Genomic DNA, 72,089 nt, shown 5'->3' with positions numbered 1-72,089 from the left:
CCTTCACAAGAAGACTGCAACCACTTTACACGTGTAAAACTTCTTCTATCGGGGAGTGGGGACCCTGAAACTTCCACTAAAGCACATGAAAATGACATCAGTGGTCTCTTTCCCTGCCTCATAAATGAACCAGACCTAGGCAGAGACATTCAAGCAATGTCAGTTCTTGTCAAGCCAAGACAAGGTTTGACATCTGTTAAATCATTAAAGATACAGATAAAACATTGACCAAGATGGAGGAGGGAAGAAAAGTGTGGATGACATGTATTAAGTCTGAGAGTGACAGGCCAGGGCTGATTAAGTTCTGCATTTGGAAATATCACTAAAAACATATTGGCTGAACCTTCCCAAATTCTATTTCGCTGGTAATACAGTCAAAGTAAAAGGACTATGGGAGTCTGAAATAGAAAGCTTTGGGGCTTTGAACACTGATGAGGTTGTTTCCAGAAAAAGTGGGTATCGTTTGGTGCCTCACATCCTCATCTTCTTCCAGGCAGCTTGTTTCAATTCCATGGAGTGTAATTTGCCCTGACCTCTAAGAGAATGTTGTCCCTGAAATCGCCCCATAAGAGCAAACCCTAACACAGGTTACAATGACTCCAGTTTTTATTTCCAGTTAAACAGGAGATTCAACTTTCTCTGTCCTGTGGGCATAGTGGCTTTGGAGTTTCCCTTTTACACGTACAACAAGGGGAAAGCAAATAAGTCAGCAAATTCTTTTATTTTTATTTTCCTGGGGAGAAGGAAACATATACATTTCTCTTGGTTCCTCTGCAGGCACATGGATTTTGGAGTTGACTTCTCATCAACAGAAATTGAACAGAAATCCCAGGAATCTATTCTGGACTGAGGTGAGGGATAAGCCATGTTTTCCCCACATGTGCTTCCCTTTTCACAGAGGTAAAGTTCTAGATGGCATAGGTACAGAAAGTAAACCTCTAGATCCTCAAGTCAAGGAACCCCCAAAGCCACCTGACCCGATGGTATTGGGTTACTCTGCAGCCGTTTGGATGCACCTTACATTGGATACACCAAAAACTGTTGGATATACCTTTGCATTTAGCTTCATGACTGAATAATTAACTTTTGGGATGCTAACTTTTCTCAAATCAGCAAAACTAAAACTTACATGGTAAGTGCAGCATACAAACAGGTGAATATGCATCGAGGTGAGCTCAGGAAACCTCAGAGACCTGAGCAAGAACAAAGACCAGTCTCTATACATGAATTCATCTGGACTTCCTATAGCTACTGGAAATACAAAGAAAGCATCCAGCCAGTGAATGAGAGGACTTCAGTATGGATAGTTGCAGTGCCTTAACTCATGTGCTGGTTATTTTCTGTTGTGATACAATACTATTACCAAAAACAACTTAAAAGAATTTATTTTGGCTTACAGGTCCAGGAAAGTTCGTAACAGTGGAGAAGGCATGGCAGTAGGTTGCCCAGACTGGAAGCTGGCTAATCTCTTTTGTCATCTACACGGTAATACTAGTTGGGAGTGGCCAACAGGAAATGCGACAAAGCCATAAACTCTCAAAGCCCATCTCTAGAAACAAGCTTCTTCCAGTAAGGCTGCACTTCCTGAAGGTGCTGCAGCCTCCTCAACAGCGCCACCAACTGGGGACAAGTGTTCAAACACCTGTGCCTGGGGGAGGGTGCTACTCGGCCAAACCACCACACTCACTGAAAGGAACTTTCATTGCTGTGAGAAAATAGGCGATCCATAGCATGAGGAAAAGGCAAGAGAGCTGGACTTGGTGAGTAGGGCCTTCATCCAACATGTAAGGCCCAACCTTGTACTAGGTCCTAAGATGGGTACTTTTTCAAATACAGTCTCAGTAGCAAAAGTAACCTGGTAGCAGATACTTTAGAAGTGTCAGTCTTCCGTGGAAGAAGCACAGGAAGACTGATCCAGCTAGCCTAGGCTGAGGATCTGGGCTGGCCAGGGCAAGAAAAGTCCTTTCAGGTGAGTGCTAGGCACTGAGGCAGGGGCATAACTGCAGCACTAGCAGAAGGCTGGAAATGAATTGTTGTGAAATTCACAGTGTTCTTCTCTCTCTGGTATGTCTCTAGAGTGGTCTCTCGTTCCAGCTGTAGTCTTTTTCTGTAACCTGTTAGAGGCATCCAGAGACACACAGTGCTCTTCTTTTCACCTCCCTTCCTCTGGTAGAGCTGGGGCTTGGGGGAAAAATGTCACAAGAGTGAGCAGAAGTTTTTTTAATGCCCCTCTCCAGGACCTGGTAGACTCACCTGCCTGCACCGCACACCCCAGGCCAGAGAGGCACAGCTCAAGACCTGTTACCTACCCCCAGGACTAGAAACTCCTCCCCATGGTGCCTCTGCTCTCTGCCACCATCAAGTCTGCTCCTTCCTGCTGTATCTGTGTCTGAGCTAAGAAACAGACCTGCCATCTGTCCTGGATGGTTCAACTCACACTTGACAGGAAAGATTTAACCAAGAGGGACTGGCATCTCTGCTGTCTACCAAGACAGCAGCCTTGCCAGACAGTGGCACGCTGCTAGCCTTATTATATCCAAGTAGTTGGCATTGTTTTAAAAGACAACATTTTATTTCACTAAAAATGTTTATCAAGGATGATATGTACATAGAGGAGGAAAGGTCAGTTTTCTTTAAGGGGGTGGCCCTTGGTAGGACCATGCTTGAGGAAATGATCCCACGTCCAAGCGTGTACAGGCAGCACAAATTAGACTTGGTGGATGATTAAAATGAAAAGAAAAAGAGAACAAGAAATTGGGAGGAGTGGGGAATTGGAGGTTTGATCTTGGAGGAGTCAGCAGAGGATTGAGGGGTGAATATGATCAAAATACATTGCCTGCATGTATTAAATTCTCAAAAATTAATAGCAATATTATACTAAAAGTACTTATTGGTGATGGTGTAGTTTGGTGGTGGACCGCTTGCCTAGCATTCACAAGGCCTTGGGTTCCATATGCAGCACCATGTCCAATGAATGAATAAACAAATAAATAACAAAGCATTGAGTGTGTTGGTGAGTTTGAGGTGATCCTGAGCTATGTGAAACTCTGTATCAAATAGGGGGGTTGTAAGACATCATGAGAAGATAGCAGAGTTTAAGTGTCAAAGTGAAAACATGCCTGGGAGTTAATTCCGAAGAAAACCTGACTACTCTCAACTGAGATGTGAATTTCGTATCACAAAATGTTGGTGCTACATGGCACCACTGCAATCACTCATGGAAAGATGTTCAACTGTTTCTGGGGATCACAGAGCCAGTGACAAAGCCAGCAAGCCTTGACCTCCATTTGCTCATTTCAAGCCCCTGGCCACTTGCCCATCCTATCACACCCCTCTGCCTGGAGCTACCTGAAGTGGAAACAAAATATCTGCTGTCTATATTTGGTGGACGGATGTATACACATCAGGAAGCTTCTGACCTCAGGGAGCTTACAACCTAGCTCAAAGGAAGATGCACATTTATTTCTTTAAGCTTAAGGCTTAATTAACCTTGGGAAATAGACTGAAATGCACTGGGCAGATACGTATGTAACCCTGCAGGTTTCAGCAGGAAAAGGATGGACCTCCATTATGTACTGAACAGATGGCAGGGAGGAAGGGAGGGAGGGAGGGAGGAAGGGAGGAGGGAAGGAGGAGGGAGGGAGGGAGGGAGGGAGGGAGGGAGGGAGGGAGGGAGGGAAAGACACTTGAAGAGAGAACCTTTCCAGGGAGCCAACTCCCATAGTCTTAGTGGGTGGATCCAAGACAGAGAACTCTTCCTAAAACTCAACCTGCTTCCTTGACTCAGAATTTCAAGGTGAGAGAGAACAAGGGAAAGGAAACTTTACCTTCTCCTTCCCCCTTCCCTGGGTTCCAAGGCTCATTAGGAGAATACTGGTGTTTTTGTAATGACCCACAGAACCAAAGTGACACACTCCCCTTCCCAAATACTCAGCTGTATCCAGCTGCTGTAGGACTCATTCATGGAATGACCCATGCTACATGAAGGCAATCCAGACCACCTCTTGGGCTGCCACACAGAGACCAGGTAGGCCTGCACCCTCTGTACTGACAGGCCTCAGCGGCTGAATTTGTTGTTCTTATTTGCTCCAAGGCACAGACATAGAAATGTCCTCAGACTTCACAGCTTCCAGATAAAACTGGAAACAGTTCAGGGACACGGACGACAATGAAAAGGGCAGTGACAAGCTGGCTTTTGAAATTTCTTAGGCTAGGTGTGATGGTCCAAGTCTATAATCCCAGCACAGGGAAATTGCTGTGAATTTGAGGCCAGCCTGGGCTACAAGGAAGACCCTGTTGAAGAGACATTTCTTAGGTGACAGTCTCTGGAATGTCCTTTCTAGAAACCAAATGATTTCATATTGTACAGAGTGTTAGGATGGGGGGAGGGGAGGGAGGGAGAGAGGGAGGGGGAGGAGGGAGGGAGGGAAGGAGCTTAAACACTCTGCATTTGCAGTTCTGCCTGAACCCTGAGAAAAGAAGCCAGCACTGAATTCAAGATTGGTTCCTAAGTTTGTCTAGATAAACTGCATTCCTATAGAATGGCTGCTTTGATTTATGTGCAGCAAAGTAAAACCACAACCCAGGAAGTGCTGGGTGAGACAGGGCCAGGTGATTCCCTAATGGAGCAGCATCTAAGACATACCACTCCTCCTCCTCCTCCTCCTGCTGCTGCTGCTGCTGCTGCTGCTGCTGCTTTTGACCTCATCGTCCTTTTCAACTTAGGGAATATTTCCCTTACCATAAAGGAATGATTTGATTTCTCCTTGTATAATGAGGATCATGCTTTACATCTTACCCTTGCTGCTAGGAAGCTCAGAGACAAATTTAAAGCTCCCCTTTAATAAACTGTCTATTGCCCCACATGCACATCAGAGCTGTAGTTTTTCTTCTCATCTTGACTCTGGATTCTGATTTCAATTTTATGCAGCCTTAAGTTTTTACATAGCATTTACATGCTTGTTGTAAGTATTCTCACAAGGCATCCCCAAACCTTAGCAGACTAAAGTAAAGAATGCATGACATTAAAAAAAATAATAATTTACCTGGGATGTGCTTTCATCTGTTGCATGATACAGATTCTTGAGTGCTTTGAATTCTATTGCTTAAAAAAAAAAAGTCTGAAGAAAAATCAAGACACCATCTGGCTGTCCTTAGAAAGACAGAGGTAGTTCAGGTCTTTGATCTGCGCTGCACATGGGCTGAAAGAGGGAGAGAGGACCAATCTCCCTGACACAGACAATCGTTCGCTTTATTAAACAAGTGTCTTGTATTACACACAGAGAGCATGCATTATGTGGATGCACACGGGAAAGTTAGAATGAAAAGTAGATACGGAGCATAGGAGACTCTGGGTTTGAAATGTTCACATCACAGCTGTTTCTAATAAAGTCTTCTAAACGCGAGCTTATTTCCACAGCATAGACTAATGCAACCGTAACTGCCCCAAAATGTTTTATTTATTTTTTAAATATAAAGTATCAGAAATAACTGTGCAGCTGAGAGTCCATAACCATTGCAGGTCACCACCCTGCAGACAGGTTACTTTGCATTTTTATTTTAGTATGTTATCGTTCAAGACCCAGGCAGTTTGTCACCGTTGACCTAGTAATAAAGTTGTGAATGTGACTATGAAAAAAAAAAGAAGAAGAAAAGGGCTCGGGCAGAGAACCACACTAATGAGAGAAGTCACAAAGGTCATTGGGGATTGCAAATGGGAATAATAGCGGGCAAGGGGCTCTTTCCAGCTTGCTGTGTGGGGAAATGAGAACTGGATGGGTCCTGGGAACTTCACTGGGAAGTGTCCCTTAGCTGGCGGGCTCCAGCTTGGGGAGACTAGGGTCTTGGTCATCTGATTGGCTCAGTTAACCCTGCCTGAGGGTAACTTCACACCAGTGTAAGGAACGCGTGTTTACATTTCCCAGGTTCCCCTTGAGTTACCTTTTTAATTTCCCACCGTCTTCCTCCATCCCCTGTGGAGGCTTCCGTTTCTACACAGCTTTACATTTTTGTAACGAATGGGAGATTTCGGGTTTCTCTCAGTAGAAGTTGGACACAGCCGTCAGAGGCCACGGCCTTCTCTGTCTGGGCTGGTTCTCCAACTCACGGACCTCTGCACTCTGGCTTCACTTTCAGCGGGGCTTGGATTTCCGGGGTGTCCCAAAGGGTCTGAGAGCAGCCCTGTACTGGACGCAGGAAGAGCCTGGGTCTGCAGGGAATGCCTGGCAACTCTGGGAGTCAGGCTCGTGACTGCGCCAACAACTGTCCCCAGAGGGCGCCCTGGGCCGGGAGCCTGGTTCCAGGCCAGGCCCACCAGCTGGCTGCAATAGGAGTGTGTTGTGTGTGTGTGTGTGTGTGTGTGTGTGTGTGTGTGTAGTGGGCAAGGAGGGGGCTGTACGGACCCTCGTGCAGGATGAGTCTTCAATCCGTCGCCTCTGCCCTAGGCCAGGGAGGACTGGAAGCAGCCACCCAGCGGGATGGTTGGCAGACTCTCTGCCACCCTTTCCTTTCCCCGACTGGAGTATTTTGTCCCACCACTTCCCAGCTCGCCATCCAGGCTAGGATTATTATTCAGGCTGTATGCAGAGGTTAAGGCTGGGACTCTGTTGGGTCTTGCCACAAACACTTGCCCGAATTGCGAAGCACGTGGAGGTCAGGGCACTGTCCCCTCCTGTAATCTGGGAATGTTCCAGATTCCTTGCTTTGGACCAGGCCCCCAAACCAGGGTGTAATTATTTGTGCCAGGCGGGAACGGCGGCGCGCCTTCGGCTGGGGCTAAGACCCTCGATCCCTGGGCCGATCGGGAGCTAGCGATCCAGTCGCTGCGTGAGACCCGGGCACTCGAGTCGCAGCCACGAACCTCCACGGATGACCCTGCGGACACGCAGCCCTGGAGAATTGCCCACATTCCAATGGTGGCAGTGTCGCCTGTCCTCTGGAACACTTCCCTTAGGAGTTCAGTTTTGCACTCAGTATTCTGAACCTTTTTTTTTTTTTTTAAATTTTTAGGGAATTCTTAGTTCAAATGTGCAAAAGGCACAACTGTCCCCTTTCCCGCACTGCGTTTCTTCTCTCGCTTTCCGGCGGTCACTGAGGATGACCTCAGGAGAATCCACAACCGCATGCACGCCCGCTTGCGGCTCAGTCTGTTGAGTTACCATCACCTCTTAGGGTAGGGTGGTGGCGAGGCGAAGGGATGTGGCTTTGCGCGCTCCAAAAGTTTCTGAGGGTTTTGTCGTGCGCTGTTAGCCGCGCACCCCAGCCCGAGGACTGGGGGCGGGGGGGGGAGGAGGGGCGCCGACCCGCACCCTTGTGTAACCCGGGGCCACCTTTGTGGTCATCCAGCAGACGGGCACTAGTTGACAGACGCCGCGAGAGACGGAGCCTTTACCCATTGCGCCTACTGCGCGCCAGGCACCGAGAGGGCCTCCTCGGCGGAGCGACCCATACGCGCGCTTCCCTGCGGCCTCCACGCGCCACCTTGGCCGTCTGCTGCTCCGGCTCCCGGCTCCCGCTCTCCCAACAGGTGCGCGGTCCGAGGCCCCGGATCGGGACCGCCCTCGGGGCTCAGCTAGTCAAACACGCCAGGAGACCGAGGTTGACAGCCAGCTCTAGGAGAGGGGATGCCGGCTACGTCCCAGAAGCCTGGCTCCCGGGATGAGGCCCTTGCGCTACGGAGTAGAGGACCCAAAAAGCTGCCCAGGGAAAGCCCGCACCCAGCTCAACTGCCCAGATGGCTTCCCTGGGTTGTCCTAAGAGGGCTTCCTGACAAAGAGCAGAGACAAATCTCCCTTTCAAGAGACGGGGCCCGCAAAGGGATCCTCGGAGAGAGTCCCGGCTTGCCTTCCTCCAACACTTCCCTCTGCATCGCTCCCTTTTTAGCCCTTTTCGGGCACACACACACACACACACACACACACACACACACACACACACAGACAGACAGACAGACACCGGGAAAACTGTTGGTGGCGAATTAGTTAGGGCTCGCTTAGGGGTGGCCAGGAATTTCTCTCCCCCCCCCTCCACCATGCATCACGACCCTTCCACGAATGACTTTGAACTCTACGTCCAGTCCGACCTCCATTTGGGCCGCGGCTTCCGAGCTGCGGATGCACAGGGGCAAGTGGGCGCAGGGCAGCGGACTCTGATTTACGACCCAGCGGTTCGGGAGAACCCCAACGCTTTGGCTGGGTTAATTTTTGTCATTGTTCCTCATCAGGTTGAGATAGTTTGAAGTTTGGGGCGGGTTTTATTTATCACCCCGCACATTTGAAATACAGTCAGACATAAAAGTAACTGACTCTGGGACTCTGGCGCAATATTGGAACCGTCGGGGAATAATTTGGCTAACTGACTTGGACGTCTCACCTTCTAAACAGAAATGCAGCTCTCAGTCAAACTGTAAATCAGATTGTCTTCAGCAAGGGGTTTGTGGGGGGAGACACCAAGACCAGAAAGAACGGAAACCGAAATGAAAGAAAACGCAGATATTGACCCAAGCAACTCAAGCTTCAGAAAGCCTGGCTGGATTTTAATTTCAGGTGTGGAACCTCATCGGAAATGTGAATTCCTAAATGTTTTGCCAGCGAGATCGGTCTCCAGAGTTTTAGGATACCCCAGGAAATTGGACTTAAAAAAAAAATCTTTTTGTCCGTTTTGTATCAATACCAAGCAATTAATGATGGTTTTAAAACAAGCAAACAGAAAACACCCGATAAAGCTTACTCTGGGTGGAAATTGAGGTCCCCTTCTAGAGTTGTAATTATAAATGGAAATGGAAATAAAGACAGGGACTGGCCGGGGGTCGATCTCAGGGAAAGCGACTTAAATTTTGATTAAGAGAAATTTCTCTTGCACTTCCCTTGTCCCAACTTGCGCTGGGTCTTGGGAACGGAATCTGATAGCCCTTTCTGCTCCTCGGGGATTCCTTTCTCCTTCTATCTGCAAGTCCGAATACTAAACGCTCGATTTCTTACCGCCGCATATCTCGGGGTGATCAAACCTCCGCAAAGCAGGAACTGGAATAGAACAGAAAGTCAACCCAGGCAGCTACTCAACAACTGATCACAGAGGAGAATGCAGAATACAACCAACTACAATGTCTTCCCCAGAAGGAAGCATCTGTTATTATTTTGCATTATACCCCCCCCCCTGCCGCCGCCCCCAAGGAAATTTCTTTAGAGCTCCAGCCTGGACACGGAGACCAGGACTTCTCTCTCCTACTATGGAAAAAACAAGCATGGTTTTCTTGTTGCTAACCTATAGCACCTGTAGGCACCTGCTTCACTTTTAAGGCATTTAAACAAATACATATTTGCTTAAACTCATCTTTTTAAATCAAAGCCATTCGCTTAACTTGGTTAGGAAATATCTTCAAATAAACGGAATAAGAAACCCATGACTCTTTTTTTTTTAAAGCCACACAATTAAGTTTTAATTTGAAGATAACACAGAGACTTCCGGTAGACCCCCCCCCCAAAAAAAAATCGCTCTAAAGCAGCTTCGAAACTGTGCTGGAAGATCCCCTGGTAGTGGATAGTATTTAGTGTTCATTGATAATATTGAATGTACAATTTATTGTTCTTGCAATCAACACACATTTCAAAAAATTTTAAATAAAATAATAAAGATTAAAACATATTGATAGGAAAATGTTTGGCAAGATGCTGTTCCCCCCACCAACCAAAAAAAAAAAAAAAAAAAAAGAATTTGGTGTGGTTTGGACATTTGCAAGGCCGAGTTCTTAATCTGATGATGTTTTTGTTTTGTTTTGTTTTACATCAGTTGCAAGCTAGTTTTGGTCAGATTCATTTATATGTTTCAGAACAGGAACTAAAGAAATACAACTTAATCTGCCAGGCACCTTTTCCTGTGTTGTGAGTGATCTTTTGCCAAGATGACCTGAAGTCCTTTTCAGGATAACCAGTTGGGAAATCAAACAAAAACGTTTGACTTTTCATACATTTATTTTTATTTGTTAGACTTCTCCCTCCTTTCCTTCTAGTGAATCATGAAGAAGAGTTCTTTCTCTTTGAATTTCAAACCACAAATATTTTTAAAAACATGTATTCCAAGAACCAAATCTACAGATGTAATACATACTGTGAACCCTATAAAATGCGTTTACAATGCTGACTTAAAAAAGAAATTTATAACTTTCATATGTACCTTCCTCGTGCAATAGGCAACCACCATATGTTTCCGACTTCCATAATTCAGCTTTCCTGGACATCTGTAGCAGGTAGTGAGTGCTTCTTAAAGTACATTTTGGGTCATTTGAGAAGGAACCACACTGGAGACTAACATAAAAAAGGTTTCCTTTCTAGAAACACTAGTTACTATAACCAGTTAACCCGAGATACGTGTTTTTGCCTCCTTGATTAATGTGACTGAATTTAGAATGTAATGGTTTAGAAACACAGTTGTTTGTATGCTGAGGATTCTTCACAAGCACTTCCTATGAATCTCATAGCGGTCGGTCCTCCTTTTACCTCCGCACTCGGCACTCTTCAGCCTTTTGCTTGAAGATTTTTCACTGACTTTTCCTGAAAATCCAATTTGGGCGCTGGAGAAAAATGGCCCAGCAGTTGCCAGTACTGATGACAGGCAGTTCCCAGCTGCTCCTGACTTGATCTCCAGGAGGACCCTCCTCAGGCACCTGCACTCACCTGCACACACCCACACTCACACCTAAAAGTAACTTTTGAAATATTTTTTAAAGAGACAATCCAACTTGAACATATATTCCAGTATGTTTTATTTTAGATATTTTCAAATTTTTGTAATAAAAAGAGGGAGAATACAATCTTTTTCATTTTTGACTACTTGTTTGTGCACACTTCTTAAATAATAGAAGACTTTGTCCAATTCAAAAAGAAAACAAAACAAAAGATATATAGACAAGTCATTGCTTTGGTCCAGTTTCTGCCACGTGCTGAGAGACAGGAAACATCCCCAATGCTTCTTTTCAATAGCTTAATTTGATTTTTACACAATTGTAATACTAGCCTTAAATTAATCTGTCAAAAGTCCTGTCATTCATGTGAAGGTGAAATGTCTTTTTGCTAGTATGAAATATGAAAAAATTCCATCCACATTTTTTGTTGTTGTTGTTTCAATAGATTACATGGATGCGCACAGAAATTCTATTGTTTAAGAAGAGTCGGCATCTACCAATGTAAGGTAGAGGATATAATAATTTTTATAGAAAGCCAAATACTTAAAGCTTGGCATAGTGGATGGAGTGTGTGTTCCCTGTGAGGGCATATGGCAGGAGGATCGCTTGGGATCAGGTGTGGAGGCCAGCCTGGGCTCACCCTCTCATCTCCAAGCAAAACAAACCGGAAGCGCTACACAGTGATTCTTAAACCGGGCCTATGCTTAGTTTTTCACCCATTTGTTAAACTGACGCCCACAAGGTTGGTTGCCTTTGCTTACAGAGAGAAATGGGATCAGTTCAAAGAATATGAAGTTTCATCAAAAACATAATGCAACTGAGACTTTTTATAGCATCGACTACTTCCCAGTAACTAGAGAATAACTTATTACCTTGTCTTTGACCCAAACCGTTACTATACTGGTGTTAGCAATGCCCAGCCTCTCATCCTCCGGGGTTAATTGCGTGCCCTCCTTCAGTCCATCCTTTTCTTTCTTTTTTTCTCTCTTTCTCTCTTTCTTTGTTTCTTTCTTTCTTCTTTTTATCAGTTATTAGAAGGTACAGTCAGTGTATTTCACATCTCTTAGTACTGTGAGAGGAGTATGGGTCAATAAATGAGATGGAAGGGGGACCCCTTCCTCGGTTACCAACTGAGACAGAGCAGATAAATCTGGAAATAGTTTGAATGAGATGAGATAGGAAAGTTATTTACCCAGGGTCCCAGGTTTTCTTCTGGCTATATATCGCAGGTTGTGGGAGTGAGGAAGGAAGATGGACTTACACTCAGACTACACTTCATTTGGCTCTCCCAGAAACCATATCTCTCGGGAGCACAGGGGGGAAAGCAAGCCTGTGTGGAGAAGAGGCTCTGGGCACCGGCTGAGCCCTGCAGGTTTCTTGTGCCTGAGCAGGGTTTCTTGGCTTCATTGAAAGGATGAACTACCAGCTCGTTGCAACTGAGAGTAGATCCATTGTTAGGAGACAATAGAAGAAATGGGGGGGGGGGAAGAGTTATAAAGTGTGGGGAGTTGGTGCGTGTTCTGAGTCAGTAGTAACAGAAGCCAGTTGAAAGGAACCCCAGCTTTCTGCTCCCCTTGGCTTTGCAGCTGCAGGCTAGGAAGGTGTCTCTTGAAGCTCAGCCTGGCAGCCCAGCCAGCCCTGATTTACTTAGGAAGCCTTGGTTATGATTTGTTTGCCTGAAGCCAGGTTAGCGAGAGAAGCAAGGAAGCCCATGCCCAGAATGAAGAGAGGTGGGAGCAAGAAGCGGAGCCGGCTGTAGCCGGGTAACTGTGAGAGATGTTGACGTACACTGTCCGGAATTAAGATCTCTCGCATCTCCTTCTGCGATCCAGTTTCGAAGTAACAACCAAATACCGTTCGCTCTTCGTGTTTGTGGTCTGCCATTGTTCACCCTCCACACTCTAGCCAGTTTCTGTGTTTTCAATCTTTTAGTCAATATTAAAATATCTTTTTTTTTTTAATGTGTAGGAAGGATCCAGGATCACCGCACATGCCCCGAGTTCAGCTGACTGTTCACTTCACTGTATCAGTATATCAGGTTTCTACTCTAAGAAATCAAAAGTAAAGGTTAGAATATTTTACAGTGATTGTGAAGTGTAAAAGGGGGGGGAAAAAAAAGCTCCCTAGTGCAGAATGAAGTCTGGACAGGTGGGCCTACTTTTAGAAAATCATCAATTTATAAAAAAAAAAAAAAGTGTCGTATAAATTAGGTAAAATGAAACCACAAGACACACACACACACACACACACACACACACACACACACACACACACACACACACGGTCGTGCAAGCAAGTTCCAGGCTAACATGCTTCCTGGAAGCAGACAGGGAGAATGTTTCTCTTCATTTATTTTTCTTTTAAAAAGAATGTTTCAGAACTGCATGAAGACAGGCAGAGAGCAGACACCCCGTTTAAAAACTCCACCCTTCCTTTCAGAGTCAACCCCCACCCCACACCCACCGTGGCTGTCCTGTAGGACTCCGATTGATTCCAGCGTGCATCATTGCCCCCCCCCCCCCCCCCCGCCACCACCACCCCTCCCGCCAAATCTGGACACTCCAGGATTTTCTGCTTCTCCGTCAGCTACAAGTTCGCTCGGGCTGATTCCATCCTTAGAGTGGCTTTTATTTCAAATACTGGCTGGCTGGTGCCGGGAGAGGCTGAGTGAGAACTGTCTCAGTTCTAACCCTCCTTGAATGTAAGGAATACAATGCGAAGACATTTTCTCTCCCCGCGTTATAAGCACACATTCCTGGTACTTAGATCTTTCCCAGGTTTACAGGTGCTCAGGTGCAGGCGCACACACCAGCACGTGTACGGAAGGTCACACGCGCGAACACAGGTGCACGGACAGACCCTTGCAAGTGAGACCCCAGGATTCGGAGGTTCCCGGGGGGTCTCCCTACAGGAGGATTTGGACCTTCCCTAGTGTACACTCAAGGCACAGTGAAGAAAGGCCTTGGGAGAGGAAGGCTTCTCTGAAACCCCTTTCTTTGAATTCTCAACCTACTGGGGTATAGTTTCTCTCTCCAGCCCATGATGGGGTTCTCGGCCAGCTTCTAGGGAGTATGGGTAGCACTCTGTGTGTACAGTTTGCAACCCAATGAGGAACCAGCTTGTCCTCGGTCCCGGAGCCTAATTCTGGCAGTTGGTCCTGGAGCTGAAGCCCGATTCCAGCAGGCAACAACCCGCAAAGCCCAGCCTGGCCCAGGGCTAAGGGAGCTAGCGCCCCCATTCTACCCTGAGCGTTCTGCGCACGCACACTTGTAAGCATAGGGGCTACTTTTATTTTTGTTGATAGATTGTACTATTCCGGATGTCCGCAAGGTCTGGCTTTCCAGTTTATTTGTTATGTGAACCTAAGTCCAAATTTTGTGGCCTGCGCCTCCAGCTGCCAGGGGTAAGGTCGCAAGAAGAGGCAGAGGAACAGAGGAGGGTTTGGGATCCTGTGGTCCTTAGGGTACCCTTGAAGGCCTGTTTAATCATCCCAAACCAGTTTGAACTGCGCGACATCTAACAGGACAAGATCATAACCACAAAGCAGGCTTCCGGTCTAGAAATCCCAGAGGTTTCTTGGAACCAGCCTCTCCGCCTCCTCCTGCTGTGAGTAGGCCAGAAACCTCTAGTGACTCCACCCCTGGGTCACAGAATTTATGAATTTCCTAGGCTGCAAGCGAGCGGGGCTTGCTTGGAGAGCCACCTCGGATCGCTCTGCAGCGGGATCTGTGCCGGCCAGGGCCTGGGGCCGGGTGCTCTGGTCTAGCGGGCAACTGAAGAAGGCTTCGCACGCACAGCGGGAGCTTTACGCACAGTCGCCCAGTCGGGAGCTGCGGGGTAAACTCCATTGACTTGTGAATCTCACTTCATCCCAGACCCCACAGCCCCTGATCAGCCCAAACTTTACAGACTGCCTCTTCACGCTCTTTTCTGGCTCCCGCTTTCGGCCAAACTTCACGAACAGCGGTTGAACTTCTTTAAGACAAAATATCGTCCTGCACACTGCTGAGTTTGGGGATCTCCAGACAGTTCTAGGCCAGTGACACAGACTCCCCCCTCCGTCCTCAAATAAAAACAATGCCTTCCAATTGAACGTCTTTCTCAGACACTTAAAATCTACATGCTCAGCAAGGATAGTACTAAGTCCTTCGCGACTGAAGGTGGTTGTTGGGCTTACCCCCAGGCCTGCATGCGCCTCGCCTCTAGGCACTTATTGCTTGGTTCCAGCTTTCCCCAGCATTCCGGTCCTGAAGGAACTCCGAATTTCTCCAGCAATGGTTAAAAAACAAAATTCTGGTTCCAGTGGTGATGACACCACTTTCAGAAGCCGCTCTCCTGAAGGCTGACGAGAAGCCAGAGGAAAGTCGAGGGTTGTAGTGTTCCACTGAACACTGAAACAAAAGTAGTCGTTCGTAGCGTGTTTTATACTAAAGATTTGTGACCACAGTGAATTTCATTTTACAAGAGATCTTTTTATTCACATCAAACGCATAGCCTGTTAATCCTAAGAAAATGTTGAGTTTAAACAACTGCAGTGCTTGTTTGCTGTCGTTCAATTTGAAAGTTCTGCTTTCCTTCAAATTTAAAGAAACATGCCGATTCTTTAAAAAAAAAAAAAAACTAGTATGAATATGAAGGTTCTTTAACTTACAGATTTAAGAGCAAAAACCTAAAACTGCGTCGTAAAACATGTTTTACTTTGTAAGGCGTTTTAAAGCTAAGCCCATATCATTAAAGACATACAGAATTAAAATCCCATGACCTACGTCTTAAAATAATTACTCCGAAATAAAAGGGAATCTTCAGAAAGGAGGCGCTTTTCCTAGCTAGTTTATACGAAGGACTGAGAGATAATACAATAATTAACTTTAAATATAAAAATCAAATATGCTTAAACTCATCTCACCTAAGAAAAATCTATAGAGTAAGATCTAAGCCCATGGCCAAGCTCTGAGCAGAGTGGGCATTACTAAACGGGGGAATCTTTAAGTGAAAAAAAAAAAAGACAAACACGTTGGCTGTGAATTCTTGCCCCCTCCAAATGAGTGCTTTGTGACCACGTCGATAGGGATGTGGGACCGCAGATTAAAGTTTCCTTGAAAGACCGTTGATAATGCTAACTTCGGTCCTCTTCTTTCGTTTAAACCTGAAGGCTCAGTCTTTCCTGGCCCTGATAAGAAAAGCCTGAGAGTCAGGGTCTGGACTGGGTTGGTGGGCGTGAGCGAAAGAGTGTCCAGCTTTCACGAGGTTGGCACACCCCAGCCAGATGGCGGCGCTTCTCTGTCCGAGATTTTCCGACCTTGTAAGGAAGTGGGCGCGGGCTGAGCGGAGTCAGCGCCTTCTGATTGGTTAGCCGTCTTGTTGATGGACAGCTCCGTAGGCTCCGCCCCCGCCGCTTTATTGACACTAATGAGCAAGTTCTTCCCACCGCTCTCCTGCCTGGAAGTGCTGACAGATCAAGGCAACAAATTTCAATTACAATCCCTAATTTGTGTCCGCAGAGTGTTTTTTTACCCGTGTTAGTCCTCTCTGGCGCATCAGTCGAGGTAGATCTTGGTGCAGCAGGAGGAGGTGGAGGGGTTGGGAGTAAAGAAGAGCATCAGTGAGCTCTAGGCAGAGACCGAGGGAAGGAAACTTGGCTGCTGCGTTCCTGCTTCCTCAGATCCCAACACCCAAAGAGAAAGAGGAAACGGCAAAATTGTTTTTTTTTTTTTCTTTCTTTTTTTTTTTTTTCTTTCTTGCCGGCAGCTGGGAAGGGGGCAGGATCTCGGGAGGCGTCGGGAGCAGGGGAGCGTTTGGTGGGGCCAGGAAAGGCGAGCGCGTGCGTGCGCCCCAGCCGCGGGTATATGAGAGAGGGGCGGGCGGGCGCGGGGCGGCGGGGATGGCCGAGAAGCGGAGGGGCTCGCCGTGCAGCATGCTAAGCCTCAAGGCGCACGCCTTCTCGGTGGAGGCGCTGATCGGCGCCGAGAAGCAGCAACAACTTCAAAAGAAGCGGAGAAAGCTGACCACGGAAGAGGCGGCCGGGGCGGGGGACGACGCTGGCTGCAGCCGTGGCGGAGGCGCGGGCGAGCAGGGCTGCTCCGAGGCCGACGAAGACGCGGCTCTTCCGCCGCCGCCAACCGGGGCGGCGTCCGGGCCGGCGCGGAGCTGCACGGACGTGGAGCGGAGCTGTGGCTCCCGCGGAGCGGCGGGTGAGTCGGCCCCTTCCGGCCCCAGCGGCTTCCCGGAGCGTCCCCGCCCGGGTCCCGCGAACCTGAGCTTCGTTCGGCGAGGCCGTGCTCGTGCGGGGACCCTCCCGGGCCTCTGCCGCGGAGCCCCGGGTGTCAGGCGCTGACCTGTCGGCCTCGCGCACCGTCCGACCGGGGCTCCCAGGCCGGCCCCTTCGCCTCTGCGCCGGAGGTTCCAGCCCAGGGTGATGCCAGTCGCCTGGCTAAGTCTTAGGAACCCCGGGGCGCTTGCGGGAGGGCGCGGGCTGTAGCACTGAAACCGGAACGGACGCCCCGAAGCCGGCTGTACCAAGGGGGGAGGCTGCGGCGAGCTCGCCCACGCTCTTTCCTTGGGATGCCAAGCGCTTCTCTACCGGGGCTCACAGCGCCCGAGGGTTGGCTTTTCGCCCTCTTCTAGCCGCTACGCCGCGGGGCCTGGGAGGCCAGGAGCCGGGAAGCTTGAAGGGAGCGGGATCTGGAGATGTTTACTAAAGGTGCCTCGGGCTGGGCCCTGAGAAAGGGACCGCGGCTGTCGGGGTGAAGGGAGGCCACGGGCTTCCCGGAGCCTGACGGCGGTGGCAGTAGGATCTGTGCCCCGGGACTTGGAGCTCCGAGACCGGTCTCAGACCCAGTGTCGTGTGTGTGTGTGTGTGTGTGTGTGTGTGTGTGTGTGTGTGTGTGTGTGTGTGTTACACCCGCGAGCCGGGGCCACGCACAGGCCGAGCGCGTGGGGAGGACGCGGACCTAGAGATGGGGACTCAGCGGGACCCCGCAGGCCTCAAGGCATCTCTGAGCGCCCAGGCTGCAGGACTGGAGGCGACTGTCCTAGGGCCTGACCCTGAGATGGTCCCTAAGGCCGGTTCTCTTCTCTCCCTCACTGCTTCCCCGTCTCTGCCCTCTGCTGTCCAGGCAGCTGTGAGGACGGCTTCCTGCAGGGCGCCTCCCCTCTGGCGTCCCCACGAGGTTCCCCGAAGGGGTCTCCGGTACCCGGCCTAGCCCGGACGGGGACTCCGCTGCCCACGCCGCAGGCCCCGAGGGTGGATCTGCAAGGAGCGGAGCTATGGAAGCGCTTTCACGAAATAGGCACGGAGATGATCATCACCAAAGCCGGCAGGTAAGCTTGAGCTCCCTGAGATGCTCCCGAATTCTGGCTTCACTCTACCCCCTAGCCAGGCCTCAGCTGTGACCGATCCAAATGGACCCGGGACAGTAGGCCCTTTTTGGAACTTCCATTGGCTTCTTTGCCAAAGCGCTGTGGATGAAGGGCGCAGCCGGGCCCAGTCTTAATGTCAGGGAGATCTTTGCCAGTGTGGACTTTGCAGCCTTAACTGCCGATGCTCTGAGTGAGGAAGTGCGGTACTGAGATCGTGTGTACCCTCCTCTGTGCATTTAAGGCCCTAGTTATCCGTCCTGAGCTAGGTAATAGATTGACCCCTCCCGCTTTAGTTATTTTTATCTCTTATTTTCTTTAGCACACTATGATATATATATTTTTTAATTCAAAACTCCCAGATTTGTTCCTAGTGCCACGAATTCATGGTGTATTGTGCTATTCTGATATTAGGTAGCCATGAAAAGTCACTATGGTCATGTTTTAATCATGTATTGCTATAAGAATCATTATTCGGATTTTTTTATAACTGTAGACACACACACACACACACACACACACACACACACACACACACACAAGAAATCCAGCCCACTGCTTTAAATTAACTGAATACAAAAACGTTTGGAAAGAAGTTATTTTTTAGACTGTGAAATTTGTGCATCGTTCGTTAGTCAAATAAATGGATTTGTTGGCCACATCATACTAATTTGAGGTCGGTGAGAGAAATTTGCGCTTTCAAGTTTTCAGCTCATTTATGCATTTAGTGTAATGAAATCTAAGAATAATATGTTCCTTTTAAAGTTTCTTTAAAAAGCACACACAACTCTTTCAGGGAGTACACATGGTAAAAACCTGGGTAGCATAAAAGTATCCAAACTTATTAGAAATTACAAAAACATATTTTATTGAATCCATATGCTACCTTCTGCATTCTCAGGGAGTTTTTTTTTTTATTAATGATCCAAATGCGGTCTTCAACAACACAAAGCAACAGTTGTCTTATAAAGGATGTTGTTAAAGACCTCTCCTCTTTATCTTACAGGTGCACTGAAAGAACACTAAAACAGCCAGCATATTAAACCGCTCTCATGCTTAGTTAATAATCATGGACTTTCCTTTGTCTGGCAGTGGACTTTAATAGCATTGTTGTAAAAAAAAATGGTAGATAAATTTGTGTTATAAGGTAAAATTAACAAAAATGAGATTAGTTGGAGGGTCCTAGACATAAATCATTAGAAGAAAGTCTTTTTTTTTTTTTAAGGGCAAAACTTATGTTGTTTTTAATGCACAGTAATATGCTGCTGTATTCTTTGCTTCTATGCCCTTTTTAAAGGGATTATGTGCATTTACTTCAGCATCTCCTTTGATATACATATCTAGGACGTCAAAAGAAAATGGAATTTTCGTTTGCTTTAATTAGCAATAATTGTGGTTAGAAAAGAAAACATTTTTGGGTTACGGTGGGGGGAGGAAATTCGTAAATATATGTTGTGTTTAGTTTCTGCTTCCAATAAAGAAGTTTTACTATACCTTTCAAATTTAGAGTGCCTTTTGCACTTTACCTTACCAGGCTGCAGACAGGAAGTCCTGTCTCAATAAAGAACATATTGTTTGGTTATAGCATGGCACATTGGCTCCTTGTGGCTTTTTTATAACCCCCTTTAAAATTTCACATTATAATATATTTTATCACTTTGAGAAATTTGAAATTTCTATCAATGATGTATTTCATTATTTGTAGTAAGATAAACGGGCTTGTTGCTTCTGCCTCGAAAGCAAAGTTTCTTTCGGGTAAAATCCTTTCACTTTTAAGATACACTGATGTTTGAATAAACACGGAACATGTGCACATGGTGCAACAAATCACATTTTTATAGCTGTAGTTTTGATGTAGCCTATGCTCTGACACCCAAAATTATGTTATCTAAGTGTACGTTATAAATTTGTCTACATTAAAATGGAAATTATGGGAGGATTCTTGTCTTTATTCAGTTTCTATTCTTAATCAAAGCAAAACAAAACCGAACCCCGTTTCTCCCTCCCTCCCTCCCATTACAAATAGGCGCATGTTCCCAGCAATGCGAGTGAAGATCTCTGGATTAGACCCCCACCAGCAATACTACATTGCCATGGATATTGTGCCAGTGGATAACAAGAGATACAGGTACGATGATGACCCATGACCGCAAGCGGAGCCATTGCAACTCCAGGACTCCATAGGCTTCTGCCTGTCTCATCCATGCCACTGTGATCTTTGTTTCCCAAAGTCTGTGGAATTTCCAGATTCAATGATCTAACTTCCGTGGGTGTTAGAAGCTCAAATGGTGCTTCGCCCCTAGCGTATGTGGAAACTCAGTGTTTGTTTTGCATTTCATAGGTAAAGAGATGTCTTCAATCTTTGAGACTTTGAGCAGGGACCAGTCTGGCATTGCTACGTGAAATATACTTTAATGTTGGTTAGCGATTCAGTGAGAGTTTTGATAGGAAGTGTTCAATGCAAAGTTTGCAGATACACATTATAGTAAATGTTATACTTTTTTCCTATGTTTTGATCTTATGTTAATTTTCTTGTTATATTAAAAAAACTATACATATTTTAGACTTCCATTTGAAAAAAAGTGTTTACAAGTTAGAAAAATAAAATCTCATAATTCGTTGTGACTTAAATCATTCTCTAAACTTGTAATGAATTGTTATCTCTGGCTCATTTTTAGGTTGGTAATTGACAGTTCTTTAGAAATTTCTATAACTCTTGGATTTTGAAACAGAACATTTGTCTGCGCATCAAGTAAACTCTGAAATGATATGAATTCTCTAGTTTCCAAGTTCTTTGCTTTTACTTATACAAGAAAGCGAATTAGTGATTTTCAATGACAATGCCTTTTGTTTATTGGAAGAGTTTAAAATGCTAATCTGTTTAAAAGGAAGGTTGAGAGTTTGAAAGAGTAGAAGATGGATCTCTGTTAAGATTTCTGTCTCATTTAGTATATATCTAAATGAAATCATTTGGTTCTATCACTTTCTAAAAAAAATGGGTGCTTGTTTTGATAAAAGAAGTTTGTGATGCAAAAGTATTCAGATTTAAATCTGTATATGAGCTTAGGAAATACTAAAAGTGTTTAATATAATAGTTTTATTTGTGTTGTCTATTTAAGTTGTATTATTTAGCTAATTAAATGAGTCATTAGGAGTTTTGCTCACTTTACTGACTAGCAGAAAGTAGAAGATACTATGTTTATTCATGAAATATACATGATTTAAAATCCACATTTTAATTTGAGTTTTGTGTTGAGAAAGATAATGTCATTCTTAGTGAGTTTCTAAGTTACTCCTTTCTTTCTCGAGTTTCTCTTCTGTTTCTTCCTCCAATTTCCCCCCATCTGCTTAAGATTCTTTATTTTACACAATTCATATTTATTCTTCCAGAAAGCAATGGAAATTTAGATCTTAATAGATCAAACTGTGAAAGACAAATTTGCTTTCTTCTATTGCTTCCTAAGAAATGTTTGGCTTTGGTATTTAGGATGCTTTGTGAGGAATATTTATATGTATAATTTATTCTCTTAGAAGGTGTTGGGTTTTGAGCTATTTAATATGCATAATTTTGATAGAACCTTTTTATTTATTTTGGTAGAAACCCAAATCTTACCTGAAGTTCAGTTTTTTTCCCAATGCATTTCTAAAGTTTCTATTTTATTTATCAACATTTTTCATCAGTATCAGAAATTATTTTTTTGACTTATTCTCTGTCAAAGAATGGTATTCCGTCCATGTTAAGAAACCTTATGAACAATTATTAATCATGAAAGCTCATAGGAATTGATTTATTAAAACCACACCATACCAATACCAAAAAGGAAGGTTTTAAAAATTAATTTAAATGCTATGCTTATATATTTTGCTTCAAGGAAAGGAATTAAAATCTGCAAGGGATATTGTGCTTAAGACTGAGGTCACTGAAACGAGTAACCATAGTTGAGACAAAGAGCTTTACCAAAGACAGATGTAAGAAAATGTTTCATGCTGTTTTAAAAAGATGTGTGTTTTCTACACGGGTATTTCTGACATTACCTGAACCTTATCACTATAAATTGTGTGCAGCACCTTAACACATGGGCAGGAGGCAATGTATCTAAGTATATAATATCACTTCATCATGTCATTGATACACTACTTTCTAGTTTTTAAATTCACATTGACAGATAATAATCTGAATATTCAGCTACATTTTAAGATTTTATTTACTCCTGGAAATTTTACTATTTAAATGTGTTTCTTGCTAAGTCAATTTATTTGTGTATATTAAAACAGAATAAGCTATTGTGGTTCTTAACTGTGAAAATAACATTAATTGGCAGTACTAATCAAGTGCTTTGTATGTTCAATGCTGGTAGTTGGAAACCAGTATTTGCTAATTGAAATGATTTTCTTAGAATGATCAGGAAAGAGAAGCATGAAAGATTAATGATAGCCTATATTTTATAATTCCTGAAAAATTTAAATCAGCATGAATTATTTAATGCTCTACTTATAATGTTAAAGAATTGAGAAAAGCCATTCTAAATGTTAAAATGATTAACTTCCCCCCCCAAAAAAAAAAAAAAAAACAGTGTGACAGTTTCCTCTCACCTCTCCATTGTTTATTCCATCCACCAGGCTATACAGAGCCAAAAAGGGTAGTGACCTTTCAGGATGTAGAAACCTTTAAAATAAGACACTGAAGTATTTTGAGATTTACTCAGAGGTGAGATTGACAACTTCATAGTGTCTTCATGTCAATTAAATATTCAGATGAAAAATATCAGAATATAAATTATGTCTATTGTAAGTGTTAATGCATTAGTCAAAATACTTGGTGTTTATGGGGGAGACAGCCTGGATATTTTCACTAAGCCATCAAAACGATGTTGACTCTGGATTATCCATAGCCGCCACAGTACAATCTCAAAAGTTTTGGGTGTATAGAGAAATAAGTTTATATTTAGAAAACGGTGCACACTTGGTTGATAATTCCAATCAATGGGGTAGTTCGCATTTTGACAATTTTGTCTTTGCCTTGTAGGTATGTTTACCACAGCTCTAAATGGATGGTGGCCGGTAATGCCGATTCTCCTGTGCCACCCAGGGTGTATATTCATCCAGACTCACCTGCCTCTGGGGAGACTTGGATGCGACAAGTGATCAGCTTCGACAAGCTGAAGCTTACCAACAATGAACTGGATGATCAAGGTCATGTAAGTAGATAGCCTCTCTGGCAAGAACCATCAGGTGGCATAGCCCAGTGCCTGGCTAAAAACTGCTAAGATTGTAATACCCCTTTCTGTTTGGTCAGTATGTGAACAGTATATGCCAAATCAAGGTTATATTTGTATCAGAGACCATGTCTGTAGCTGTATTGTCCCATAAAGCATTTAATAGATTTAAACCAGATACTGGTTTTGTATTGGAATGAAAGGACCTAAGGCACAGACTTTTTTTTTTTTTCAACCAAAACACTTATGTGAAATCCCACAAGGCACTAATTATTATACTTGAAATGTGCTTGGAAGTTTGGTAACAGGAATGATTTATGGTGTCCTCTCTGTATCCAGCTCTTTTCCCAGCTGAGTCTCTCCGCATTAATGACCCGAGCTTACTTGTTTGTGTGCTCCATCTGCAAGTTCCCAATTGTTTTGTAATGACAGCTAATGTGTCGAAGTATATTATAATTCCCTTTCCTCCTAAAACTGCTGAAACCTGATATGTGGGACAAGTCCGGCTGTTCCAAAAAGACAGGCATTGTTAACAGCTTGCTGACTGTAGGCAGAAATCTACACTATTGTTTAGTACCTCACTAACTCTGGGTCATACTTATTTCTGCTCAAAGCTATCATTTCTGTTAGGTGACTGTTGGTAGAGTTTTGATGAAGAAGAATTGAAATGCCTTTACCAACTTCCTCATTTCCCAAACAAAAAAAGTACTTAGCTTATTTATAAATAAGTCACTTAAGATAAAACTGCCAGCTGTAATGAGCATTAATATAGTGCTTGTGCTGTGCTTTGCAGGTGTCTAGATAGGACCTGAAGCACCTTGATGAAAACTTTGGGGTACTAACCTTCCTATGACAATGCAGTGTCTACATTTTAATACATAGCTAGTAAGATTTCACATGACAGTGCTTCTGTGGTCGCCTTTATGATTTAAAACAGAATCAGAGAAAGAAGACATTTTATGTCTTCATATTTTTTCATATATGACTTCATATTCCTTCTTTTTATTTTTCCAATTCTACAGTCAAGTTGTAACAATTATTGTCCACTTGGTTTCAGTGTTTAAAAAAAATAACAGGCTCCTATGTTTGACCGAACTATTGTTAGCACACCTATCTGATGGGTCTATGTTTCTGCCTTTTATTAGGAAATTTAGACAGAATGCTGTTTGGTGTTGCTTGCTTTCTGAGTTCTACAGTTTAAGAATATATTTTAAAGGGGTAATTGTGCCTCAAGCTGTATTCTGATAAAGAATTCTAGTCAATATAATCATCTTATAATTCTAATTCTTTTAGTTCAGAGTACTGGCTTTATATATGGTATCTAAACCAAATTTTATATATAGATTTAGAAAACAAACTATGATTTTTAGATTTGCAATTTTAACAGCTTTTACCTAAAAGAACAGTCTCCAGAAAATATAATATATACATGTGTATGTGTGAATACATACAGAGAAAATAGTTATGTGTGTGCATGCGAGAGAGGAGACAGAGAGAAGAAAGGCAGAGGTGGGAGAGAGTACAGAAAGAGAGGAGGGAGGGAGGAAGGGAGGGAGAGAGAGAATGAGAATAAATATGAATATTGATTCATGTGATTATGGAAGAGTTGGCCAGTTCTGTGTTTTGGAGACCTAGGAAGAGTTGAAGCTGTGACTTGAATCTGAAGATAGTTTGTTATCAGAATTTTCTTGTCTTCCAAGGACTTTACTCTGTTTTCTCTTGTGGGCCTCAACTGATTGGATGATGGCCACTCACTGCTACTAATCTGCTTTTCCCTGAGTCTACTGATTGTTTATCTCTAAGCCATACTTTCACAGCATATCTTCGGTCCTGTTGGGCCAAAAATATGGATGCTTGCCCTAGCCAAGTTAACAGATAAAATTAACCACCACACAGTATTTGTTTAAAACATAAAAAAAAAAAAGTTCCAAATTGAAGTTCAGTTACTTGGACATAATAAAGACTCTCACTATTAGGAATGTGTATAAAGCAGCAAAGAACAGTCAAAATTAAGGAAACATTCTGTTTTTCTTTTAAGGTTGTGACAGGATGTACTAAGTTTAATCAAGAATAAAGAATGTGCACAGGGGGCACTAGGAAACTACGGGAAATCAAGAAGTGAGGGCATTGCTTTGTGAATGTTAGTGCTTGTAGGGGGATGTACTCTTTCATGCTATTCATTTCAAAAATGTGTTCTTGGAGACTGTTAAGTGTGATCAAATACACGGAAGGCCCAGGCTGGCTTTGTGAGTTTCTTGCCTAGACGGAATGAGAAGGGAGCCTGCAGCTTGCTGTTCTGTCTGTTCAGAGAGGTACAGACATACCTCATCCCAGCTCAGAGAGACTGAGAAGAATACTGGAAGTCTGCTTCTGTGTGCACTCTATTTGATGGACTCGAGTAGAAGCAGACTAGAGATTGGGAATGTGCTTGTAATTCTACTGCCATTTGTGACCCGGGTCTAAGAAGGCAGTACAGTCATGGCGGGGCCTTAACAGAGACCCTCAGGGACTCTTGCCCTTTTAGCCTTCTGCTTTCCATCATTCCTCTAATTCTAAAAGAAGTCATTGTCACCTCTAATAAAACTGTACACGCCATAGTTAATTTCCTAAATTCCTTTCTTATGTTTTCATCTCTCAGCCCCCCTGCCCCACCCCATTTTAGTGTGCAAAAGATGTACATGCATGCAGCTTTGTGATGTGAGAATTCTGTGGCCCCGGGAGTTTTACTAAGTTAGCATAAGGTGATTGCAGGAATCAAAGGCTGTGACTAGACTTGCATCCACATAAGAGGATGTGTTTTCCCCAAAGTAACTTTTCAGCCTCCCAAACGCCAGACCTGGTTCAGAAAAGAAAATTAAGGAGGATTCAGAGTGGCAGTATCCCTCAGAGCCACAGCTAATCCATGGATGTTGTGATAACTTTGTAGGTCCTATTTGATCCGTGGGGACTCTAGCCAGCTTTATTCTGGCTTTGGTACACACCAAGACTGGTTCTTGGGCTGCCCTTGTTGTAGGAGGTTTCTATGCTTGGGTGACAGTTTCTTACCACATGCATGTTTCCTTGTTTTCCTGGAGTCTGTTCCCTGGAGGAAAGTATTTCCATGAGCACATCTCTCTGAACAGGGAAAGACATTTGATGGTGTACCTTACACTGCAGCAGGACCCATACCTACATCACCTGATGCTTTGGCAATGGGCTGGGTCAAGTAGCCATAGTCAAGGACTTGTAGGAGTGGATGTTCTCCCTTGCTGGCAATTCTGTGACACACATGCCCATACTCTCTTACTGTTTCTCCTTGAAAGATCAGACAGGGAAGCAGGATGATGCAGGAGAGGTAGCTGAGCTCTCTTGTGGAGAAGAAGTTGGAATGGTTGAGGACACCATGCCAGTGATCCTGGGCAAGTCAGTTCCACTCTCTGAGGCCTTGTTTCCTCATGGGTCATACTGGAATTAGAGACCCAAGGAAGCCGGCAAACTTGAAAGTATGCATTTAAGGAGGGCCTGAAACACACTATCACGTAAGAGCAAAAAGGGAAAATTCTATTTTGCCTGTGATTGACTGAGAACGTTTCAACACTTTAAAGTGAGGCATGGCTGGTGTTCTAACACATTCAGGAAGTGGGGGTGGGGTGGGTGGTGGTGTTATCTGGTCCTTTGCTTGGCCTAATCCAATTTTTTTTTTTAAATTTATTCTTCTCTAATATATTACATCCTGGCCACAGTTTCCCCTGCCTCCTCTCCTCCTAGCCCCCACCCCCAAGAGCTACCCCTTTTCCTTTCTCTTCAGAAGAGGGAGAGTCTCCCAGGGATTTCAATCAAACATGGCATATCAAGTTATAATAAGACTAGGTACAAACCTAATCCAACCTTGCGAATTTCTCATGTAGAAAAGTTTCAGTTTTTGACAAGTTCTACCATCAAGCTGTAAAACTAGAAGCCCTACCTGTCAGACTTCAAGCACAATTGACTGGTCAGATAAAAAAAAAGTATGCTTCTTTTGGTGTAAATTTATTTTATGAGTAGTCAATTAGTTAGCAGTGTTAGAGATTAAGTCCAGGGCAAGTGCTTTACTATTGAGCCACATCCAAACCCCTCCAATCTAGTCTTTAAAGCAGAAAAGCATGTATAAGCCTATGAATAAGAAAGCACTCTGTGTTTGTGGACATATAGGTCTGTATGCCTTTTCTAATATTACAGTTAGAAATCCCCCACCCAAATCCTGTCTAAACAGAACAAACAGTATAGAAAGTACACATAAGATATGATTATTTGAGTTATATGTATGGTCTCTCTCTTTTAAAGGCCAGTAATCCCACATATCCTACTAAGTAAGCAAAATATTATCGATTTACTAGTATTATAAATGGGAAAGTTTATTATGTCTGTTTATTTAGTGAGTATTGGGGTTGTACATGCCTGCATTCCACTGCACAAGTTCAGAGGTCAGAGTACACCTTGCAAAAGTCAGTTCTCTCTTTCCACCATGCGGGGCCCAGAGATGGAAGCTCAGGTGGTCAGAGAGCAGAGTTTTCATAAAACAAGAACGGAAACAGAAAAGAAACTTTTACTACCTCCATTCCAAGTCACTTCGTCCCAATGCTCTGAAGTTGGCTGTGCACCTGTTGCTTCTTTGTGTGGAATTCTTTGTCTTTGATTTTTTTTCTTCTCCTCTGGAGATCACCTCTAAAGGGATGGTGAGTCTCCCTTGGAGTTTCTAGATGCTGCCATTTGTTAGCCACTGACGTTTTGATTCCTAGCCTGGGGAAGAGGAAGCGTTCACCCTCAAACTTTTCAACCCCCAAAGAGATCTATTGCAAGCCAGTTTTCTAAAGAGAAAGTTAAACAAAGGAGCGCAAAGTTGAATGGACATTAAAGTCATGACTTTAAAAGTGGTTGTTTACTACTTTGTGTTAACATTGAAAAGAGTGTACTATTTCAATAATAAATCCTAGGAAAAGGGCCAGGACAGTTAGTTTGCAGGTGGGGGCTGAGACACAAGCTGCAGCCACAGGTTCAAAACCATTCTTGTGTTTCCTGTATGGGGCCTGGCCTCGGGATTGTGCCTGCCCACGTAGTGTAAATTCGTAAGGAAGGCATGCAGACAGGAAAGGGAACAAAACTGGCCCTGGGCCTAGGGAGCTGTGAGGACTTGGAAGTCTCTAGGTTCTGTGGAACTTACCATTAAAAATAAGTTGAGGTTTAGAAATGTCATGCAGAACCCTAACCATTAAACAACTATGCTCCTACCTGGAAGTCAGAGACTAGAACGCAGTCCCTCTGCCATTCCTGCTGCCCACACCCCCAGCATAGCTCAGAAAACAAAACAAACAAACAAACAACAACAAAAGCAAAACCAAACCAAACCCTGCAAGGATATAAACTGCATTAAGATAGAAACTTATATTTTGATATGTATTAAAAACAGAATTAGTTACCATAAACTAGTAATAAGGAAACAAGCAAAAGACATTCCTCATCCACTGAAAACCTGCTTACCAGACTATGCTAATGGTTAGACCCTGTGAGTATAATTTTGTTTCTGCATTTTCCAGACGTTTATCCTGACTCACAGCAAGGGACACCTTTCATATGATGGTCCTGTGCACACCTACTCACAGCCAACAAAAACTTTTGGAAAAAAAAAGTACATATCTCTGGTACAGGAAGCCCACTGTTTACTACTGTATTTTATAATTTTATTTATTTAAACATTTTTTTGGTCAAAGCTTCTAATAGTTCATTCAAATTCATTCAAATTAGTCCTAGAAAGAGGCATTGGATTGCTGCCTATGTCCCCCCACCCCCACCATGAGTACTGCTTCCCCCTTTTATCAAACTTTTGCATGCTCTTGTGTTCATGCTGCCTCCTTCAGAGGCACATCTGGTTGGCAGGATCTTTAGATCTGCTTCCCAAGTGTGTCTGCCATCGGCACAAAGAAAACCTTAGGGAAAAGCAGAAACAGAGCCCCTGACTGCAGTGTTGGCTCTCCCAAGGGTAAAGGCATGCTCTCAGGACAGCAAACACATTCTCTGAGCACAGAGCTGTTGGTGTTGGAGCTGACCAAAGGCTCTGAAGTTGGCTCATTAAACTGCTTACATCCTGAACAACATGAAGCACGTTGAACACCATGTTTCCCAGGACTTTTGTTTAGGTGTTTTCCTTCTAGATTCATAATAACCCAAACCTTGAATTTAAAGCTTAGAGTTCAGAAAAATTGCATACTTGATAGTAGCTAAACTAGTTCATGAATATCTGAATATAGAATCTAAGAAACAAATAAAAAAACCTGCTGTTCATGCAAGTATTAAAACATAAAAAGGCATATATAAGGGTACACACACACACACACACACTCACACACACTCCTACCATCATCAGAGGTGATCACTGTCTATATCTCTGTATGAGCCCACTATACTCTGTTTTAATAAGCCATAAAATGTGTCTAAACAGTTAGGTACCGTTTTAAGATTAAAAACAAAGCTGGTCATGGTGGTACACACCTTTAATCTGAGCACTCAGGAGGTAGAGGCAGGCAGATCTCTGAGTTCAAGGCCAGTCTGGTCTACAAAGCAAATTCCACGACATCTAGGGCTATTATTACACAGAGAAACCCTGTCTCGAAAAACCAGAAAAATAAAAAGATTAAAACTAAGCAATTTTATTATATGACTGAAATTTGCCTAAGCAGCATTGGCAACAGCTTGGTGACACCACATCTCATGATGTAAATTTCCCTTGGTAACTGCTAATCTACTCGTAAAAGTCTTCCACTGTTATAGCTTATGTAATGTTCATCTTTGTTTTTTGTTTGTTTTGAGACAGGGTTTCTCTGTGTAGCCTTGGAGCTTTTCCTGGAACTCACTCTGTAGCCCAGGCTAGCCTCAAACTCACAGAGATCCTTTGTATATGAAAAGCTTTTATGAATCTGGAGCAATACCTTAGGACAAATCTGAGTGGGTTTGTGGAGACCACATGAGAGACTTAAAACAGGGTAGGTTCTCCATTCTCCAGCCTAAGATTTGAATGTGAATAAGGGAAATATACTCTTCCAACAAACCAGAGATTTTGCAGAATCAACACAGGAGACAGCGGGGTGTCCTTAATGTGTGCGCACTATCACCGATGAAGGAACAGTTTCCTTGGTGTTTGAAAATCTTGTGTGTATCTTTTAGAAGATGGATTTGGTACAATGCACATGATCATTTCAGTCTCATTTTTGGTTTCATTGGTATTGACTCTGGTCTTATTAAGTTCATCATAAATAAAATCTCTATGAATATATTATTGAATTTTAAGCAATAGAAATTTGATGTTGACTTCACATGGCTGTAGTGAGGATTGCATTAACGTGATTTGTAGTTTTATACAAACGTTACAGATGTCTCCCTAGACTTTCCCTGCAGCTTTGCTACATTTTGTTAAATTAACTTCCTGCGTCTTCAGAAATGTAACTTTCCTGCAAGAATTTATTTTCCACGTTACAAATTTGCTCTTGCTGTCAAATTGGGAGTGGTTCCTGTTTAATATGGCTTTCCCCCCTTGATCTAGATTATTCTTCATTCTATGCACAAATACCAACCACGCGTGCACGTCATCCGTAAAGACTGTGGGGATGATCTTTCCCCCATCAAGCCTGTTCCTTCCGGGGAGGGTGTGAAGGCATTCTCCTTCCCAGAAACAGTCTTCACCACCGTCACCGCCTACCAGAATCAGCAGGTATCGTTTTCAGCAGCCCTCTTGCTAGACTCCTGCCCTCTGTATTGCCATATCCACATGTCAGGAATTACCACACACCATTTGCTATGCATGACACCCACAGTGTGTACATGTGCGCACAGAGTGACAACTCCTAGTCCTCAAATTTCCAAGCAGGCTACTTGAGTGATGACTTAAGCTGAGCATGCATCTTGCAATTAGCAGCATAGTTTTACTTTCCATCTTGAGATATTGAATTATAGTGTCATAATTAAAATTAGAAAGCAAGCTATTTACCTAGAAAACAGGCATGTAAACTATGAAAAGCTAATTGTATCTTACAGCATGATACATGGATTTAATATTACAGACCATGAATTACAAGAAAAATTTCAGAAAGATTTATCCTGTACATTCCTTTTGTATATTTTTAAAGGGCTTTATCATTGAACTATGATTTAAAGTATTATGCAGGGTACTGATATGCATTATAGTCTGAGGGATTGGCAATTTTAATGTGATGCTTTTATAATGGTTTAAATAATTTGAGAGATGAAATGTTTCTTTTCTGTATGGGCAAATGCTGTTTCTTTAAGGTTGTTTTACATGAGTCAAGAGTGTGAGTGTCAAGCCCTCTTATTGGTTATCCAATTGCAGACACACACACACACACACACACACACAGCACACCACACCACACACACACACACACACACACACACACACACACACACACCACATTGTGGTGCCGGGTGCTGCTTAACAAATACCAACAAGTCAGTTAAGAGTCAACAAATTAGAATGGAAATAGACAATGCTACCACATTCAGTTTTTAATTTTTCAGAACTATCATTTTCAAGAATTTAGGAAATTGATAAAGACTCTTCTGATTAATATCAATGTGATTTCTGTAGCCTGGGTTCCTGGACCACTGTACATAACTTTTAAAGTATTGTGTTAAAAGAAAATATAAAACTGGGGTAATAACTGTGTATAAGTTGCTATAATAATCAAGTGAGGAGTTTCTGCAAAACTTGGTATGGCATAAATAATCTATGTTGAATAAATCTGATGATAATAGAGCTATATTTTTGTTTAGAAAGGCGCTATTATACAGATCTATACTCTTATAACTAACATTTGAAATATTTCAATTATTTAATGTAATTAAACATTACTTAAGTGAACAGAGTTGAACTTTAGTATAGTCTATAATGGAAAATTCCCTTCAGTGATAGAATGACATATATGATGAATTAATGAGCAAACTTTCATAACATCCTTTATAATGTAGTTATATCCACATAGCAAGACGATATCTTATGGAACTCATGTGTCTGAAGTATTTCAAGGCTGATGAGGCTGAGGGCATGCACAGGCCAGCAAGAGAGACTCTAGGGAGGCCTTCCATCTCCACAATGCTATCCAGCCAATCTCATTCTTAGCAGGTTAATGTAATCACAAACATGATCCTTAACTTTATTGATTTCATTAAGACCAGGAATTTAGAAAGCAAAATACAAGGAATTGGCTCTGCATTCCTCTGTGCAAAGGACAGATCTACTAAGAAACAGAAGGGTGTTACTTAAAATGTCAAGTTTAGGGTGGCATGAGTCCAAACCACAGTTAATGGAGATGGTGAAGATATTTGTAAACTCCTTTCTTTTAAACTTTGAGATCTTAGTGGACAAGAAGCCAGTTTTGAGGCAACAACTTGAAAGTACTTAAAAATTAAGTATTTTTAAATTAGCATTTATTTCTGCCACTTTAATATGAGTTTGTTCTGTTAGAAACTTTAAGTCATAGCTATCTCTGTTTAGATGTTCATTATAGTTCGGTGACCAGATAAGAGATGAAAGAATAAAGCAAAGGCCAAGGGAAAGACAGAGAAAAATACTGTGGCAATAAGGTTAGGGAGTGTGGGGATTCTCGATTCTGAAGAATGGAAACAAGCTTATAATTTGTCAATAAATGCAGGCTGCTGGATGATCCTTGATTTCCAGCTCTACAAGTTAATCAGGATTAAACCATATCCTAGAGTCAAATAGAAGAACTTCAGCTTGAGAGAATGGTCAAATAGGAAAAGACGGCAGGGTTCCTTCTCCAGGCACATTCAAAACAAAACAAGCAGTTATCCATCTATTAAGATGGAAAATGGGTGAAGAAGTATCTCTTTCATAGCAGATGGCTGTTCTAAATCTTTTAACTTCCCTGCCAGGATGTTAAAACATACTAGAGGAACACAAAAGAACCCTCTGTCTGTATGTTAATTTTTAGATTGTTGGTAGTTCTGCAGTTATTTTAACTTTTTTTTTTGAAGTGGGGGAGTGGTTGGAGAGATAGTTCAGCCGTTAAATGCTAGACTCATAACCAAAAACATCTTAACTTTCAAATAATACTCTGTGATGTTTATATTAAGAGTTAATATGATTTCTTCTCTACTCTGCAGATTACTCGCCTTAAAATAGACAGGAATCCATTTGCTAAAGGCTTCCGAGACTCCGGGAGGAACAGGCAAGTTCTAGTGAAATCTCCTGGTTGTTTTAGTAAATATATTTAAAGTTTTAATGTGATCTTTTTTCCATTATGAGCTTTAAGGTTAACTTGGTAAACATAGTGTTGGAAGCATTTCTGATGAGAATTTAAGTTGGTAAACATTATTGTGGCTTGGAGGTAACTTAGGTATAGAGTATAGTCATGTGGCCTGCCTTAAGATGAACTTTAGTGCGTGAAGCTGGGGTGAAAATGCAAGCCCTCGGCATAAAGATTGCGTGTTATTTCTGGAGGGGCCATGGAGAAGCCTACCTTTATGGTCCGTGGGTCTTCATAGTCCAAGAAATTGTCCTTTCTGCCTCTTCTTTTGGTTTAGAGTTCTTAGTGATGACACACTGTCTATTGATTCTGTCTGAAGAGTATGATAGTTTCTTATTAACTTGGATTCTCAACTGGAACAGGAAACAATTTCATATTGCCAAGAGACTTGATCCTCTTCAGTTTCCAAATTTGTCTTGGTTTTACTGACAGCCACATACTTGTTTATTTTTTCTATGTTGCGTTTTACTGTGTTTGCACTAAGTGGGATAGCTACAACAATTAATTCCACTCTATTACTCATCCAGTCGGTTTGCTGCAAGTTTCTAAATTTATTGATATGAGTCTATTCCAGTACAGTCCGGTGTTACAACATTTTCTAAAATAATTGCTAGTAATAGAGGGTGATAATAGAGGAACATTCTCTGCCCTTTCAGGCAAGGCTTTGATATGCATACTTCTAAGTACATTTTTATAATAAGAGGCATTTGAACTTTATTACTTCATTTCCAAAATTATTTTGTTTTGAAACTGATACTAACTGGGTTTGTCTACATGAACTGAAAACCCTCAATTATCAAGAAACAGTTACACTTGAAATTTGAGAAGGAAAAAGCAATCAAGTAATAGTCTAGATTTTCTAGTGTTTTCAGCTGATTTCGTGGTCAAGATAGGTGACAGACAGGTCTCAAAATGTGCTCAGTTGCTAAAGAGACTTGGTGTCATCCTCATTTACAGTGGCATTATCTAAACAACATGTAGTTAGAAAGTACTAAAAGGCAACTAAGATGCAGTGAGACTAGAGTGACCTTCCAATCAGTGGAAGAGGATCAGCAAGATTGACCAATAGGAGGGAATCTTTTGAAGTGCTCCACTTGATGAGAAGTTTTGCAGGTATTAGCAAATTTAGCTCCTGCATTGAAATTGCTTCATGTCTTTTCGGGTCTGTTTCATTGTGGTGAAAAGTTGTGCCTGGTGGCAGTTTTGTTATGCTCCTGGTTTTCTTGCTTTGCAGGGATGTTTTTGAAAATGGAGTGAAAAACTAGAGCTTAGTAGCCTTAAAATGATGCGTGCCACAGCAGCAGGAGACCTGAGAGGTGACTCCTTTTCTGCCTTAGCAAATGCTGGGGTGAACCCTTCTTGTGAATTTAGGTTACATCAGAACAACATCTCAGAGTCTTGCATTGACTTGAGCTAATTTTTTTTTCTTAAGCAGAGAAACAATGTGTTAAAAGTCCTATAGGAGCTCCACAGGGGCCTGAGAGTGAATACCAGACCCCATGCCCAAGCTGCTGGACTTCTGGGAAAGATCTCGCTGCTACTGACACTGGAGAGAAGTTCACTTATGAAGCAGTGGCTTATGAATAGTTTTAAAATATATTTTGCACAAAAAGTAATGACAAGTGAAGCTTCTGTTAGAAGCTAGATGGTGGCTTCATGTGATAAATTTTGAGGAGGAATTCTAGATGAGCCAGCATAAGGAAAAGATTTGGTTATTAAAATTGTGCCATTAAAAATACTCAGTGTTGCCGGGCAGTGGCTCACCCAGCACTCGGGATGCAGAGCCAGGCAGATCTCTGTGAGTTCGAGGCCAGCCTCGTCTATAGAGCGAGATCCAGGACAGTCACCAAAACTACACAGAGAAACCCTGTCTCGAAAAAACAAACAAACAAAACAAACAAACAAACTACTCAGTGTCATGGTGAAAATAAACCAGGAAGCCTGTTGTTCCGTTTGGAGGCCACAGGCTCGGTTTGACAGGGGTTCCTTTCACTTTCGGCTGTTTGGAACTATGTAGGCTTGACATCAAATGGTGCTTTGCATTATTTCTTTTGATCCCAATAAAACCTGTCATGTTTCAAATCAACATGGAGAAATAATGAATTATATTTTAACACTCTGAATTATGTTAACATTCAAAATTCTCATTTTGCTCCAAGTGGTTGTCTTGTTACAGGTGAAGTATGCTGTGTCTGTATAGAGCAGTGGTTCTTAACATGTGGGTCATGACTCCTTTGAGGGTTAAATGACCTTTTACAAGGTTTGCCTAAGACCACAGAAAAACACCCAGATGTTTACATTATGATTCATAACAGTAGCAACATTATAGTTATGAAGTAGCAATGAAAATAATTTTATGGTTGGGGATCACCACAGCATGAGGAACACAGTGTTAGGAAGGCTGAGAACCACTGTTCTAGAGCTTTCTGGTTAATGAAATAAAGTTTTCACCTTTTCTCATGAAATATTGCTCCATATTTAAAAAATATGACCTTAACAGTGTGAAAAAAATTCTGTCAATTTAAAATATTTCAAAGTTATGTATTATATTCCTTAAAAAAATTAAAAAAATCTGTGCTCCATGTGAGGCTTTGTTGAAGGTATGGTGGCTTTGACGGCATAGAGGGACAGCATAGTTTTTTCGTGTAGTAATAGAGGAAAGTCTATGAAAAACGCCCACAATATTCTTTTGTTTTCCTTGGTTCTGCTGTGCAGTTTTACTGCTTTTTAAAACAAAATTTTATTTTTATTTTCCCCATATATGAAATAAACAAGTTGATCAGGACACAAAATTAACACAGACATGTGATTGCTTAAATTTTATAAAAACAATTCTGTTTAATTAAAAAGTGTCCTTCTCTGGCTACCTCGGGCTCTCAGCCTGTTTTACAGGAATCAGTAGCTTCGGCCCTTGAAGCCCTCCTGCAGGCATTTGCTATGTGAGAGTGAATTTATGTGCTGAGAATAGCTCCATTCCACAGCTAGGCCTTAGGTTTGACCCTATAAAAGTTTTTACTCAGGAAGGTACAGAAATTTCTTCTCTTAAATACTTCAGGAAAAACATAACCATTTTACTAAATAAACTCAGCCATTTGATAGCATAAATGAGGGCACTGGTAAATGTGGAGGTTGTTCAAAGGCACCTTGTATAAATTATCGCCTTGGCTACTCTCCTGCAGGAGGGGCCTTTCATCTCTCCTTTAACTAGATGGGAAAAGTCTCCATTACTGGAGAAAATGAAGGCTTTTTAACAAAAGTCCAGATTCAACTAATAAATATTTTATAACTGTTTCCTGCAAAATATCTGCAATCCTTTGTGGATTTGGCAGTGTGAAGTAGCAGCCTCGGGCCACATATCAATAGCTCCCAATCAGAAGGCTCGTAGTAGATGTGTCCCCTCCCAGCCATTACTTTAAGCATAAGGTTATGTATTTGCTCTGCTCAGTAACTTCTCCCTACGAATTTGATTTATGGATTTGAAACATAATTCAGTTTACATTGCTAAAACAAATAAAGCAGTAAAACATATCTATATAGTCTACAAACTTCTGGCTTTAGTAAAACTGTTTTATAATTACATTGGTATTTTCACTATCCCAAACCACCTTTATCAATGTTAACCTGCATGAGAATAAAAAGTAGGTTTTTTTTAAATAAAGGTGTGTACTAATATTCTTAACAAAAAAAATTTTCTCTGGAAAGTAGTAAAGATTTAGTATTGGTTTAAGCTAAATACAGAGAGACCATCAAAGGCATTACCGAACGTTCATCAGTCCAGTATTAAATAGAACCCACAGGTAATGCAGTATTGAGACAGACTGGACCCACAAACTGCACAAAAAGGAATATTTCACCATATAGAAAATACTATTGAGTAGTATGACCTCAGGGATTTGACTTATAGTTTGGCCACAGATATAGTGTCTGATTTACAAAAAGTCAAGTGAAATAAATACCGGTTAGAATGAAATAAATTATAGCTCGGTATCAAAGGACTTCAGAGCTTCATAGTTCAGTCTTCACTTCTCAGGGAACTGAAATCCAGGGAGGTCAAGTGACTCAGAGTGACCTGCAGTCACTGGTCCTTCTGGTTCCAGGCTGGTGTCTTTACCCCAAGCAGTCCTTTCTGTGACACAGCGATTATGTCAGAGGTCAGACTCCATTCTTCCCACCCACATAGCCCAGGAGAAACAGCTGGGCGTGTTTTCCCTGTGGCATCTGTATGTAGCATCTGTATGGGCTGGCGATGTTTCCTCTGAGACCGAAGGAGTTAGTAAGGTCCCCATGCGAGCTCACGGCAACAGGAGGGGTAAAATCTTGTTGTGGAAGGATGGCAATGTGAGATGCTTTTCTTGCATAAATCATCTGCTCTTTCGGGAGCTTTCGTTGTTTTGGAGAAGTCATATGACTGGCAGGTGGTTTTCTCTAGCCTTAGTTCTTAGCTCATGGTTTGGGGGTACAGGGAAGCAGCAGCTGAGTTAAAGTTAGTAGAAATATAACAGTCACAAGAAATTTCCAGGTAGTATTTTACCCAGAAGAAGGTTTTTCTGTTTCTGTTGTGCTAAGGATGAACCCAGGGCTTTGTGCATACTAGATATACTGGCTGGTTTTGTGTGTCAATTTGAAAAAAGCTAAAGTCATCAGAGAGGAGGAAGCTTCAGTTGAGGCAATATCTCCATGAGATCCAGCTGTAAGGCATTTTCTCCGTAGTGATCAATGGGGGAGGGCCCAGCCCATGGTGTGTGGTGCCATCCCTGGGCTGCTGATCCTGGGTTCTATAAGAAAGCAGGCTGAGCAAGCCGGGGGAAGCAAGCCAGTAAGCAGCATCCCTCCATGGCCTCTGCATCAGCTCCTGTCTCCGGGATGCTGCCCTGTTTGAGTTCCTGTCTTGATTTCCTTGAGTGATGAACAGCAATGTTGAAGTGTAACCCTTTCCTACCCACCTTGATTTTTGGTCATGGTGTTTCATTACAGCAGTAGAAACCCTGACTAAGACACAAGATAAATGGTAAACTTCTGAGACGCACACCCTGGCCCAGACCATGTTATCTTTCTAACAAATTGCTTAGGGTTGAAGTGGTTGAAGATGAGTAGTGAGGCCCCAGGTTGTCTTGAGAATGGCTAATTGAGGAAAAGGCTCAGCTCCAGATCCTGGGTTGTATTCTTTTTTTTTTTTGGTTTTTCGAGACAGGGTTTCTCTATGTAGCTTCCTGGGTTGTATTCTTTAGCCACCACATATAAGAAGGAAGGAAGACAGAATCACTTATGGTAGGAAGTCTTTTATGTTTGTGTTCAGAGTAGTTGCTTTTGTTTTGAAATATACAGATAAGATACAAATAGTCTGCAACCAAGTTTGCATATCAATTTATAAAGTGTGTATGGTGAGGATTTATAATGACTTACAGTGCTGCTACTAACTCTGTATAGAGACTGGGTAGCTCTGGAAATCACCTACCCTTCTGCACACTGTGCCAAGCTGAGTGGGAGGTCAGTGCTGCCCCCTCCTGGCCTAGCCTGGTTGGTAGTGGAGATTGTGCCCCAGAGCAGAAGTTGGTTTTCTTTGACTGGTTCTTCCTTTGAGCTAGCTTCTGAGGTACTGAATGATGGGCAGAAATGTCCCTTAGAAAAGAGAACTTGACATAAAGTTGTTCTTGTAACTATCTTCTTCATCATCAGAGGGCAAACTCCTGTGACAGGAAGAGAGGCTCCAGAGCACTACAGAGCCTTGGGCTCACAGTAGCCAAGATCACTCAGATCCTCAGGTCCATGTGCTAGTTTTACAGTCCTGAGAATGTCGGCAGGCATCTTGGTAGGTTTCCATTTTCGTCCCTACATCCCTGTGCAAAGCATTTCTTTTTGCCTGTGGCAGTCTCCTAACCTATCACTGAGTGTAGAATGTGTAGGGCATTGCCAATACCATGTTGTTTCTTCAAATGCTTATTACTAGTGAAAGCTACAACCCTTCCTAACTAGACTCTGTTTGTCCTGACCTTTCCATGTAGAATGGGATTGGAAGCCCTGGTGGAGTCATACGCATTCTGGAGACCATCACTACGAACTCTCACATTTGAAGATATCCCTGGGATTCCAAAGCAAGGTAATTCAGTCTCCTGGCCATGCATACAGCCAGTTCCTGAGAAAAGGCTGAGGTGTAAGAGATGTACACTTTGTTAATTAGATCCACGACATTTGACTTTTTCATCAACATCCTCCTACTCTAGGACCCATTTCTTTTCTGCATTGACAGGAGACAGATCAGGAAAGATGGCTGTCCTGTGGTGTGAGAGGTTAAATATTGCATGTTTTTGCTGTTTATTTCATAATGCTTACCTCTTCCTGACATCTCTCATTGAGATGTTGGAGTCCATGTAGGTGTACTGTACAAGAAGTTGCCCATGCCTGTTCCTCTTATTCAACTATTGCCTCTCAGCGGGGTTTTCTTATTGGATCTGTGATGAGATCAGGCACACTGGATCAGACCATTTTGAGCTCATTCCTCACAAGCCCAGGACTTGTATCTCCTTAGAGAAGGGTGCCATCTTTGTACTAGTCTGCTCAGGAGATAGACTCTAAGGTCACCCATTTAGGCAGATTTTTACTAGGATCCTACCAGGTCCCAGTGAGAATTTCACATACTCAGGTTTAGATTATTATCATTGGTAGTTTTGGGCTTTTAGATTATTTAAAGAAGTGGAATGAAATACTGTTGTTAGAATAATGAAGGTTTTACACCCTCTGCAGCCCTTTGGAATTCTCCATTCTTCTTAAGTTATGTCAAGTTTGCAAGCATCAATCTGCCAGCAAATCCAGAGAAAGGAGTTGGTGACCAATAGACCAATAGAAAGGAGCTGGTGACCAATAGAAGGGAGTTGGTGACCAATAGAAGGGAGTTGGTGACCAATAGAAAGGAGTTGGTGACCAATAGAAGGGAGTTGGTGACCAATAGAAGGGAGTTGGCGACCAACAGAAGGGAGCTGGTGACCAATAGAAAGGAGTTGGCGACCAACAGAAGGGAGCTGGTGACCAATAGAAAGGAGTTGCTATTGATTGGTTGCAAGATTAAACCACCCTCTTTGAGTGTCACAGGATTGTTTATTTCTTAGACCTTTGCTTTTGTCTTGCCTGTGATTTGCCAACCTGTTTTCTAGCTGGAGTTGAGGTTTTTGAGGGACAAAGTGATAGTCTAGCAGAGACCTGAGTGGTACAGGTACTGATGCACACAAGCTTCGGTGAGAGGCTACAGACGTAGATGAGGTGTGTGGCATCCCCGACCCCTTCTGTGCTTTCCTTCCAGTTACTTCTTTTCCTCTGTAAGGAAGTGTACTGGTCCAGAAAAGACTGTGGGGAGAAAGGGAATACCATAGGTAGAAAAGAGCAGTTTATTATACTGTCGGGGGAAAATGAGATGAAATTTAATTTTATAATATTTCTGTTAAGTTTGGCATTTGTAATATTTGTTTTTGCAAATAAGAAAATTCCAAGAAAGCAAAATGAGATATAACATGAAAATTCCGTGTGATAGTGCCAATCTGAGTTCAATGAAGTGAATTCTTTGAAAGCTAAGCCACCTCTCACCTTTGTAATTCCCCCCACTTGAAACAAGCCTGAGTTATCATATGCTTATCAAAATTTAAAGGAAAAGATGGCAGTTGAAGTCATTCTTTACATTGCAACTTCTTTTGTAGGAAACACAAGTTCTTCTACTCTCCTCCAAGGTACTGGGAATGGTGTTCCTGCCACACACCCTCATCTGTTGTCTGGCTCCTCTTGTTCCTCTCCTGCCTTCCATCTGGGGCCGAACACCAGCCAGCTCTGTAGTCTGGCTCCAGCTGACTATTCTGCCTGTGCCCGTTCAGGCCTCACCCTCAACCGCTACAGCACGTCCTTGGCAGAGACCTACAACAGACTTACTAACCAGAGCAGCGAGACTTTTGCCCCACCCAGGACTCCCTCCTATGTGGGTGTGGGCAGTAGCCCATCTGTGAACATGTCCATGGGTGGCACCGATGGGGATACCTTCAGCTGCCCACAGACCAGCCTGTCCATGCAGATTTCAGGAATGTCCCCTCAACTCCAGTACATCATGCCATCACCATCCAGCAACGCCTTTGCGGCTAACCAGACCCATCAGGGTTCCTACAACACGTTCCGGTTACACAGTCCCTGTGCCTTGTATGGATATAACTTCTCCACATCCCCAAAACTGGCTGCCAGTCCTGAGAAAATTGTTTCTTCCCAAGGAAGTTTCTTGGGGTCCTCACCAAGTGGGACCATGACTGATCGGCAGATGTTGCCCCCCGTGGAAGGAGTGCATCTGATTAGCAGTGGGGGCCAGCAGAGTTTCTTTGACTCCAGGACCCTAGGAAGCTTAACTCTGTCATCTTCTCAAGTGTCTGCACATATGGTCTGATGAAGCCTTTAAGTTAAACTACATTTGAATCTAATGGATCTTCCTTATTTTTGAAAAAGGCAATATGGAAAAAAATGTACATATAGTAGAAAATGAAGGCTCTGACGTGTTTTCCTTTCTCCTGGCAAGACTGTAATTATCTATGGCATATGTGTATGCTGTATATTGGTAGCATGTAGCATACTGAAGGCTTCTCACTGCCATGTTTATCCAGTGTCACAGAATATTGACTACATGTACTGTGTTTATCCAGAGTAGCCAGACTCTAAAAGCAAAACGGTACACTTAAAAGTTGGTAATGATACTAACCAAAGACTTTTCTAGTGCTCTGTGCAAAATGATGGGTTCGTTACCACGGTTTCACACATACCTAACCAAAGATTTGTAACTTCATTTATCAGAAGAGTGCTCTGAGCGGTTTGTATTTGAGTGTTGGTAGCATTATGATTTCTCTTGTTCTTGGACATGATGTGAGACCCTCCAGTGCAAAAGCCAGTTAATTCTTAGTGTATTTCTGAGGTATCTAACAATAAAGGCTTAGCTTTTCATTCCTGCTTATTCTTATTTACTGCCGACCTTGGGTCTGAAAATCCATAGCTTGACTGGTGTTTATTTTCTGAAGGAAGGTGGAGGAGACCCTTGTGACTTTTCACTTTCCATTGGACAGAGAATCTTACTAGCCTGCAAAAAATACATCTCTACTATTTTTAAATTGGTTCCCATTTCATTTAGTTTATCAAGAAGGCCATTAAAAATGTCCTGTAAACATTTCAAACTTCAATTTTCACCAAGGAAGGGGTTAGAGTACATGGTAGGAGAAATTGCAAAAAAGGAAAGAAGTCCGCCTCAGATTCGTTTGTTCCAATGAGCAATGTTTATTTATTTATTTTTAATTAGAGGAATAATGTCATCTACCCCCTAGGCTTTTGTGTAGCTTTTTTTTTTTTTTTAGATTTAGGATTATTTCTCCATCTTTGAGCTGCCTGACCCCTGGTCTATGAGTAAGGAAAAGGCATTTATGCCAATTATTTATGTCTCATAACTCTTACAAATTGAACAGTTCCCCCTCCCTAGCCTTATCTCCCTGTCTGACTCTTTTCCAAAACAGACAGGTCTTGCCTTTATGGTGCTAATGCGGCAAGGAATTTCAGAGGGTTATCTCCAGCAATCTGTCTTGTGGTGTAGTCAAAGGCCAAAGTCCATTACTAGAAAGGCCTCCTAGGAGGACCAAGGAGGAAGATACTCATTATGATAAGTGAGCTATAAAACTTTTAACCTCAACAGCATTTTAACTTTGGAACCGAAGAAATGAAAACAGGACTGACTTCTAAAAGTGCCTAAAATGAACACATGACTTGAGTTCAAAATAAGGAATTTTGATAGTAGATCATGAGATAAGCAGAAAAAGTGAGGCATGCAGGATGGTACACAGCTCCTTCTGCTGAGAAACTAAAGGGATGTGTCTGCCAAGCCGCTCCTTACGTTCATGTATAACAAACGAAGAGAATGCTTTCCTTGTGTTTATCCATAGACTTGCTCTACCGTGTCCCTAATTTGGATGGGGGAAGGAGTCTCTATCCCAGTTTACTTCTTTACTGAACAGGATTATTGTTGGATATTAAGGGGAATGTTATGCTTAGACAGAACACATTCTGGATTTGTCTCTGTTTATAGATACTGACAAATTTCCCCATGGATTCTGTAAGAAGGTCATCAAATTAATAAAAATTTTAAAATCCAAGATTAGTGTAAAGAGACGTGAACTATTTGCAATAGGTAGCTCTAGCTAAGGTTTTATGCATGGTCTTGACAGAGATTTGGGGAAAAGGCGTTGAGAATGAGTCCTCCAGCCTTTGTGCTTACTACAATTCAAGAAGAATAGTCTTTCATCTTGAGAAAACACCAAGTGGAGCATTTTTCTTTTTGCTGTTGGTAATTTGAGATGACACCATGATGTGAGTGGACATTTTTTTAAAATTGTTTTGGTAAAATTTAGCAATATTGTACAAATGCTGTTTCAGGTTTTGCTGTAAATAATAATCACTACATTACTCCAAAGACTAACCTTTTTTTTTTGTTGTACTAAATGACATACATGCATTGATAATTATAATTATCGATCTGTATTTTATTAAGAAGTGCTTAAGAAATTATATTAAAGTACACTATTAAATCCTTTTATGGTTTTGGAGGGTAGTCATTTTAATTGCTTATAAATACTTTTCTAAGACACCCATGCATACACTAGACACAGATTCTGTAGCTCTCAGCTACAGAGCTGGGGGAAATGGGCCTGATGTTCATTTTTCATGTGTTCAATATCATTTCTGGGTGTGGGGAGAAGGTGAAGGCCCCGACAAATGTTGAACACATGACAGTGTGGATGTGAGAGAGAAGGTGGAACAGCGTGCTTTGTTCAGGTCTGGAGAGAAAGGCAAGGATGTAGGAATGATCTGCTTGAGCTAACCAGTGATGACAGATTACTTCTAGGCCTCTTGACTGGAAAACATTCCAGGGCACATGGAGATGGGAAGAGGGTGTTGTTATCAAGACCAGTCACATTCTGAAAATTAATACTTGCCTCCATACAAGCCCCCTCCCAGAGGTCAACAGCTTTTCACAAGTGGGGCACACTGTTGCTGACCTTTGATTTCTGGAATGTAGGGGGTCAGGAGACCTTCATACCTCCCAGAGGAGGCACAGTGTGGCCTATAGAAGGAAGGGCTCACTCTTTATGTCAGTTCATGAAATTGTGATAGATAAAGAAACCATTTAAAATGCAAGTAGGTCTTCATTGCCCCTTGCAAGTGTAATCTTATTAGTAGCTGAGGTTTTATTGTATAATAAACAGAAGCTTTGGGAGATAACTGGACATCTGATTAGGAGAAAAAGAAAGAGTAATTTTTGCAGTAGGTCCCTTCTGGGAAGATTTGAGGGGAGGAGAAGGTACAAAAAGAGATCTTATTTAAAAAAAAAAAAAGATCCTTAGTGAAATCACAGATTCTCCTGAAGTCTTTTTATTGGCCATTTATATATCTTCTTTGGAGAAATAGCCATACAGATTCCTTACCCACTTTTTAAGGGACTATTAAGGGAATCATTCCATTAAGGGAACCATTCCATGAGACTGGGGACCCATTCATGGCAGGGGTGTGGCATGCTACACTGTGGTTTAGCTAAAAGTTTGTAAAGAATGCTTTATTTCAGTGTGAGTTTCCTTATAAAAACTTGCTGGCTCATCTACATGAAGGATTTCCCACACTTTGTATTGGCAACTGTATTTTTTAATTAAATTATCACCATATTGTATTTTAATCTCATCATCTTTTCTGAAAATAAATGATAAATTAGGAACAGAGTTAAATATATGAGCATTTAAGTTGATGCCCATGAATATGACAGGTTAAAATCAACATTATTGGTGATAGAAGTGGATAAATACCAATAAAGTATAGAAATCTGACAAATGTTAAACTTGATATTTCTTTATGTGCTGGTAGATTTTCAGGTAAGTTGTTATTTTTGAGATTTTTGGCAGAGTAAAAATATAATTGTTGTGCCGGGCAGTGGTGGCGTACACCTTTAATCCCAGCACTCGGGAGGCAGAGGCAGACGGATATTTGTGAGTTCGAGGCCAGCCTGGTCTACAGAGCGAGATTCAGGAAAGGCACAAAACTACACAGAGAAACCCTGTCTCGAAAAACCAAAAAAAAAAAAAAAAAATGTAAAAATATAATTGTCTTGGCAATTAGAGAAGTTTGTTGTACATCATGGGTTCCTCAATCAAGATTTTTGTGCAAAAATCACTTTGGGTCCTGTTTTCTTAATGTGTAAAAGGTATAGTTAGAATGGGAATTGACCATTTCTTTCAATTTTGAATTCATATAATATCTATTTATTAATACTTAGTTTAATATCAGTAAGCTTATTCTATTGAAATGTTATATGCATTGAAATATATATCCTTATTTTGGGATATACACACACATATATATGTATATATCTATCTATATATAATCTTTACAAAGAACATAGAAGCATCAGGATTATTTTTAATATACTCAATTAATTAAAGATGACTTTTTAAGTGGAGTGGAGCTTTACTCAGTTATAAGATATAGGACAAATTTCAATGTTTTATAGTTGAATGAAACTATATTTAGTAATATATTTTCTACTGCATAGTATACAAAAAATGTATTAATAAATTTTTTCTGATAATGCACTTAATTGCATGGCATAAATCATCACATGGAACAAGCATGGAAATCTTGTATCTAGCCATCTTTCTAAGCCCATTCAAATCCTTGAGAAGACACTTAAACTTGTCTTTCTGAAGTTCCATTCATGCTGAGACTCAGATGCAGTAATATCGAGCAATTTATTAACTGTGTTGTTGACTGAGTTTGTACAAGACTAGATAGATCCACACAGACGTTCCATGTCCATGTTTGAATCCTATTAGAATAACTAGAATGACTTGCTATTAATACTAACACTTTTCTATCAGTTTTATTGAGATACAGTTCACACATTATACAAGTTATCTTTCTGAAGTGAACAATTCAAGGGCTTTAGTATATCCACAGACCTGTAAAACTATCACCATCATCAATTCTAGAACATTTTCATTACCTTTTTTGTCTCTTCCCTCTCATGCCTTTCTTACTCCCAAGTCCTAGGCAACTGTTAATCTACTTACTCTAGGCATGTCATGGGAATGGATTCATATAGTGTGTGGTCCTTTGTGACTGGTTTCTTTTACTTAGCATAACATTTTGAAAGTTCATCCATTTTTAATGATGAATACATTTATTGTATGGATGAACCACCGTGTGTGTGTGTGTGTGTGTGTGTGTGTGTGTGTGTGTGTGTGTGTGTGTGTGTTCATCCTTTGAGGACTTTTTAGTTTTTTTCAATTTTTTTGTTTGTTTGTGAGACAAAATTTCACTATATAGCCTTGTCTAGGCTCCAGAATTCATTATCTAGACCAGGCTAGCCTTACACTTGGAGTCATCTCCTGTCTACTTCTGCCTCCTAAGTGCTAAGATTGGAGGTGTAAACTAACATGTTCAGCCTGTTTTTACTTTTAACTATCATGAGTAATGCTGTTGTAAACACTGCACATATTATTGTGAGGACACGGACCTTCATTTCTCTTGGGTATGTACCTGGGGGTGGAGCTGTGAAATGTTGAAATATTCTTTTACTGTCTTCCAAAGCCCTATTTCCCATGTTTACCAGAAATGCAGAGCCGTGATCGTTCCATATCCACGCTGACCTTATTATCATCAGTCTTTCTGATGATAGCCAGCCCAGTGAGCACACAGTGCTGTCTTACTGTGGTTAGATTTGCATTTCTTTCATGACCAAAATCATACTCAACATCTTTTCCTATTTTTTTATTGGCCATTTGTATATCTTCTTTGGAGAAATAGCCATACAGATCCCTTACCCACTTTTTAATTGGGTTGTCTCTTTTTTTATTGTGGTATATTTTTCTTGGTATATAAACTGGGTTCATGCCCCTTATAAGATATATGATTTGCAAATATTTTCTCTCATTCTGTGTGTTGTCTTTCAGCTTTCTTAATGGTGTCTTTTGTAGCACAAAGACCTTCATTTTTGGGAGGTCTTGTTTATTTATTTTTCTCTTGATAGTGCTTTTGATGTGAAGACCAAGATATTTTGATGAACTCTTTTAATCTGATGTTTCATATTATTATTATTAATGCTATCATCATCCTTAATAGTAGCAGTAGTGATAACTGATGTGCATTTTGAAAGTGCTTTTAGTGCATGTAAATTTAATAGTATTTGATAAACTATCTCTCCTCCCACAAGATCTAAAATGTTCTTAAGGAAATAAATCATTCCTTCAATATCTTGATAAAAGGATCCTAAAGCATCATGAACTTTTTATTTCCATAGAAAATGGCCAGCACTTTCAATATTTATTCAATCAATGACTATTTATTAAGCCTTCACTATTTGACATTATTTTAGACACAGGGTAGCAGTGAATAACACTGTTGGTGCCATCAGTGCCTTGTGAAAATGGTTTCTGAAGAAAGAAAGAAAAAGAAAAACCTCCCAGAATGCAGTATATCACAGTTGGAAGAAAAATGCATTGCAGCTTGACTTTTCTATGAATTGATGCCCTCGCCCTTGTTGGGACATTACATGTCCCAGATGGTCACTGCAAACTTGCTTGCTCATGTGCCAAGGTACAAGCGGGATGCATTATCGCCTTAACTCGGAGTTTGTTTTGTGGTTTTCTTTGGAAATCCTAGCATCATTTAGGATTCATTTTTCCAATTGACTTTATTTATAGAACAGTAATAAGATATTTCTCCATTATTAGCAGGAAAGGAAAAACCCTGCTTATTTAGGGTTTTGGAAAACTGCACATTTTTTCTTAAAGGTATTTGGTGAAATGGATTGCAGAGATTTACAGACTCCTTTTTCTTAATTTGCCTAATTGAGTTTAAAGGGAAAATGAGTTGAACCACATGTCTTTCATACAAAATAGAAGCTCTCACTGTGCAACAGAAAAGGGACTCTTTAAAGAGGCTGCCATTGAGAAATGTTGCAAAGCACCAGGAAGCCTTGCAATGAATGAACATATTTTGGAACCCTCACAAGCTTTTGCTCATTTGTTTGATAAACCTGAGTTTGATAACCATGGTGTGTGGAACTATGAGATTGTTTACATCTGAATGTTTGCTGCCTACTCAGATTTACCTTGAGGTCCCTGTGAGGGCAGGGCAAACCTCAAAAGTTCTTGATTGGAAGACCCTTAGAGATTGAATAGGAGAGAGGCATAGAGATGCATTGTGAGTAGCTGTTCTGACCCAGCTACAAATACTGGGACACTATTGAAGAAATTCAGTGAGTCTCCTTGACAGCTTCCACCAAAATTTCCGGTCTTCCTTGTCTTTCCATGCTATTCTCTCTGTCCTGAATGCCCTTCCTTGTCTGCCTCCTTTTTTTTTCAGTGAAGTCTTCCCCAATTTCCGTTCCTCCCAATAAGAGACACAAACTTTCCCCAAGACAAACAAGCTCTTCCTGGAAAGTGTTGGAAGAGCACTCTGCACACTCGCCCTTTTGTGTTTATTTACTTCTTCTATGTATAGGAGCTTGTGTGAAGGTCAGAAGATGACTTGCAGCAGTGGGTCCTACCACTGTCCTTCTACTCTGTAGGTTTCAGGGATTGAACTCAAGTTGTCAGGCTTGGGAGCAAGCACCCTCACCTGCTTGAGCCAATTTGCTCTCCCTGCATGCTTCTCTTAAAGGGTATAAATATCTTAATGTGTGCTTTTCATTTAGGTCAACCAGCCCACCTAAAATGTGTACCCACTCACTGCTAATGGGCATGCATGTCTGCCTCAGCAATTAATTCTAAGTAACAGGCAGAGATTAAAAATATACATTTGGAAGTGAAGTATTATCATTTCTACTGTAGTTTAAATGTGAAGTATCCTTCCAAAAGGCACATGTGTTGGGGACCTGGTCCCAGCTTGTAATACCAACCACTGAGAGGTAATTGGATTATGAAGGTTATGACAGGATAATCCACTGATAGGTTCATAATTTGATAATGATTTTGGGTGGTAGTGGAAGCTACAAGGTAGGACTCAGACGGAGGAAGTAGGTCCTCAGAGCCTGCTTTTGAAGAGTATATCATGCCATGGGATCTTTCTGAGTTCTGCATCTCTGGCTGACAATCCTGATGTCAGGGACCACCTTCTCTGCTAGGGACATGTTCCCACTGAATTCCTTTCTCCTCTTCCCATGTTCATTCTCCCTAAAGAGCACCCATTGTCAAAACACTAGACAGACACTTGTCTATTATTTTAAAATCCTCTTCCCTGTCAAACCAGACCAGTCATTTGCCTGTGAATGCAATTATTTCTATTGCCTTACTCAACTAAATAAGATAATTCCCCATAGAAAAGGTAGGAAAAAGTCAGTCCATGTCAAACCAGACCAGTCATTTGCCTGTGAATGTGATTATTTCTATTGCCTTAATTAAATAAGATAATTCCCCATAGAAAAGGTAGGGAAAAGTTAGTGTTGAATCTTCCTTATACTAGATAGAAAAGCAGCTATAGTTTACAGAGTGATGGTACACAGAACATTGTTTTATTTAACATTTCTAACAACCGTGGGAGGTGTTTTTGTCCAGGCTTCACTAATGGGAAATTAAAGATACAGGAGTTAAAGACTTTATTTTATTTTATTTTTTGTAAGTTTGAGAATACTTTTTTATATTTTTAAATTTTTTTTATTAAGACATTTTCTACTCAGCCTACATACCACCCACAGATCCCACCTCCTCCCTCCTCCCACCCCCAGCCCTCCCTCCCAAGCCACACGCCATCCCCACATCTTCCAAATCAAAGTCTCGGAAAGCCCCTCCCACACTGCAGGCACCGGGCTCGCAAAAGCTTGCCCATGCACCAGGGGCAAGGATCCCGATGCCCCCCCCCCAAATCCTGCCTGGGTGCCCCCTAAACAGTTCAGGGTAAACAACTGTGTCCCTTATCTAGAGGGTCTAGTCCAGTCCCATGGGGGCTTCCCCCCCCCCCCCGCATCCTTCCTCTCTCCCATAGACTGGATTCCTGGAGCTTAGCCTGGCACCTGGCTGTGGATCCCTGCATCTGCCTCCATCAGTCACTGGATAAAAGCTCTATGATGACAGGGTATTCACTAGACCGGTCACCAGAGTAGACCAGTCCAGTCCAGGCACTCCCTCACTGCCAGCACTCCAAGGTGGGGTCATCCCTGTGGATTCCTGAGAGCTTCTCGGCTGCCTCTTCCCATTCCCATGATGTCTTCATCTATCACAGTATCTCCTTCCCTGCTCTCCTACTCTGACCCCACGCCAGCTCAACCCTCCCATTTCCCTATGTTCTCACCCCCTATTCCTTGCCTCCGCCACCCCCACCGCCCAACCCCAGCCAGCTCATGCAGATCCCATCCACTTCTACTTCGCTGGGCGAGCCCTGTGTCCCTCTCAGGGTCCCTCCCTATCTGCTAGCCTCTCTGGAGCCATGGGCTGCAGAAAGATTTGATTTTAACCATTTGATTATTAACCATAAGCTGGGATGAAGCCTAAGATGTCTGATGCCTAAATGGTGTGTGACAGAAAGAAAAAGAGACTGGAGTAATAATAACTGTTTGGGAAATAATCCTGACTTAGGGAGGCAGGAGAACGAAGAGAATAGAAAAGATAAAAGAAAAGAAAGGACAGAAGATGCTCTTTGCTGGTATTTTTTCCTTTCTTATTGGGACCCCAAAGCATAGAAATGCCAGTTGATAGCTGATGACCTAGCAGCTGGCATCCTCTTGGGGGGAAGTTCATACTGGAGAACAGCCATGGGTTGACAGTTGTAGGTGGACTTCCCTCCCACTAGTTCCCAAAGAACCAACACAGATACTTAATTATAAATGCTTGGCCAATAGCTCAGGCATGTTACTAGCTAAGTCTTACATTTTCTATTAATCCATATTTTATCTATGCTTTGGCATGTAGCTTGGTACCTTTTCTCAGTACATAATGTCCATCTTGCTTCTCTCTACATCTGCTGGATACTGACTCTTCCTTTCTTCTTCTTAGTCATCTCCCCCTGACCTTATCCTGTCCAGCTATTGGCCAATCAGCTTCTTTATTAAACCAATCAGAGTGACAATATTCACACAGTGTAAAGGAATATTCCACATTTCCCCCTTTTGTCTAATTAAAAAGGAAAGTTTTAACTTTAACATAGTAAAATTATATACAACAAAAACAGTTACTAAGTAAGAATTACAGTTACAATATCTGGTTCATTTGTATTTGGCAAATTTAGAGAAAATACTCTAAATTTATCTTGTGTTTGTGACTCTAAAGTTTTATACCTAATTTACCTTTTACTATAACTAAGGAAAACTTTAACTTTGACTATCTACAGGCCTAGTATATCTGACAGACATTTTTGAGAAGAAGAGAATTTTGAAGGACTGTCCTACTTTGACTTGGCAAAGTTTGGCAGTCACTTTTTTTTGCATCCTACTGGTCCAGTTTGGACAATATGCTGTCAGCAATTGAGGCAAGGACAGTTTCTTTGCCCAAATGACTAGATCTTGCCATAAAGAAAACAAATTCTATATGGAGTTTCTTTGATGCCCATTATCCTATTTTGAAGTAAATTGGTGCTGTCAGGAGCAGATGTATCTCACTGTCATGAAAAGCCTTAGGTTATTAAATATATTAAATGCCATATTCTGTAGGTCTTTGAAGTTTGAAGAGTATCTATCTATCTAAATATATCTGTGTATGATCTTGAAAATATACATAACATGACTATAAGTTTGACTATTATAAATGATTATTAATCTGTATTTCCTAATAATACATTACATTTTAAATGAGTTGCCTAAGCACAATACCCAAGAGTAGAAACATACATATAGTGTAGCAAAAATAACTTTTAATTTGTATCAATAAACCAAAATCCATACCAATGTAAAATGTTTTGAGATGAATAGCTGTTTTGGGGATTAAAGTAGATTCAATAATGTACCCTTTAATTTTATCATTTATATATCCTCCCTTTTTCTTTTCAGAACAAGATCATGAATCTAATCTCCTTTGTTCAGCTTTTTTTCTGATCATTACCAATAACAACTTGTAAACCAACCCCTCTTAAATGAGAACAAACATCCACAACCAATATTTTGGGAATGTAGGTGTCATTCTCTAGATTACTTCCTGTTGTATGGGGGCACTGGTATCTTTGGGGGAACCTTGAGAAAATTGGGATAATAATGAAGTCCTGGCTGGAGAAGTCCGTGAGGTTAGACCATCTTAGCCAGCAGCTTTGAAGCCACTTTGGATGCAGAATTTTGAGGAGATTGTAACAGAGGCATCTTGAAATGCTGGATCACCTGGGCCATCCATTTTTATTAGTATTTGGTACCCTTGTTCTGAAAATATATAAACTTTTAAAGGTAACATATGTTACAAGTATAGAATATGTGGTGTGTACAAGTCAGTTAATGATAACTTTTTGTTTTATGCTTGAGCAGGTAAAATATACGTTACATGTCTTGTAGTTCTTTTAGGTTTATTTATTTATTTATTTATTTATTTATTTATTTATTTATTTTTTATGTCTTTAGTGAGGATTTCAGGAGGCCTTTCCCTATCAAACCTGATTTTCTTTAACCCAGAATAAATCTGCAGCTTCTCATTTCCTGTGAAAATAAAAGCATAAACTCTCCCCCAAAGAAACATACCTTTTGACTTAAATTGTGAAGTCAAGATACTTTAAAAATACATATATTGATTTAATCTAGCAGCTTTTATAATCCAGTGTCTCTTAGCAGCTCCCACCCCCAAAAAAATTTAAAGACAGCATAATAACATACAGGATCCAGACTCCCTATGTATATCCCATCTTCATGTGGTTTTTTTTCTTTTGTATTACTTTATTCTCTTTTAAGAACTTTAGTTTATTATTTTAAAACTACATTTTTTAACCTATGACTGTATAAACTCTTCTTCTCTCTCCCAAGCCGATGTATATTTTTAAACACACTGTAACCAATTCAGAACTCCCCCCCCCCATCTGAATCTGCCTTTACTAAGCATCAGTATTGTATTTTTGACTGCATGAAGCAAATCTTAAACTGCCATGCCAGCTACTGGCATTGCTCAGCTTAGCACATGGCAGTAGTGCACGGCAGTTGACTCCCCACTATGATGATATTTTATTTGTGCTGAAATGTGATTTTATTTAAGTGTTAATAAATAAAGTTGCCTGGGGATCAGAGCTAAAAGCAAGCCATTAAGCAGAAACCTGGGCATTGGTGGCACACACCCTTAATCCAATCACATGGCAGGCAGAGTCTCTGTGTGGACAAGGACACAGCCAAGCAGTGACACGAACTTTTAATCCCAGTACCATCCATAAAGACCTGGAGGTCTATATAGACAGGCAGTGACAAGGAAGTCAGGTATTTAGGTTTAGAGCCAATGAGAAGGCAGAACAGAAAGGCAATAAAAAGACAAGTCAGACAGGAAGAAGGTCTCTCTCTCTGGGGAAGCAACGGCAGCAAGTGGTAAACTAAAGGCTATTCGCTAGTGCTCTGATCTCTTGGGCTTTTAACTCTGTATTTGGCTCAATGTTTCTTATTTAATAAGACCATTTAGAATTTTGTCTACAAGCCCCTGCAGACAGCTGCCAGGAGACACTTTTCTGTACTGCTGCCAGCATGAAAGACTGCAGGAACCCAACATGCAGCTTAGCTCATGGCCAGCATGAGAGACTCAAGACTAGGAAGATGCTCTTGGCTCCATTTCTGTATATCTATAACCCTTTCCCAAGCTCTCTCAGGTTTTATGTGGATGTAGTTTGGGCACCATTGGTAGGCAGAAGTTTCTGTCCTGCAAGCTGCTCCCAAGTAAACACTCAGAGTGTCTTATTATTAATTATAAATGCTCAGTCAATAGCTCAGGATTGTTACTAGCTTTAACTCTTAATTTTCAACTAATCCATATTTTTATCTATACTTTGCCTCGTGGCTTGGTATCTTTTCTCAGTATGTCATGTTCATTTTGCTTCTCTTTGTAATCACTACTCTTGTGACTCCGCCCTTCTTCCCAACATTCTCTATTTGGCTCTCCTCCTAACATTATCCCGCCCAGCTATTGGCCAGTCAGCTTCTTTATTAAGCCAACTACAGTGATATACAGTGTAAAGGAATATTCCACAGAGAGTCATTATATATCTTTCAACACAACTTTTTTTCTGCTTGTTGCCTGCCTCAGTGAACATTCTCCCATGAATGTACGTACAGCTGAGGAATTCAAAACTGGGACAGGACCACTAGGAAGTCTATGTAAGATGAATCTTAATAGGTCTTATTAATAAAAAAATCTAGAGCCAAATATTGGGGTGAATGCTGAAAGATCAGACAAACAGAACAAGTCACAGCCAACCTCATCTCACCAACTCCTAAGCCGATCCTGTTTCCATGAATCCTCAGACTGAATGCCTCTGAGTCCTCACACCTGAGGGTCTCATTTGAACTGCTGCTAAAAGCCTCTAGTTCCTGGTCCTCACGTCTTATATACCTTTCTGCTTCCTGCCATCACTTCCTGGGATTAAAGGCATGTGTCCTTCCTAAGAAAAGACATAAGATCTGATCTCAAGTGCTGGCATTAAAGGTGTGGGCCACATGGCCCTGTTTCCAGTGTGGCCTTGAACTCACAGAGATCCCGAGTGATAGGATTAAGGGTGTGTGCCACCACTGTCTAGCCTCTCTGTTTAATCTAGAGGCTGGGTCTGTGCTCTGATCCCCAGATAAGTTTTATTTGTTAGAGCAAAAATAAAATATTACCACAAGTCTGCTTGGTGTTAAGAGCTTATTATTAGAGACTGGAAAGGAGAAATGAAATTGAAGATAGGTATATAAAAGTTCAAAATGCTATGGAAGTTCTTTCTAATAGTGAGGTCTTTAGAGACAATTATTTTCTCCGGATCCCTTAAAAAAGGGAGCAAGCTGGGGCTAGAGAGATATCTCAGCACTTAAGTGAATTGGCTGATCCTCCAGAAGCAACTCAAAACTATCTGTAACTCCAGTTTCAAGGTATGAGACACACTCTTCTGATCTCTGCTTGCTCCAGACATGCATACATAGTACAGGTAGACACATATATACATAAAATAAAATAAAAATATTTAAGCAGTGTGTGTGTGTGTGTGTGTGTGTGTGTGTGTGTGTGAGGGTGGTGTGTGTGGGTGCTTGCATACCATAGAACAAGAGTAGAGATCAGAGGAAAGCCATCTGGTGCCCTGACCTTTCTTCCTTGTTACAGACAGGATTTCTTTGTCACCATATAGCCGGGCTAGCTGGTGTGTAAGCTTCTGGAGGTGTCCCTGCCTACACTTCCTGTCTCCCCATGGAAGTGTGCTGAGATTACAGACACTTGTGCTATGGTATCTGGCTTTTAGTTGGGTTCTGGGTAGCTGAACTCAAGCAGACAGGCTTGCAAAAGTGCTGTTACTTCGTGAGCCACCTCCTCAACCTCATAAAGGAATAAAGTCTGATATTTGGTACTGTAACATGGGCCAACCTTGAAAACATGCTGAGGTGAAATATGTATACACAAAGGGCAAATATTGAAATATTTGTCCTTTTATATGTCCATTTGTATGATGTGCCTAGAGTAATCAAATTCATAGAAATGGGAAGTGGAGTGGTGGTAGCCAGAGCTGCAAGAAAGAACGGAGAGTTACAAATTTCAGTTTGAGAAGGTGTAATGGGTAGTTATATGTTAACAACACAAGCTAGAATCAACCGGGAAGAGGAGACCTCGATTGAGACGATGCTTCCACCAGACCGGCCTGTGGTACACACACACACACACACACACACACACACACACACACACACACACACACACACACACACACACACGAGATTAATAATAGATGTGAGAGGAACCAGCTCCCTATAGATGATACCATTTTTTGGCTGGTGGCCCTCTCTGCTATAAGAAAGCAGGCTGAGGAAGCCATGAGGAAGAAGCCAGTCAGCAGCACCTCTTCATAGCTTCTGTATCAGTTTCTGCCCCCAGGTTCCTGACTTCAGTTCCCGCCCCAACTTCCTTCAATGGTGGACTGTGATTAGAACTGTAAGCTCTCCATAAATTCTTTCCCAAGTTGCTTTTGGTCATGTTGTCTCATCAACAGCAATAGAAGCCTTGACCACAACCTAAGGTGAAAGTTTCTGGAGATCAAGGGGATGGAGTTGATGATTGTTTATCAAGTGGATCCATAAAACTACAAACACACACACACACACACACACACACACACACACAGACACACACACAGACACACACATTCAAGGGTGGGAGAGACATGCATAAGTAAATAATTAAAATGAATCTTAATGAATCATCTAAAAGGTGAATTTTATGTTATATATATCTACTACAATATAAATTAAAAAAAACTATTGTGCTAGTATACTCATAGTGCTATAATAATCCTAGTAAGGGAAACCTAATCCTCACAGCTTTCAGTAACTAAATCATGACATTAGTTGGTGATTCATTTCATCTTTAATGTATGTGTTGAGCTACGAATCAGGCATAATTCCAAATGTTGGGGGAAGTTGTGGTGAAGGAGGCACAGGATTTCCCTGCATACACAGCATGTGAAATCTATTAGAGAAACAGAACAATCATACAGTGACTCAAAGAAAGATAAACGTATGGCAGAGTGAGTATTTCTTGTGGAAAGGCATTGGTGAGCTGTGATGGTGTACTCTGGGGGGATGTGATTGAAGGGAGGGGCATGTGTGTTTGACTCTATGGAGAATCTCCCAAGTGTACACTTTAGAACTGGACACAGTGAGATGCCCACCACAGCTAGAGAGGCAGTAGCCTCTTAAGCCCTCTTTCTGCAAGCAAAGGACACTGATGATAATGTTCTACCAGCCAGGCATGGTGGTACACTCCTATGATCCCAGCACTCAACTCAGAGGCTGAGGCAGGAGGTCCATGAGCTCGCAGTTAACCTGGCATATGTAGCCACACCTCATCTCAAGAAGCAAGCAAGCAATAAGTGAAAAGAAAGGATGAGAGGTTTTTCTTAGGTGGACATATAAGTATGGCATCCCTTTGAGCCTGTTTCTAACAAAGCTGAAGTTTACTCTTTCTTCTGTTTGGTCCCATCTGGCACTGAACTGCTGTATTCTTTTTTTTCTTTAAGAAAATGAGCAATGTATACCATTCCTTCCACGATAACTTCCCTGGTGTTAAGTCCATGCCCTACCCTTCACTTCTAATGCTTTTTTCACATGTGCGTGCCTTTACTTTAATGCTATGCTCTCATGCAGATTTTTTTCATTTGACAGTTTAAACTCATTCTTGTGATGACTGTGCAAAGAAATCCATAAAATCGGAGCTGTGTGCTGCCTGCCTGTCCCACAGTGTTTGTGAGCTGCTGTCCACTCTAAGATGCATTTCTGTTTGGGAGATTTTTTTTTCTTTGAATGTGGAAAAAAAAAAAAACCACATAGCTGCAGACCTTTGAACTTTGGCACATTATAAGTTACTTAAAATGTTTTATGGAATACTTACGGAAAGTCGTATCATGATTGAAAGCTAAGTGTCAATGAAATTAATGTGGTGTCTGATCCCACGCTGTTCCGCCTCCACACTCCTCTCAGCTTTGCCGGCTTTTCTTTCCTGAGGGAGCAGAGGCCTGGAAGATACCTTTGAGGTGTTGTCATGAACTTAAACCTGGTGTCCAGATTCTTGGCTAGGCTCAGCTAGAGACACCTCCGTAAATACTGAACGGCTTTTTCCGCCCAATCTGTGGACACTTGGCAGAAGCGTTGGTGACAGTTGCAAGAACATGATGCACAGCAGTGTTCTTTACAGCCATTTAATCCATGTCATCGGATCCCCAGAAACCGTGATTAATAGCAGCACTTGAGTTCGTCCTCAAGTTGTATATTTGGCGATGGTGAACTTTGATCTGTGGCTTTGCTTTAAAGAATCATTTTGACACAAACTTTTCCTATAGTCCTTCCATCTCATGAAGGCCCTTGCAAATACTGCAGGGGAGGAGGCTTAGTACTAGTTCTGCTAGCGATGTATTTATCGTACCATTTACAGCTTTTTGATAAGGGGTGGGGAGCATGTCTTCTCCAGAGAGTGAGCAACCGGCATTTCAGAGAGCAGTAACATCCCGGAAGTTGCCATTGTAGGCTCTTCAGGGTCAGTTTTGATGAAGGAGGAATGAAAGACTAGGTCTATGGGGGGAATTAAGGGACCATGATTTAGTCTCAAGTGGGATTATCCTTCTTTCATACAGTTATCTGGGCTAAATAAGTCTTGCTTTCTCACTTTTATCCATTCTCTGTCCTCTGCATTTCAATGTAGACAATATATTCTTTTCTCCTTATAATTCTCTCTCTAGAGTATCATTACTCAATACAAAATGTACCACATACATAATTTAACATTTCCTTGTGGCCATATTAAAAAAGAAAACAGGTGAAATAAATTTTAGCAGTGTACTTAGCCAAGTATATTCAAATTTAATTAGTGTAAAACTTATTAATGAGAGATTTTTATATAGTTTTGATTTTTTTTACTGTAAAACTTAGTAGTTTGAATTCTAGCAAAACTTGCAGCACATTCAATTTGGATACTAAATTTTCAACATAGTCTCTTTTAAACAGTAATGTTGTATTTAATAAGAAAAATATGGGGATGGAGAGATTTCTCAGAGGTTAAGAGCTGCTCTTTCAGAGGTCTTGAGTTCAATTCCAAGCAACCACATGGCAGTTTACAACCATCTATAATGAGATTTGGTGACTTCTTCTAGCATGCAGGCAGAATGATGTATATATAATCAATCAATAAATTTTTTTTTAAAAAGAAAAAATATTTTACAGTGTCCTCAGTTCTTTAAAATTTGAATTTAATTTAATTAAGTTTGAGTAAAAGTAAGAGCCAAATTCTATAATTACATTAGCCATGTTTCAAGTACTCAATAGCCACATGGCTGCCATGTTGGACAACACAGTACTAAAGTATCAGTGAGAAAATGGTGCTGTAATCTGTGAACTTCACCTCATTTTATTAACATTTTAACATGCAGTGTTGATTCCAAATTATTGGAACATTGAAAAGTCTGAACACAGGTATTTCTAGGGCCTTTGTAGAGGCTTAGAACTAAGACAGTAAGGATGGAAAAGAGAAGCCCACACTGGCATGTCAATGGTCATTTTTTTAGGTCTTGTTTAGGTAACCACATACTTGAGATTTCCTGGGTCCAGCTTCCCTCTCATATACAGAAGATACCATCTCTAAGCAGACATCCCATCCTAGTCCTCTTGGCTCTGACAATCTTCCTACTTCCTCTTCTGATGCATTTCCCAAGCCTTAGGTGTATGGGTTGTGTTGTAGACATATTGATTGGGGCTGGGCACCCAAAGTCATCTGCATTTTGATCAGTTGTGGCTTTCTGCAATTGTTTCTGACTGATACACAAAGAAGCTTCTTTGGTGAGGGGTGGGGGTTTGTATGTGTGGGCATAAGGATAAGCATGGAGATTGCAGTTGGGAGTTAGGCAGGTTAGGAGAGTAACAGAAGTAGGTTCTCTTCTAGGCTCCATGGGTAGTGGTCTGACTTTCCTGCACCAGGTATGAATTCCCTCTTGTTGAGGGGGCCTTAAGTCCAATTAGATGGCTATTGGTTATTCCTAGGATGTAAGTGCCACTATTGCATCTTTTGGGAAATTACATTACCATTCTGGTGGTATTTGTACATTACCAACTGAGTGAGACTGTTGTCTTCCCCCTTGACAGCATGCACAGTTCCTTCTGGTACTATAAGAGTTACTCCTCAGAAAGGAGGCTAGGTCAGTTCTAGCCCAATTCCTCTGATCTTCAGCAATAGGGTCTTACCTTCAATTTCTTGGAGGCCACCAAGGGAAATGGCAATAATTCATATTTTTTGGGGGTCTCTTGGACTCCTGGCCAACAAATTGTAAGGTTGTTTCCCATCTGGCACTGTTTTTTGTTTGTTTGTTTGTTTAGGTTAATCTATGACTTTTGACAATATGTTTATATGACAATAGTCCCCAACTTTGTTTTAAAACATAACACACACACACACACACACACACACACACACACACACACACCATAGACTTGGGTGGAGGAAGTCTCAAAGGCTTCATCCCTTGAAGAAAAGTTATGGGTAATTAATGGTTGCTGAGAAAGAATTGGTCTTCCCCAGGGATGAGTCCCATAATAGGTTAATTAATCCCAAAAAGTCAGCAACACTATGAGCAGCACTAAGTAATCTCAATAGGTGTGTGTGGGGGGTGTGGGGGGTGGGGGGGTGGAGGGTGGGGGATGTGCATATGAAAAATAAGAGGTCATGAATTTGAGAAGAACATGGGAAGACTTAGAGGCAGGAGGAGGAGGGAGAGAATGATTTAAATACATTACTCATGTATGAAATTCTCAAAAAATAAATAAAAAATTTAAAAAGAATGACCTGTGTGGTGCTATTGTGTTCCCTGAAATATTCTGCATGCTAATAAACTTATCTGGGGTCACAGAACAGAACAGCCACAATATTAAACATAGAGGATAGGCAGTGGTAACACATGCCTTTAATCCTAGCATTCCAGAGGCAAAAATCCCTCTGGATCTCTGTGAGTTCAAGGCCACATTGGAAACAGCCAGGCATGGTGACTCACTTTAATCCCAGGGAGTTATGACAGAAAGCAGAAAGATATATAAGGCGTGAAGACCCGAAACTAGAAGCATTTGGCTGGTTAAGCTTTTAGGCTTTTGAGCAGTAGTTCAGCTGAGACCCATTCTGGATGAGGACTCAGAGGCTTCCAGTCTGAGGAAACAGGATCAGCTGAGGAACTGGCAAGGTGAGGTAGCTGTGGCTTGTTCTGCTTCTCTGATCTTCCAGCATTCACCCCAATAACTGGCCTCAGGTTTGATTTTATTGATAAGAACTTTTAAGATTTATGCTACAGACCTGGAATATGGTGTCATTGGATACTCTTCCAAAGTGTTAGCCATTATTATGAGTTTGTTAATAATATGAATATCAGATCCTTAAATTTATATAATATGACTGACAGATCATATCTGAGGTCTATCTTACTAGTGGAATGGTATGTAGTCTAAAATAAAAACAAGCCTATTTGTCCTTATACATGACTAATGGTTGTGACTCAGGGTAGGTTTTCCTATAAAGACAACCCATGAATGATTGTTGAAGAAGAGGAAATTTCTTTCATATTTCATGAGAATAATTTTGACTTAGTATTACTAGTGTTATTAGCAGCATTAGGTCTATCTAAACATATATATGTATATATGTATATATATATAATTTCAAATCAAATATATACATTTGAAAAGGTGTGTAGTTGAAATCAAGGTTTGGATTTATTGAGCATGCACTAGAAGTTTGGAGTGGAATGAGTTGGGCAAGTGAAATTGCTCAGAAACATGTCAGGCATTGATGGCAGACTAGTGGAGAAGTTACAGCCCTGCTGATTTTTTAGTGTGTGGTCTGTCCCTGGAGAGTAGTGCTTTATTATTGGCCTGAATCTTCTTTTAATGGCCTCTTTTTGGTTTCTCCTTTGCCACATGGTTTTAGATGGAATCCAGGCTCTGCAAGAGAGCCCCATACCAAGCCTTCTAGATTGGAACACAAGACAGCAACTTTTGATGGAAATATGCCTGGCTTGCATGATGCAATGATTTAATTAATGATGTTCAAAGTACTAAACTAACATAAGCTCTAACAGTTACAGGAACTGAGACTCCGTGAAGAACATTGAAGTAATGGAAATCCAATAAAAAGCAAAGTTGAATTGGCTTAGATAAGGGGAAAAAGGGAGATATCAAAGAGAAGGCTGGGCTCCTCTGTTTAGTTGACCTACCATAAACTTCAAGAAAAATCTGCGGGGCCCCAACACCATCTTTCATCCTGAAGTGAAAATAGGTTGGATGAGGAAGATTATCACTGTGGCTTCTAGAGACCATGATTTGTTTCTGCTGTTACTGAGTTTATAAAAAGAAAGCTGTGCTCTTCTGAATGACTCATTTATGGGCTTCCACACTGGGGCTCTTCTTCAAGATTTTACAGCATGTGAACATAAAACGTCCCATCAGGATGACTGCCACTTTTAGAGGCCGAGTAAAATATAATCTCATGAAGATTATGGTCACATTGAAGTTATTTTTGATACCCTTTATTCTGTTGGCATTTTTAGCTGCATTTTTTGGTACATAGGTCATTGATGTTGTGAAAAATGAGTAGTCTTTCTTATAAATTATTTGGAATTTGGTATTCATCTTAGCTCACTTTTAGACAAGTACCTTTCCTGGATGAACAGTCTGAGGTTTCTTGCTGACCTACTTTTCTATCAAAAATGAGGATAGACACTTGGAGATGGTTAAGCAGCCTTGGCTTGAATTGGAAAATGTGAAAGGGTGGGGAGGTCCCTACTTCCTTCTTGGTGCTATAGAACAAACCTCCCCACTTCTCCCTAGATTTGAGCAGGGGCTGGGGATTGACAAAGTGATCATGCACAGGTTCCACTTTGTCTAAAAGGGTAGGAGAAAAGAAAGAGGGAGGGAGGGAAAGGGAGCAAGATCACATGGCCTGGTCTCTTTCGTAGTGATTGTAATTTGTCAAAGCTGCTCTGTCAGAGGCATGTGACTGTTAATAGGCAAGTCATCGAGAGTCTAAAAACGCCTGCCATACTATACTACCACCTTCTTCCATACAGAGTTGCTTCTCTCCTTCTATTCCTTTATTTTTGGGGATTAAACCCAGGGCCCTGTGGATGCTAGGCAAACACTCTACTCCAAAGCTACTACATCCCCAGCCCTTCCTTTCTCTTTCCTTAAGTCACGGGGATCGCAGCACAGCTGTGGGGCGCTGTTTCTTGCTGGGTCTTGGAAATGCACAAACTTTATATGGACAAAAAATTGAAAAGGAAGAATAAGTTTTATTCATTAAAATACAACAAAAAGTTTGGACAAACAAAAGAACCAGGAAACCCAGGACAGAGTTTGGCCTAGTGAAGGTGGGGTAAAAAGGTTATGAAATGGAAGAGGGAGATTTGTTTTCACATTTTGGCGGCTTGAGTTGTGAAATAATTATCTTTCAAATGAGAGACAGGGAGAGCGAGAGTGGTTTTAGAAGAACATGTTTATAAAGCTTTGTGTGAAGTGTGATTCCAAAGGCATCTCATGACACACACATTCTTTTTTTTTTTTAGCCGACAATCCTCTATAATGAATTCTACTGTTTCAATACAATACTTGTCATATAGGTGTAGGCATTGAGTATCACAGAGAAATTAAGATGACTAAGGTTACATAGTCAACAAAGAGCAAAGTCAAGATCTGCACCCAAGGGTCTGGCACCTGAGTCCAAGCTCCTTGTCATCACTCTGCTGCCCTATGACCTTCATCATGTTATAAAATTCTGGGGCTCCAGAGCCTGTCAGCAGTCAGTGAGACTCAAGAGCTGATGAGCTGCAATTCTAAGTCCTTTCTCTGTCTAGGCCACTTTCTACTGTGTGTCACATACAGTTTCACAATGTGTGTTCAATTAAAGAAAACATGGCAGAGAAAAGACAGGGAGCGATTGATCCTAGCTCACTATGCCGCTAGCCATAGACACTCTTCATTTTCATGTGAGATGTGTAGCATCCTCTACTTTCTACTCTATCAAACACACACACACACACACACACACACACACACACACACACACACACACACACACACACACACACTCTACAAGTAGTTTCCAACTAGCATATTACCCAGAACTGATAGGTGCTAAATGCTTATGAGATACATCCCTTGGGAATTTCTTGCTGGGAACCGGTATGTGCACTTTTCACAGCTTTATTTAGATATTCCTTATTTTATACTCTTTGCAGCAACTGCCTACTCGGACTTTGGGCCAATCCCACAGAGACAGCTCTGTGGATAGAGAAAGATTGTCCAAGAGTGTCCATTCAATTCTGCAGCTGAGTGTGGCCCTCCGCAGTGACTGAGGAGCAGGCTTTGTGAGCCAAAACACATGAGCTCTTGAATGCAGCCTGTCTCCCCCCCCTGCCTTAGCTCTGTGAAATCAAAGTTTGAGGCACCACAGGAGCTCTTTTAAAATGTCCTGGCCAGCTTGCTGCAGCCCAGATGTTGTTCCAGTCCCGGCTGCAAGCTCCCATCATCGCATGACCCGACCGCGTGCCTGCAGACCCCGCCCCTCCGCTGGCACTGCTCGGTAGATGTTGCAGATGCCACAGCTCATTTCTTTGAAGTCTGTATGTTTTTTTAAAAAACACCCCTTTCGACAGTTTTGGCCCAGCTTCTTATTATATAAGCTGATCTGTTGGAACATCTGTCACTGTGTGGCTTCAGCCCCCATCCTCCACCGAAGTGTAATAACTTGACGTTAATAAATAATGAGGCAGTGGTGAGTTTAACACATATATTATGAGGCACTGAGGCTAAAATGGCAGACTTTCATCTTTCAGGAAGACCAGCCTAGATTAAACAAACAAGGAGAATACAGCTAGGGCCCAGACGAACACTTCCAGCCGTTGCTCACTTACAACATTATACTGTACCTTGCATAAACGATTGCCTCTTCATTGTACAGCTTTCCACAAGGTCAATGAGAAAGGATGAGGCTTCATAGCTGAAGATGTATTAACACAATATAATTTTCATTCTACACTTTCTGGGCTACCACTTCTTGCAACCCACTCTTCCTTTCAGAGAAAATCTTTTCTTAGTTGTCTCATGTTGATCCCTTCATAAAGAATAAATACTTAAGTTACTGGCCCCTGAGCTCTCCTTGGCACTACAAATCCTGACCCCACTATTCTTCTATAGAGTCCCTGTGAATATCTGGTATGTAAATATGTTTCACCGTATGCTGGTGAAAGCCCTTTGGGAAAATAGCAGAAGAGGTAGAATCTGCTTATTTCTCAGAATGAAATCCAATATTTCTGAAATTCAAATTCATTTCCATTTATTCCTCTCCAAAGATAATCTAAAATCAAGACAATCACACCCAGAGGAATGGCAAATGGAATGTGTTTCCAGCTTTTGTTCTTCAGTCTGCAGACACAAAAATTTGTACACTCTTGCCTTTATTTATGTGCCCTAGACTGCCTATCTTTGACATCATAAATGCTCTCTTATGTTAGGGACAGCTCTGGCTGGTTTAACCTGTACAGCTCAGCTTTGTGTCATTCATACTGATGCTTAATAAACATTTAATGGTAGAGGAAACAGTGCTGGAAGTGAGGTTGGCTGGTATTATTCCCATTCAGAAATGAGGGAGTGAAAAAAGAGTGATGAGCTGCCTGAGGCCTGTTGCAGAGGAAGGTTGAGTCCCTGGACAATGCCTGCTTTCTTTGAATTTGGGAATGAGACTCAGGCTTGATACAAAAGGCACAAACCTCTGGGGAGCCTACGTTTTAAGGGGGAGATGGTATAGAAGTCAAAAGTAATAATTAAAACATGAGATCAGCCCAAGTCAGAAGGTACTGGTGGCAAAGTAAAAGATGTGTGTGTGTGTGTGTGTGTGTGTGTGTGTGTATGTGTGTGTGTGTGAGAGAGGGAGAGACAGAGAGAGAGACAGAGAGAGAGAGAGACAGACAGACAGACAGACAGAGACAGAGAGAGAAGCATGGGCATTTCTCTATAGGAGTAAAGTCCAGGGAGTCCTCTCCTGGTCCCTTTAGGGAATGCTTCTACCATGGCTGACTCTGGTTATGGAAAACTCACGTTCAGCCTCTTGGCAACAGTTCTACACATTCTGGCAAGTTCTTAGGTGTAAAGACTGTGATGTATCACAGACTTGATCACAGAGACAATTTCTCCTGCCCACTCTTATCTCTACAGTTGATCTATGTGAATGTGAACTAGAGAACACATATATATCCTCTATTTTCACAGAGATCACCAACTTGTATTTCTTTGAACTTTCCATGCAGGTTCTTACATAGAAATTGGTTTGTTATGAATATAATCTTTTCCATTAACACTATTATATTATGCAAATATTTATATCTTTTTTTTTTTTTTTTTTTTTTTTTTTTTTTTTTTTTTTTTTTTTTTTTGCTCAGCTCAGTTAAAAAAATCAGTTACCTCAATGTGCCTACATGCACACAACTAAAATACTGGGTAATTTTCATATCCATTTTTATCCCTGGAGTAAGTTAAAATACTCATGATTATGAATAGTTGAGTTGTTGATATTATGGTAATTTATCCCGTTTGTTTTGCTACGTCTGTTAGCAATTCATGACTTTAGGACTCATGTAGGAGAGAAAAATGATCACAAATATTTTGTTGTAGTGATTTCTCTTATTTCCTCCCTTTTCTTACTATCAGAACCACAGGTTTCTTTTGGGAAGGTTTTATCTTTGCAGACACCCTCAAAGCTCTTGGGGACTGTGGGGACACTTGCAGCTCCTGAGGTAGAGGCACCTGATGTGTTTTAGAAATTCCTTGAAGTGCTTCAGCTTTCCATCTTATTCCTCAGCTCTTATATTAATTAAAATACAGCTATAGTCCCAGAGGCGGAAGAGCTATTTTTGTGAGCACTCAAATTGAGACAAAGTAAAGATAAATTTAAAATGGAAGACTTGAGTCAGTTGTCAAGTGCTGTGCTTGTCAAATGATAGGCTCTGGGCTTTTTCCAGAGGGGTAGGACAAAGACTCTGGCAGTGTCTACTCTGAATGGAGGAGAGTGGTGGTGCAGCTGTAGAGAAGGACTATTCTAGCAAACATTTATTTATGTGTTTATTTTGCTTGCATGTGTGTGTGTGGGTGCATGCCTGCTGCATATTTGGAAGACATTCGGCCCCTTTGTGATAAGCATTCGGTTTATTGCTGTTTGTGGGGTGGGCTTGGAAAGTGAGAATGCTGTTGTTGCCATTTGGTAGACAGTCAGAAACAAACCAACTGAGAAAATCTATAGGCTTCTGGCAGATGGGTTTTGAAAAGTAGGTCGTGTTTTGAGCCCACCAACTTTGATGACATCCCTCAAACAGAAACTGGATTCCTGAGTGTCAGGACAATACAAATGGGGTTCTAAAATGGTCTCTGGATCTGTTACAGCTTCCAAGTACAGCTGGGAAAAAAGTTGTAGAGGAAGGTCTCTATGGGTTTGGAAAATTAACAGCCATGTTGGGAAACCCTGAATTCATCACTCTGTCTCTTTTTACTCTGATAGAAGAGACTGGGGTTGATTTAGTCCTGAGGGAGTTATGTAGATGATGGGAGGATTGCAGGGAAAAGGTGTGTGTGTGTGTGTGTGTGTGTGTGTGTGTGTGTGTGTGTGTGTGTGTGTCTGTCTGTGTCTCTCTGTGTGTGAGGTGTGTGTGTGTGTGTGTGTGTGTGTTTGTGTGTGTGTGTATCTGTCTCTCTGTGTGTCTGTCTGTCTTGGTCAAGGGAGGAGCCATTTTCTAGGAGAAATTTCTAGTGTGTAGGGGCTACACAGGTGGTTTTGCTGCTTTGACTTAAAAGCATCTGAAATCTAGGAGGACAAGTTGTGCCATCTGTGAGGAGGGAGAAATCTCACCCATCTTCCACTTGACCTAGGATAGCGGGCACTTTTGATAACAGAATTATGGACAAATCAAGTTACTGAATCTGAAGCTCAGAGGAAGAAGGTTTTAAGGCTGTGAGAACTCACAAGATTAAGATAAAAGGCCCTTGTATGTTTTCCACTCCACAGCCCTAGAGAGTGAAATAAATACCTTCTTAGATCCAAGTATCTGTGCTTTCCCAGGCTTCATGCCTCATTGCTGAATGAGAACAATTGGAAAACAGGATGTACATTTATACATCAACACCATTTTGCTTGCAGTGGAATGAAGGATGGATCCCCTCCCTAGATCACCCCTTGCTGATTGCCTGGCTGACCCAAGCACCAATCCATCAGAACTCTGTTTCCCAAACTCAACTAATTCCAAATGCTGTTGAGTTAGACATACTTCTCTTCATTTTTTTGGTCTTGATTGTGGAGAGCTTGTCTTCCCTCTCTTAGGGTCCACCTACACCAGAGGGCTAAACATTTAGATGTTTCATCTTGGATATAATTGTTGCCAATATGGGAGTTCATTCTACTCCTGTACCCACAAATACCATCCACATGGTGTTTGACTGATAGATCTGTGGTGTTTAAATGCACTTGTGTTCTTTCTAGTCACTTCGTCTTGCCTCCTTCCCCTCGTATAGAACTTCTGTGGGGCAGAACTTAAGCCAATATGGGATGGGGAAGATACTGTCCAACTAAATGATAATTGAGTTATTCATCTCTGAAATCACTATAGTATCCTTGAAATTAAGCTAATGATTCTTGTCCAGGAGGCAGCAAAAAGATACAGTAAAGTTCTACAGAAAAGAGATTAGCAAGAAAATTGAAAGATTAGTATAGAGACAACCATTGGGAAGACTCAAACAGCAGCACACATTTGTGACATATTCGTCTTGTGAGGTGAATGGACTGAGGTCTGTGGCTTGGATGTTCTAACATTACCTATTGGGGAAAACTAAGTGCTACTCACCTTGAAATCAGATAGGACACATTCTGAAATACCTATGCAAAGATCTATTAATTATTATAGCTGATAATGATATGTCAGATATTTGATTTTACCCTGGCTTTCAACGAGAGATGTGTACTATTTTTAACCTCATGAGCCTCCCATTGCTTGTCTAGTCTTACATAGAGTATAGAAGTCTCTGGAAAAGAAGGAGTATCAAGGAAAGTTGATAGTTCACAGAACTTAAATTTTCCTGAGCTATGTCCTGAGTTACCAAGTTTTGCATATGGTATTTTATAATAGTTCCTTTAGTTTCACAAGCATAGAAAAAAAATCAATTGCTTTCTCTAAAACATTCATATAAGAACTCTGAGGCAAGTTTATAAGTTCAGATCCTTGTAATTTGCAGTATAAAACCTTGGGTGGCTCCCTAATGCCTCCAAATCTCAGGTTACTAACCTTTATAAGATGCTGATAATGTAACATACTTCATAGAGATACTGCAATGTTAAATCATCTTGTAAATGCAAAGCACTGTGACAATTTCAGGCGCAGAACTAGCTCTATGTAGCCACAGTATCTCTATATTAACTACAAGGAGTATTCCTTCAAAAGGGAAGTTTGTGACATTACATGCGTGAAAGTGTTGGTGAAGTTCCCTGGGCCATTTGATAGACTTAGTCAAGAAAAAAATCTGCCATTATATCATGTGTGTAGCACATATCACCCATTATGTCCAGAACCACTGTATTTTCCTTATAAAGGAGCACTTATATGCCTGTGAATTTTCACTTGAGCTTTTAAAATATGGCATTTATTTAAAAGTACCTTGGACATCTGAGATTCTAATGGTAGGTGGTTCTTACACATGGGAAGGGAAGGTACACTATTATTAACAACAAGCTTTATTACATGCCATGTCTCATTGTCATATTTTCTTCAGTTCAGCATGTATATTAAAGAATAAAACATGTAGAGATAAATCTTAGAGGCTTCCCATGTTCACTTTCTTCCTACTTCCTTCTGTCTATGCCGGTTGGGGAACTTCTAGAATGATGCCATATCAATTAGCTGGCTCAGACCAGTTACACTTCTTACTGTTCCCCACTCTACAAGAGCAACCCAGGACATCAGGGAGTAAGAAACCCAACAGGATTTCTAGCTGAATGTTCTGTTGTTTTGCTAGTGTGAATGATACAACCTGAGCAAGACTTCTCTAATTCTTACAGCACTTTTAAAGGAGCACTGGTTTAGTGTTTCCCTGCTGTGATAAAACCCCAACATCACTGGCTTGAAAGACGGGGAGCTGGTTCTAGCTCATGATTTCAGAGGCTTCAGTCCTTGTCAGCTGAGTTCATTGTGTCTGGGCCCACGGTGAGTCAGGATGTCATGGTCACTGGTCATAATGAAGTGAGGTTGCTCTTCATGTGACTTCTAGAAGCAAAGAAAAAGATAGATACAGCCATACAATACTCAAAGACATGTCCCCATTAGCATACTTCTTCCAATTTGGCCGCTATGTCTAAAATTTTCTGACAACTCTCAGTATGCCATTGAAATTATAAAACCATCAGTGGATTAATCCCCTAATTCATAGGCACAAGGTCAAACCGCTTATGATCTAATTATTCATCAATGATTGGATCCACCAACTGCGGATGTGTGAAGCTTTCAACACATGAGTCATTTGGGGAGAGCACTTATACTCAAGCTATAACAATAGAATTATTTATTACTAAAATGGGATTGATGGTAATGAAAGTTTTTCTACTCAATAATTTGGATATTTTAGTTTAGAAAGTTTTTTTTTTTTTTTTTTTTTTTTTTTTTTTTTTTTTTTTTTTTTTTTTTTTAAAGAAGCACACACAAACGTGGTCATTATTAGCCTTGGTTGTTAAGATGTTGACATCAAATATGTAGTTAGGAAACTCAAGTTCATCACTTTTGCATGTGAAAGGCATTTTGAGGACATTAATCATATACTCATCTTTTAATAGGGTATATAGATCAAAAGTGTTTTTAAAATGTATAAACAGGATCAGTAAGTGTGAGGACTGACACTCAATCACACATTTACTGAAGCACATAAAGGAAATTACAGCCTCTTCTCCCCAGGAAAGATGACATGCATGAAGACGTCCCCAGTGATAGCAAATGAGATCAGGAAGATGTCTGCAAAACAAGTGAAATGTGATAAATTCTGGGTCTCAGCATTCACTTTTTCTCTTTGGGGTCTTGACAAGTCAATCTTCGGAACAAAACTCACCATGTTCTAACAGTTGAGGAGGTTCAGATGTTTTTGGAATAAATTGTTAGATGGTATGAGTAGAGACTGGAAAGTAGGAGAGGCTATGACAAAATGTATGTGAGAGTTATGGTGACATGTACCTATAAAGCCCACCACTTTGAAGACAGGCAGAGGCTGACTGGTCTTGAATTGGAGGCTAGGTTGAGCTACACAACAAGAGTCCTCAGGAAACAACAAACAACCATGCGAAGTCTCTTGTGGTAACGAAGGAATAGGGAATAATTCAGTCTGAAGCAATTTGGATAAAAATAAACTGAGGGTGTTAGCCTGCTTGTGGGGAATCACTTCGCAGCAGTCTGTAAGTATGTGAAAGCAACAAGTTTAATAGAAACAATTTGTGTTTGTCAGTTATATGCCAATAAATCTGGGAGAAATCTAGTACCATTTCTAACTTCAAATAAATGCATAAAGTGCATATTCAATGAAATAATGAATTAATAAAAATTAATGCTCTCAATTATTGCTTTTAAAATAGATAGACATTTTTGTTTCATTCTGACCTTAGACTTTTCAGAAGTAAACTACTTCTGGGTTATAGGTGCCCACTGATGACCAGCAGGGGCAGATCAAATATTCTCTGCAGGACCATTTCCGTCAGCTAAAGCTGCAGAGAATATTAAACCAGGAGTTCACATGCAAAGATTACAAACACACTCAAAGTCAAGTACAGGGAAGAATAAACAGGTTTGGAC

At 41.5% G+C, this 72,089-nt stretch overlaps 1 protein-coding gene across 1 annotated transcript; it reads left to right on the top strand.

Moving 5' to 3' along the window:
• Positions 1-16,559: 16,559 nt before the first annotated feature.
• Positions 16,560-44,130, top strand: Tbx18 (T-box transcription factor 18). The gene is made up of 8 exons (XM_028875539.2): positions 16,560-16,869; positions 17,794-17,998; positions 20,061-20,162; positions 23,061-23,232; positions 30,803-30,970; positions 33,400-33,464; positions 39,545-39,639; positions 41,228-44,130. Exons 1-8 carry the CDS (start codon positions 16,560-16,562, stop codon positions 41,950-41,952), a joined length of 1,842 nt encoding a protein of 613 aa, XP_028731372.1. The 3' UTR covers positions 41,953-44,130.
• The last annotated feature ends 27,959 nt before the right edge of the window (positions 44,131-72,089 follow it).

Source organism: Peromyscus leucopus, chromosome 7, assembly GCF_004664715.2.
Source record: "Peromyscus leucopus breed LL Stock chromosome 7, UCI_PerLeu_2.1, whole genome shotgun sequence".
Classification (NCBI taxonomy): Eukaryota; Metazoa; Chordata; class Mammalia; order Rodentia; family Cricetidae; genus Peromyscus; species Peromyscus leucopus.
This window is presented reverse-complemented; position numbering and strand designations above follow the sequence as displayed.

Bases quoted from the DNA above. Each gene is read 5' to 3' on its own strand.
- Tbx18 (XM_028875539.2), top strand. From the start codon at position 16,560: ATGGCCGAGAAGCGGAGGGGCTCGCCGTGCAGCATGCTAAGCCTCAAG. The intron at 23,233-30,802 runs GTAAGTAGATAG...CCCTTGATCTAG, and splicing joins AACTGGATGATCAAGGTCAT to ATTATTCTTCATTCTATGCA. The intron at 33,465-39,544 runs GCAAGTTCTAGT...CTTTCCATGTAG, and splicing joins CGAGACTCCGGGAGGAACAG to AATGGGATTGGAAGCCCTGG.